General features: G+C 35.9%; 4 protein-coding genes across 4 annotated transcripts; 3 read left to right on the forward strand and 1 right to left on the reverse strand.

Annotated features, from left to right (window-relative positions):
- Positions 1 to 14615: 14615 nt before the first annotated feature.
- Positions 14616 to 19461, reverse strand: LOC136800262 (uncharacterized). The gene is made up of 4 exons (XM_067056883.1): positions 19103 to 19461; positions 16851 to 17051; positions 15702 to 15821; positions 14616 to 14862 (listed from the first exon to the last, which is right to left on the reverse strand). The coding sequence occupies exons 1-4, from the start codon at positions 19304 to 19306 to the stop codon at positions 14785 to 14787; spliced, it is 603 nt and encodes a 200-aa protein (XP_066912984.1). The 5' UTR covers positions 19307 to 19461; the 3' UTR covers positions 14616 to 14784.
- A 6737-nt stretch (positions 19462 to 26198) lies between these two features.
- Positions 26199 to 34313, forward strand: LOC136800263 (ribonuclease P protein subunit p14-like). The gene is made up of 4 exons (XM_067056884.1): positions 26199 to 26627; positions 32274 to 32358; positions 33373 to 33446; positions 33816 to 34313. The coding sequence occupies exons 1-4, from the start codon at positions 26581 to 26583 to the stop codon at positions 33904 to 33906; spliced, it is 297 nt and encodes a 98-aa protein (XP_066912985.1). The 5' UTR covers positions 26199 to 26580; the 3' UTR covers positions 33907 to 34313.
- A 4585-nt stretch (positions 34314 to 38898) lies between these two features.
- Positions 38899 to 49939, forward strand: LOC136800264 (microsomal glutathione S-transferase 2-like). The gene is made up of 7 exons (XM_067056885.1): positions 38899 to 39017; positions 44801 to 44906; positions 45256 to 45299; positions 45681 to 45745; positions 46055 to 46125; positions 47566 to 47647; positions 48959 to 49939. The coding sequence occupies exons 2-7, from the start codon at positions 44837 to 44839 to the stop codon at positions 49056 to 49058; spliced, it is 432 nt and encodes a 143-aa protein (XP_066912986.1). The 5' UTR covers positions 38899 to 39017; positions 44801 to 44836; the 3' UTR covers positions 49059 to 49939.
- Positions 49940 to 55177: 5238 nt separating this feature from the next.
- On the forward strand, positions 55178 to 56377 carry LOC136800112 (uncharacterized). Its single transcript, XM_067056723.1, has 2 exons — positions 55178 to 55258; positions 56003 to 56377. Exons 1-2 carry the CDS (start codon positions 55178 to 55180, stop codon positions 56375 to 56377), a joined length of 456 nt encoding a protein of 151 aa, XP_066912824.1.
- Positions 56378 to 66064: the final 9687 nt, after the last annotated feature.

Here is a 66064-nt window from a genome sequence, read left to right on the forward strand (position 1 = left end):
CTTAAATCTGAAAATTTTGGATGTTCTTATAAAAAAACGTGTAGGAGAATAAAATACACATTACTTTACTGGACGGATTGAAGTCTAAGGGTTTTGGCATTTCTTTTCTTTTATTTTAGTCACCTGTACAATCGACGAAAATCATGGTATTACGGGTCAACCGTAGTGAAAATGTAGTCGTCGTGTGTTACTTTATTAGACGTTCCCGATATTACCATTGAGCGGTTTAATGACTCCCCGAATCTTTCCAAAACTTTTTTCATTTTCTTGAAAAATAGTTGTCAGTCTCTAAACACAAAGTACAAGCCTCGGATCACTTAACAATGAAACGTCCAAATAACATCCAATACGCTTACATCGCATCACATCGCTAGACGCGCGCGGGAGACGAGAACATTTTTCGCGCGTCGTGTCCAACAATTGCGTAAATTGATCAATTTACTACTACTAAATAGGTGCTAAAGAAAAACGGCTGGAGAATCGATTAAGGAGAACCTCGAGGGGCGGTAAACACCTTTCTAAAGAAAGACTTAATTTTTCGGAAGTATACGTTACATCAGAGTAGTGTTAAACGCATTTAGCGATAAAATATTTCTCTATTATTATAAAGCAATCTGTTTTGATGGTTGACAGTCATCTTAATTCACACCTATCCATCAATCGATTTATCTTGTCAATTAATGACAATTTATTTTTGATGTTTTGGATCTTATACGCATGTCCACTTTTCTGTTAGAAATTGTACACTGTATTTTAGTACTGATTAAAATTATTTTGATGGCTTCTCGGGGGGGGGGAGGGGTGGTACACGCATAGATCCCAAAGGGGCTAGATCTGAAACTTGATAAGGGAAAATGAGGCCACTTATTTTCCATCCAAAACGCGTAATCCACGTGGTTTTCACACAAACGCCAGATAGAAAGTAAAACCCATCGCGAAATCTCAAAAAGTACACGACGCTTCAACTCATTGGGTACACGTTCCGGGATGGTTTCAGGGTGGTCTAAAATTCAATTTATCAAGTTCCAAAGGATCGGAAAAAATCTATTCACGACACCATCTCAATTAATTTTTTTTATGGAGAAACCAGAAAAAACCCGAATTTTCACCACTCATTATGAATTCAAGTAATATAATTTAGATGGCTTAACTTTCTCAATCCCGGCAAAACTTACCTTTTGCCACTTTACAAAAGAAAAAGACTAAGGCTTTGGGTAAGTAAGAAAAAGCTTTAGTTGTTAGTCGATCAATACACTCTTCTCAAGATGCATAAATTTATTGTTGTCCTCGTTTTCAAACAGATTTCATTGCTATGAAATTAGACATTTAAACCAATTTAAATTCCCAAAAGGCAAACATTCACTCTAAAACAAAAGTACTTGAAATTCAAAATGTCTCATGAGGTGTAAACAACACAATTATTATTGTGAATATGTAATTTTATAGCAATGAAATCTGTTTGAAAACGAGGACAACAATAAATTTATGCATTTCGAGAAGAGTGTATACCAAGAAAAGCATTCGAACGCAATCGTACGTACCAGAAAAATAATGTTTGTGAGTAAAAAACACTGTAAAGAATGCAGACATTCACTGGGAATGACAAAGTTTAGCCATCTTACGGTAGCAATGGAAGAGCGTTCGAGCCCTTATGCTACACGCATCCCCTCTGATATATTTTAATAAAGGGAATGCGTATCGTGGTTGAGTTTTGGGAACTTTAGCTTGATTAATAAGTTTCATACGAGGAGTAGTCTTTAAACTTCAAAAATTTGAATGGCTAGAGGTTAAAACAATCATTGTATTTCTGAACCTTTTTTAAGAAAATTGAAACAAGTTATCCCAATAACTCTCAGACGAGAATTCTATACACGATACGCATCCCCTACATCCAAATCAATTTCGGGGGCAAGATGCTCGCAGCCTAGGAACTGTGGTTATGATTACTCGCTTTGTAATATGAGTTATATCTTATATCCGCATCTTCAAATTTATCTTTCCTATTTATTATATGATGTCAAACATCGGCGGTATGTCAAAACATACAAAGGTAAATGTTTATTGCATCCAATTATTTTGAAGGTACTAACCTATTTATCAGGCTTGTATTAAATCATTTACGCTATATTTCTTACTAAAGAGATTAATCCATACTCGTTTTGAAGTACACGAGATTAATCTTTACTGAGCTATATGACTTGCCGAAAGTATAAACATCCCAACTTTGGGGAGACCAAACGTATGAAAAGGTGTAAAACAATAAATCTTTAGTTATACACCATCTGCGCACTCAAAATTCAGAACTTTTCATTCAAGCATTTTCACAATCCCTTTTTGTTATGCTGGACATATGTAGATCCTTTAAATTTAAGAGTTTGATTTGTTTGACAATTTACGTCAGAATACATCTTTTCGACCGTAGCCGCCAATTGCCGTGCGGGCATTTTTTTGTCCGTTTTACCACCCTAAAACCGTCCTGTACCTAAAGAAAATAGAAAAAGTGTAAAAAAAAGGATTAGGATCCTTAAGTCTAGTATTAAAACTCAAAGTTAAAATTTTACCTATCCAACCTTAGTTAGAGCGCTTCCAAATCGTTTGAGGTTATAAGATTTCGTGGGAATTTCTCTTTTATCTCAAATATTATGACGTTGATTGCAACTATCTTGCACCTATAATATAGATTTTCACACTTTCATTCAAGTGTGCAACTTTCATTAGAGAGAACTTCTCAAAATATTTTTAGCACGGATTTTAAAATATTTATTCAGTTAATTTTACCTTACAATTTGAAAAGCGGCTCTAAATATTGACATTTAATGACGCAATAAATCCAACCGAAAGCAAATTTTAAGGGAAAAGGCGGTTAATTTTATCAAGGTTTATATTTAGGTGTTAAAAGTTTCAATGAAAATGTTTGTTTTGATTTGACTACCCCTCGAATCTTTTGAATGGTTTTATCGTCTTGCGCAAGTTTTTTAAAATTCATCAATCGCCAGTTGAAAGGTTTCCCATGGGTAAAACGGATTTCTAAACTACACGTTTTTTATCTAAGCACCTAAAATTTTCGAGGCCTTCGGATGCTCTTAACTTTTCCAGTTTGTAGCCTTGAAATGTTCTTAACATGTTTTTATTAAGCTTTTTCACCATTCACCATTTAGTGAGTTTATTTGTTCATTTTCCCAAGAAATCGGGTGTTTTATATTTCTCAAAGCCTTAAAATGTTCTTAACTTGTTGTTAATATTTTGGCCATCGAAACCTCATGTTCTTATATAGCTTGTTCTTATAAAAAACCTTTATTTGTTGCTGACAAAAGAAGATGTAACATCCCTGTATCTAAATGAAACCATAAACTGATTTCACCAGATGGTGTTGCTAAATGTTATTTCCAATCTAGTATTGAAAACAACCTGGACCGCCCAACTTTAAGTATCGAAAGTTTCATGTTGCCTTAATGGAATTGGCAAATTATCTCAAAGAGCCCAAATTGCAAGTTGAATTTTGAATAAAAGTTGGAAAATATTAACCAGCACGTATGGTATCGAGGCCAGTAATTGTAATTTTTTCTAGGAAATTCGAGTTATTGATTAAGGTTTATAACACATTGTCAACTGAAGGGACCAGAAAACTTGTTCGATTTGAGGAGAGATTCGAGTTATAGAGTTTCAAGTTTCAAGTTAAATAAACTCCATTGTACATACTTCTGATGAACCGGGGGGTAAACTCCATACTCTTGTTACTGTACCAGCCCAGTATAATGGTTCCCAAACCCCCCCTCACAAGCCATGTGCAGCGTAGTATAAGGACTTACTCTAGCAAACATAAGAATAATATGTGAAAATGCTTGTCCTGTTAGTTTTTAAAAGATTGATGTGAAATCCGTATGCGCCTTAATTCCGCCCGCCAACATTTATGCGGTTCATTAAGGAACGCGCACATGTGAATAAAACCTGGCTGTTAGTTTTCTACATTTTACTGCAACATCCGTGCTTCGGAAAGTAACCTTTTCTTATTCTCTTCACTTACCTAAATTTATCACAAAGTACACATTTGTTATAAGAAAAAGCATTATAAGAACAAATGGCTTCAATAGCTAAGTAAAAAACATTTTAAGGTTTTAGACACATTTTCTTAGGAAATCGCTCAAAATGATGAAAATAAGAACATTTTAAGAACAATTTTAGACTTAAAACTCGAAAAGTTAAGAACATCGGGCTTCAAAGTTTTTGGATGTTTTTATAAAAAAATGGGTACCACAAAGTATCATAAAGGTGAAGCGGTAAAAAGTCTCAATTTTTTTCTAATTAAGGTACATCCTTTATTTAGATATCTCAAGGAACTTCTTTTCAAGAATTTCTGAAGTCCCTGTGTACATATATAGTGGATTTGTCTTGGTGGAACTTCATAAATGTTGACGTCATTTTTATTTGTTTTATGCTTATTGACCTTTGAGAAATCGGAGCTGCTTTAAAGTCTCAAAATGTTTATTTATGTGAAATCAGATAAACTTCAGAACTACAGGCCCTATAGCTTTAGGTCTTGAGAATAGTATCCAAGACAGTGAACTTGAATATCAACTGGATACCGGTCTAAAATCTCAGCGCCGCGATTATCAAACTTGCTAATGCAAATATTTTCGTACCCTCGTCACTCGTGTACCACTCGTATACCTTTCCTTAAGATATTGCAATTTTGAAAACGGCAGAGTAACTGAAGCATTTGGAATAACCCAGTTTTGACACTCAAAACCGAGGACGGTAAAAGTGCTTGTTTACCGTCGTCCTCAGTTGATCGGGATCTAGAACAATCAGAAGGCAATCGTCTCCAGTCTAGAAGCATGCTCGTTCTCGCGATCTGTCAAGGGAGAAACGGTGTATAAGCATTCGATTAAAAAACTCATCTCTTAAATGCGTTGTGAACGCTCTGCGGTTAACCTGATAACAGCTGTTCATAATTTTCTTACGTGCACGATAGACCTCTGAAGGCGCTTGAAAATTAAACATTTGAGGAAAATAGTCCTCCCGCGGAAAATTCTACAACAAGAATCTTGTTGTGCGCCGGAAAGTCAAAAACTAAATTTTCCTGATACGGCGCCCTGTTTTTAATCACGCAACTTTGTTTGTCATTCCTAGCTCTTTTAGATGAACGCGGTCCTTACGATTTTGAGATAACATATTCGTCAGATTGTCATGTTTTATCCCTTTAGAGTGGTGTGCAGAAAACAATCACAATCTGATCTCAGGTTATCTGCGGTTGACAATCTCTCTTTGATATGTAATTGAAATGAGCTCTATAACGTTAAACCTGTTCCTATAAATGTAAATCGGGTTGACGATACTGCTAAACAAATGCTACACGTTCTATTATAAGAACAAACTATATAAGAACCTAAGGCTTCGATGGCCAAAATGTTAAGAACATGTTAAAAACATTTTAAGGCTTTGCGGACTCTTAAACACCCGATTTTTAAAGAAAATGGACAAAAACATACTCAAGTGATGGCGAAAACAAGAACATGTTAAGAACATTTTTAGGCTTAAAACTAAAAAATTTAAGAACATCCGAAGGCTTAAAAGATTTTGAATGTTCTTATAAAAAACGTAAATTTAGAAAGAATTAAAGATTGGAAAGTTGTTTATTTTTATGTGAGCACGGTGATAGCGGACTTATTTTTCATTTCCGCGTGTGACAAATCAAGAGTTATGACAAATCACATGATCTTGTTAAAACAAATAGGTATAAGCTTTGTTGACGCACTGCTGAACTTTCGAATTCTTAATTCCTTTACTATAATATAGATTGGAGCATTTTACATACTAATTTTCATGATTCCTTTTGACTTTACCAGTCATTATTTTTGGAACTATATAACTTGTATAAATTTGTCGACATTTTTCGACATTGTTCTTAACTTGTTCTTAACATTTTTCGACATTGTTCCTAACTCGTTCTTAACATTTTGGCCGTCCTAGTCTTAAATACTTTGTTCTTTTAAAGAAATCCTGTATCTCATTTTTAAAATTTTATTAAATATCAATTTTAGTGAAATATATTTCTTGTGCTTCTACAGTGAAATTTCGTCCCAAAACTATTCGGGAAAATGCAACAGTCTAGACAGGAACCTTGTTCTTTCTTATCAAAGTTTAGTATCGTATTGTCGGTATATAAAGTCACACAAGGTAAGGTCAAGAATAGTCAATTACTCCAACGTTTATTGTTTGCATTACCTATCAAATTATCTGCACTTATAGACACATTCTGCTAAGAATCTTTTGCCGTGACCGACATTAAAGTGTTAATCGATAACGGATACACATCAACTTTTTCCGTCCACGAAGGAGTATCCTATTAAGCCAAATAAGGCAGTCATGAGTCCTTAAAACCCTCCAACATTACGTTTTAAGACGTATTTAAAGCTTCTTAGTTTGTCCTCGACAAGATTATAACGGTGTCAGAAAATCCGTTATCAATTACTAAGCGATTATCACATTTTAGAAATCGGTTATTACACCTTAAAAGTTAAAATGAAAGCCAAATGCAATTTCTAAAGATAGATTTTAAGCTGTTTCATTTGTAACAACTGAACACAAATGAAGCAATGTTTTGTTAAAGATTTAACTGTCAAGTAGCAATGTCTACTAGAGGCTAATCATGTGTGAATGAGTTACAGACTAGTTAATTAGAAAGGATTACAAAGATATCCTTCGTAGATGGAAAAATTTGTACTTTCTTCTAAAGACCGATGCGAAACTCTATTTTCATAAAACTGTGTTGAAGTAATTGAAAAGAATGGTACGTAAACGCAGAAAAATAAGCGTATATTAGACAAAACCATGTTCCGGAGGGGGCCTTAAGGGTATGCTTTTTCAAGCTTTCCCAATGTGCACTGCAAGAGTCAAAATGAAGGAAAATGCAAGAAAATACACTGTAAGAGTGTAAAAAGTGTGAAAAACGAAGCTATTTGAGCAAAATTTTATGTAAAATCAGACTACTTTTTCCCTTAAGATAGACAAAATGCACTGTAGTAACTGTCAATTTTTCGCTTAAACTCTCTCATATTTGTATAAATTTTCTCTGCTTTGTAAGGGTTCGATTTTACAGGCCTAATTTTTGCCCGTACATACAGTAGATTTCACATCGAGTGCCCCCTCCTCCCGGGGGTACACCTTGCATCGAATCCCCAAGACCACCAAACACTAACGATATGGTTTCTTAGTTAGTTAGTTCTTTTTCTCTATAGTGATTTTTCAAACATTTTGGCGAACCAGACGAAATTTCTACGCATGCAGAATCGCAATTTAACAAACTTGAACATACTAATTTCTACTGGAGCTTTTTCTAACAATCATATACTTTCTGAGATTTTGAAATATTGAGTAATTGCTAGACCAAAAAAATTTGGCTAGCCATCCATAATTTTGGTGTGACTTTCGACAAAACTCGGAAAACTGAACAATGATAGATGACAGAGTTGTATTTTAAGTCAATATTTTACAGCCCCGGTGGAACTTATTTCCTTAGTGGGGATAAAAATTCCAACTGAAATCCCGATGGGGATAGAAATTGTATTGTTCCATGGTTAAAAAATCCAGAGGGATTTGGAGTACAATTTTTAAACATTGAATTTCGAGAGTGGATGAATCAATATGCTGCAATACCTTCTTTTATAAAAAGTGCTAAGTTTTAATGGGTAATTAACCTTTTTGTTTCGAAGTTTTTTTAAACCGTCCGCAAAGAATTGAACTATTTTAAATTTTTCTAAATTAGTGCATCAAAAGTTATAGCTGTTTTTCTATGAAAAATTGAGATGGAAAATTGGTCAAAAGGCACTATTTTCAAGATTTTGAAGCAAATAAGCTTTTAGAAAATTTTTCCGAAAAATTAATTTTAGTTCGGTAAAAGATACACCATCTACCGCAAAACATTTTTTTAAATGTTTTTTCTTCGCCGAAAATAAGCTCTTCAAAGTCGAGATATTCTTCTTCGTCAATTTTTTTCATTGTGATTCTTAAATTTTCAGACTCAAGGACACAAAACTGTGGCATGTTATACATATTCTGTTAGGCATCAAGTAGAACTTTATATTTTGTAAGTGGCAAATATTAAAAATTCACTATGGTCAGAGCCCTTAAATTGGGATTAAATAAAAGTTAATTTCTCAGTGGAGCTGCATGTATAGGGTATTTTTCCCACAAAGGACAACATTTTGGCCAAAGTTGGGTGGGGTGGGGCTCCTGCTGGGTCTGTGACACAGGGGTGTTCAATAGTGTCATCAGAGCAGATGTTAAAATTATTGGGTCACAAAGATTAAGAGTGGCGTCTGTAAAGGGATCGTAGCATTGTGGTTCCTATTGACTACATGTTTGGTCATTTGGATTTAAAATGTTGATCCTTGGCAATGCTGACAATTCAAACCTTAGATCTATTTGTCTTGTTGGTAAAACGAATGGATTGAATGATAACATCCATTCGTCTTGTTATGGTACACCCCCTTCTCACAGACCCACTGGGACCCCTTTCCACTGGAAAATTTGGCAAAATTATTGTCCCTGCAATGGAAAATTACATTCCAGGTTTTGTCTCCACTGAAAATAATCAAATAAACCAATCCTTGCTGAAAAATATAATTTTCTGACTTGAAGACAATGGAATTTGAATCCCCAGCTATAAGGAATATTGGAATATCAATCCCCTTCGAGTTACAGACCGTGATTTATACCCCAACCGGCTGAAAAAATTAATATGGTGTTCTTTCTACACAATGTTGATGATAATAATATAGCGCTTTTTTGGGTAGGTACACGCTTTTTTATAAGAACCAGTAAATTTTGGCTGTATCTGAAATTGTTCTCAAATTTGTCACTGTCAGCGTCGAGTTCTCGGCAATTTCCGGACTCGACACTTATAGTGGGGTCCGGGAGACGGATTTTTACTATGCAATAATGTTTAGAATGTCGGTCTCTAGGTTTTATTTCGGGATTGTAGCACTTTTGATTTCAGGAGGTGTCTTCTGCCACCCTGCCATGACTTTTGATATAGAGTTGCAATGGACCTGAAACTTGGCAGAAATGTGATAAGAACTGATAAGTCCTTTTTTCAAAAAATAACAAAAAGTTGCTCATTGTTCCTTGAAAAGGTCGGGGAAGTTTTATATCAGCATTATATCAAAAAATGGCAAAAAAAAATTGCAAAAAATAAGAATGTTTTTCCAAATATCGGACAAATTTTCTCAAAAAGCAAAAATGGTACCTAGCCTCCTCAACCAACCCCGTAAAACCACTTAAGTTTTAAGTCTTATGACATCTACTGGAAATTTCGTATTACCCTAGGTGGTAAGTATGATTGACAGCTGAGTGGATTTGTTCACAGGAAGGAGTATTGCCATTACCCGGGTCTTCTTAAATGATTCTTAATGTGCACACTGAAACGAATTAATCAAAATTGTCAATACCAATTAATTCAAACAATAGATTGTACACAAACATCAATTTATAAGCGGATCATAAAAATGTTTATAAATTACTGCTATTATTACCCCGTCTACTTTTATTATTGTTTTTGTTCGGTACAAAATAACAGTGGCGCCGTATGGATTAAATGTTGACTGACAGATGGCCATTACTTGGTTGGTCGTATCAGGTTGATGATGTTTGGGGTTCTCTTATAAGAACCTAAAACCCGTGGACTTTTACTCTTGTGGACTGACAGACTTAAAAATCCTTAATCTTTCGAAGATTTTTCCCGAAATTTGGTCAGAAAAGGTGACTTGGAATAGGATTCTTTTTCATTTTTTTGTCTAAACTTTTTAAATCTTTCCAAGACTGGCTCTATTTACCACCAGAGACCCTCCTTGTCAAGCCGCATCACGTCCCTGAATTTTTCGAAAGTTAATTCTTCAAGTAAAGATCATTGAAATGAATACTCATCAGAAATATTCTAAGGCAGACCTTAGAGTTGTTTTGCAGTTTCGTCATGAAATTCCGGGTGGAAACTATCGTATGTACGGACAGAAATTAGGGTCTCAAAATTTAGCAATTTTAGCTCATTGCATTTACTTGAAAATTTTTGTGCATTAAAAAGGCAAAAAATGGGTCAAATCGTCCAAAATTTACCCAAAAAATGTCGCTTTTTCTCACTTTTTACATCCTTACAATAGTAAACTTCAGAAGTAAAAATCTCTACTGTATTATTTTGCAAAATTTGGCTTTCTTATAAGGAACATTTAAAACGGAAGGACTTTTAGCAAAATAATTTATACTGCAATTTTCGGGTTAATTGTGCATTAATTTTAACAGTCGCACCTCGGGGCATTAGAAAAGAAGTGCCGCAAAGTTGCGAATGACGTAGATAATTAGCGTCTGGCGTCACTTCGTCACTTTTTCGAATGCCGACAAAATACCCAAGAAATTGGTTTCATGATTTCAAAACAGTTGACTCTGATTTTCAGAAAATCTAACCACAACAATTATCTCACTCGAGAATACACTTTTTTATAAGGATAATGTATATATTGCCAGTAGCGTGGCGCCAGGGGGGAGGCAGGGAGGCAATGCCCCCCCCTCCTCGCGGATGATTTTTTTTTGGGGGGGGGGGCGCCAAAATAAAAAGGGCGCAAAAAGACACTACTAATTACTAATTTCGGCACCTCTTTGCTCTATACCTCAAAATTTTCGTATTCGCTTCGCTCGCATAATTTTCACAAAGATATTTACTTTTGATACGGGGCGTCAAATTCAAAATTCTCTAAAACTGTACACTACTGTATATTAGCATAAGCCTTCGAGGCCAAAAAATCTTAAGAACATTCTAAGAACATTTAAAGCTTCACAGACCTAAAACATTTTCTTCAAGCTCAAAAAGGCCCGACAGCTTCAACAATTCGTTCTTAAAAATTTCGTTTAAAAAGTTTCTTTAGATCATCTTAGCCTGAATTCGATGGACAATGAGGAGCTTAATCTATCAAAAGAACCACAATTTCAAAATGTTTTCCTTCCTGGGCAATCAGAGTAAGTATTGTACACGTTTTTCTTATTAGAACATTTTAAGGCTTCATGGATTCGAAAACAGCCATTTTTCTTAAGAAAATGGAAAAAAATACATAAAAAGAGGAAAGTAAGAACACGTTAAGAACATTTTCAGGCTTAAAACTTCAAGAATTTTGGATGTTCTTATAAAAAAGGCGTGTATTTTAAACTGTTTTTTATGTTACAATTACAATGAGAAAAAAATGAAAAGTGTGTTTTTTTCGAAAGTAAATTGCTGCTTTTACGGGAATTTAATCTCGCGAAGATATTATTCGCGAATAATCACGACATTTTATGGCTGGTTGTAAACATTACGTCAATACAATACCAAAACAGGTGCTAGGAAGCAAAAAAAGATGTCAAAAGGAAGTAATTATCATATTTACTCAACATCAAATTAACGAGCCTCTTTTGATGTGGCATCGCGATTTGCGTGAGCACACGTCTGGCGCTTTTGAAGTCCAAGAAACTATTTTTAAATACTGTATTTACTTTATTTATAAATAGTCCAGAGTACAAGTTCATCAAAAATAGGGTCAACCTAGAAAATATTTTTATAAAAGGTTTCTATATACCGTTGGAAAGATAATTTTATCGGTTTTCCAGTCAATTTTTTCTCGGTTTTTTCTTCATGGGGAAAGAAAGTTATGGACAAAAGAGTGATTGGTGGTTAATACCGAAAATGAATTTTTAACGATTTTCGAAATCTTCCATAACTCAGGATTGAAACACGATACAGCCTTCAAATTTTGTAAAAAAAGTTTTAAATATATGGCTACTAAAGAATCAGAAAATTCAAAAAATGTCAAAAATGATGATGACGTAATTAAAATGACAGAAATTGACCAAGAATGACCAAAAATGACAATTTTTCAAATTTTAGATTTCAGTGTTTTATCTAAATTGTGTGAATTTATGAAAAAATTATGTCTGTTAAGTACCCAATGCTTACAACAGCGAGTTTATATTGAGGAAGACGGTAAGCGAAGTCGACGCAAATTGAAGTCGATGGTTGATAACCCGAATGATCAAGTGTCTACGCTTTAAACCAGGAGTTCGTGGTTCGAATCTCTAATCCTTCCGATGTTTCGTTCAGTCCATAGATAGTCGAATAGGCTGGCCTTGAATCTTGCAAAAACAATCGAAAAAGTGTCTAAAAGTCTAGTAGACTACACGTTTTTTTATCAGAAGAACCCAAATTTTTGAAGCCTTCAAATGTTCTTAACTTTTTGAGTTTTAAGCCTAAAAATATTCTTAACATGTTCTTATTTTCACCATTTTTTGGGCATTTTTATTAATTTTCCTAAGAAATTGGGTATTTTAGAGTCCCCAGGGCAATCTTAAAATGTTCTTAACATTTTGGCCATCGAAGCCTTATGTATGTTCTTACATGGTTCTTATATAGCTTGTTTTTATGAAAAAAATAATGGGCTATCCGTGTAAAACATCGACTCTATCTATCATCACCTATTTCTGGATCTCGGGAGGAACTTTTAACCAGACGCTTTTGTACGTGTTATTTATATTTGGAAATCCAATGTAATGCCTACCACAATTAATGATGACAGAAACTACTTTTCGTCGACTCTTGTAAAAACCGCATTAGATGTGGTACAGCAGACTAAGCGGTGTTTTTAATAAAGTAACCGCAAGATTATTAGAATGATAATTATCACCGGGGTTTTATTTCACGTATTTTTATAAGAACATTAAAATTGTTTGAAGATTTCGACTTGTTTTTCACGTTTTGAATTTTACGCCTAAAAATGATCTTACAATATTCTCATTTGCACCATTTTGTAAGTAAGTATTTATATGCAATATTCCAGAAATTGAGTGTCTGCCAAGCCTTAAAAAAATGATTCTAACATATTCTTGATATTTTGGCCGCCATCAAAGCCTTTTGTTCTTATATAGTCGGATGTTTTTGAATTCTTGAGTTTTAAGCCTAAGAATATTTTTAACATGTTTTTATTTTCACCAGTATTTTTGGCAATTTTCCTAAGGAATCGGGTGCTTTAGAGTCCACAAAGCCTCAAAATGTTTTTAACATGCTCTTATAATATTTTGGACATCGACTATAATTCTTATAAAAGATGTTCATATAAAAAACGTGTAGAGCATACTGCTGAATTTTTTTTTTCTATTCTATATACAAAAATTACAAAAGTTTTAATCAAATTATTAGAATTACAATGCGTGCATTGTGCAAACTGAGGTACAAACCAGGGCCACTCAACTCTGCAAACTACAATCATGGTCGAAATATATTGACATTTTAGTGTATTTGAACGTTTTTCACAATTTAAAGTTTGGGCAAGAATTGCTATTTTAGCACTTCCACATTCTTTCATTGAATATTTCGATTTTAAAGGGGTTTGGTGGCTTTTAGGCTATATTCTATGCCATATTAATTCGAGCAAATTTGAGCTTTTGAATCCTGAGATCCTAAGGTCCTAAGTGTTAAGTCTCATGTTAAAACTCAGAGTTAAGACTTAGACTAGCAAACTAGTCTGTTAATTAATCATGTCAGAGGGCGGGAACATGAAGGCGGCGGGCGTTTCCTAGAATAGGAGCTGCGTAGGAGAACGAGCAAAAGTTGGTGAGAGGCTGCTGATTAACAGCTTTCAGCCCTTGCCGCCGACAAATTTTCTTACTACGCTTACCTAACTCCTACGCTCACTTTTCCCGCGTGATACCGTTCCAGCCCGACTGGCGTGCCAGTCTAAGTTAAGACTCTACTTTTCATTTAAGGCGCTTAAAATTATTTGTGCGGTGTTTTAAAATTTCGCCGGGAAATCACCTTTGTCTCAGATATTTTGTCCATGATTGAAGGATCTAGCAATTTTTATGTATAATTGTAAGAATGAATCCGGCCAAAAATATTTATTAGGTACCGAATCCCCCAAATGACGAGGAATTAGAATAAGTGGGATGGAAAATCATCATGCGACTCATTTGTTTATACCGTTAGTCCAAATTTGATTCGAAAAGTTTAGTTTATCCAACTTTCAGTTATTACAATTTTTCTACCTTTTTTTTACGACATAATCAAAATGGCAGATTTTTTAAGGTTTTTCTTATATTTTTTGAGTTTAAGGCATTTTGTACCATCTGACAGGGCTGATCCATGACAGCAGCATAGATATTGAGGCTAACAAATGATATGTCTATTATATGGAAAAAGTTCACGCTGTTTTGAAAGAAAAACTGAAATAGAGTGTCTTACGGTCGTTGAATTTTTTTTGGAACCCCAGAGCATCTCTAAAAACATCTACAATACTGGCCAAAAGTAAGGGAATTCCTCACTGTTTGGTATGAATTCACAAGTTCCCAACGGTTTCAGTCCAACTCATCTTGACTCATCAACATTTTAGAGATAGGAAAGGGGAGAGAAGCCATAAAAACAGTAGAATAGGTGGAATTCCATTTACTTTTGGCCGGGATGTTCTGGAGTTTTTATAAGATACTTCAGTAATTGGTAATTTGAAGTAATAAAAATGACGCATTCTTTAGAAAAAGCAATAAAATTGTTGTATTACTGGTTAACGACCAACCAAATCAAGAAAGAGCTTGTGAAAACTCTCTCCTTTTGGCCAGGATTGTAGCAGTCAAAAACCAAAAAATGGTAAAAAATCTACAAAATATAAACAAAACTCTTGAAAATTCCTAAACATCATATCAATCTTGTCAATTAGTTTTATAGCAAAAGGATTGGGAATGAGTTTACTGTAACCATAGAATCAACCAAGACAATTCTTCTCATCTTTCACGTCTCCAAATAAGGAAATTAAAAACACCTTCCACGATAAACAGTACGACACCAAGAAATCCAAATGCCTGAAAATTGGTAAGAAAAGAAGGTCAAATCCTTAACTTCTAGTCAGCTAAAATGGGCTTTTCTAGAAAAATTTACCCCCACTGTTGAGTATATTAATTTTTCGAAGTATCGAACACCCTTGATATCCTACTTTATTAGTTAAGACCCCCTGGATATCAACTCTTAAAAATATGTTCAACCCCCTAGATATCCTCTCTTATAAAGATGCTTTACCCCCCTTGATATCCGCTCTCTTGTAGATATTTAACCCCCTTGGATATCCAATTTTGAACAAAAATCGTTAACCCCCCTGGATATCCTATATTCTCAACAGGGGGGGGGGTACGGACTACTTTCTGGAAAAGCCCAATAGAGAACTATTCAAAAGATTGCCGTGTGTCCTTCTCTTCTTTCATTGATTTCTTTTCTTCGATTTGAAAAGAATTTCCTAGTTTAAAACTGTTTGTCCACCCCCTCCCCCAATATCTTTGTTGATGGTGAGTCTTTAGGCTTCTGCTCATCCTGAAAAGGAAAAAGTTTCTTATAGAGGCTGCTTAATACTCGGTAGATCCTCTTTCCCAGAATATGCCGCTTTTCGCCGAATTTCAGCGAACAACCTTTTTTAGCTGGCGAGTGCTTATGATGATGAATTTGTAAAGGAAGTATATCTGCGATTCAGACTAGTGAGTCTTGTGAACGTGCAAAAATTCAACTCCAACATTGATTTTAGGGGGAGAGGGGGGACTTACCGGTGGAAAAGGGTCATCGGGCACCAGTTTTGACCACGATTGTACGTGTATTAAGAGATCTGATAATAACGGCTATTTCTACTGAGATATCTAAGTGAAAAGGTACTTACACCGGCAGCCAGTAAATGCGAGCAATACCAATGGTCGCAAGGTAAATAATTTGATTTCCCCATCACCAGACCAGATGAAATTAACAACAAAAAACCCCAAAAAGCACAATTCACAAATATCTAAAGAGATAAAAAGACAGCTATTGCAATCAACATTTTATTAGACTTGTTACAAAAGGGATACCGTCGACACTCTCGGATTCGATCTTCACGGGGCAGATTTTAGAAGGTGTTATCACCCGGTTCAGTGATAGTGAAGGCGGGAAATAATTATAGCCGTTATAACTGGTAGATGGAAAAAATCGGCGGTAGAGCTTCGAAGAAGCAGACTGGCAAACTCTACCGGCTGAAAAGGGCATATTTCTTAGTCAGTGTTCTGTCTTAGACTTTAGCATATAGTCTAGGTAGATTAATTATTCCCGTACAAACGGCTTTGATTTAGACTGAAAAATTATCGGCAAAATATCTTTCCATGTTTAAATTTCATCCAGTATAAAGCTAAAACTGACTTTTTAGCCATTCTAGGTACTCTTCACTACATGACTGGAGAGTGTTGGTTTTGTAAGGTGCCATTAATCCTATTTCAGGATTCGTGTTTTTAGTACATGATTTTTATCTACGTCACTGCAGTAATCAGGTTTTTATGGTTGAACACTCTTTTGCAAAAAACAATAGAAAAGAGTTTTTGAATTCCCAAGTTAATTAAATGATGATAAAAAATTGTACGTACGCACTAAAATGTCGAAAATCGAGTACCCCCTCCCCATATACGCAAGTGTACGCAAATAGCTATACCCCCTCTGGTAAGTACGTACTTTTTCATTCACCCCTCGGTTGAAGAAAATCTCGAATTCAAATAATTTGATCCGAACCTTTATTTCAAACATGAAAAGTCGAAAAAAAAACAAGCAAAAAAGGGCTATGAAAGTTTTTTCTCTGCGTACGTACATTTTCCTTTGAACCCTCCCCTCCCCCTGTACGCAAGCATACGCTATTGAGAAGACCCCTCCCCCTTAGTGCGTACGTACTATGTGGATGGCCCCATGCTTCATTTCCCATCCTGGAGTTTCAGATCTAGCCCCTTCGGAGCTTTGAAATCAATTGGCCAAGGCATTTCTCAATACATGTTACCTTTCATATGATACTTACGACCAATGCAAATAATGACGGGCGAAAATATTCTTTGAATCCAAAGACCATAAGCAAAATGAGCGCGATCAATAAAAAGAATGGGATCAAAGTTGACACCAAGAAAAATGTAGAGCCATCGTTAAATGTCAACATCCATAGTGGACCAAATACCTCCCCACGCCATCCGCCCATTATGCATGAAGCAAGGAAAAGTACGATCTATAAAACGAAAACATTTTTATATTTCATTTCATTTCATTTCATTTCAGAATATCTTACACTTTCTGTCAAGCCCGAAGGGCTAGATGTCTACCCTGAGTGTCAGAAAGACCAATAATGGAAATTTTATCGCGCATGTGTCAATTCTAATCACTGTAGAAAGAATCAAAGATGAAGAGCAAGTATTACCATATTAATGTCAAGCAGACTGTATCAGTATGCAGTTTACTATTTACGAATTCCCCAGAAACCTCCAAGTGTTATTGAAATGAGTTTCTTTCAAAAGAAATCTTTTACATGATCCCCAAATGTATAACAGTAATTACTAAACTTTTAATTATGAAAATGTTACTTTAATTGAATCGAAATAATCTGGGGTGGAGTCACTTAACGGTCGGGGCTGTGGATCGCGTAATACCGGATAAATAGCGATCTAGACAGTTAGTCTAACTCGTCAGTTAGACTGTTTACTCGTCCCTACAAAAGTTCTTGGGTCAGGGGTTTGGAGCTCGAGTCTCGAGCGCGCACAAAGTGAAATCGTTCTAGAATATCTACAAAATCAGTTGAATTCTATATTCTACATTATATGTCGATATTAAAGAGTGCCGTAATTCTACAGACGTAGAATTAAGAAAATTTATACATCTACTTATTTTGTAGATTTTCTAGTGAGACTGGCCTGAAATAATAGACAGACTTTATGTTATGATTCTCTATCACTGACTAATTTTAAAAAGCATTGATGACATTTATAAGTTGTGTATTCAACGACGGGTAAAATACGATAAAAATATCCAAAAAGATATCGACAAAAGGCTGCTTTTTTTGTCGTTTTTTACTACTTTATAGTGTTTAGAGTCAACCAGCAATAAACTTTGTTTGATATCTTTTGATTGAATGAATATTTTTGAAAATTTTTTTGACAGTGATGATGATCTAAGATTGAAGAATCACTCCTGTGAAAATGGTAATTATAACACATTTCTACAAGAAATTGATTTTTTTCTTCTTCATTTTTCATTTTCATTTTCCTTTTTTTCCTCAAATTCTTTACTTAATAATATTCCACTCACGAATATTTTTTTAACGAGTACAAAATCGCAACTTGATTCGAATTCTATCAAAAGTTACAGCCATTTTTGTCTCCAGCTGCAAATTATTTTGAGACAGACTTTAGATGTCGTGATTTAAGCTTTTTCAAGCAAAAAAAAAGATGAATATCGCAAGAAAATAGTTGCTATCGTTTTCAAAAATCCGAAACTTTTGATTGGTCAAGCGCTGAAATTCTATTGTAATGTCATGTGATCTCGGTAGGTTTTCCTACCGAACCACGGTACACTTTTCAGCCAAAGCACGACATCTAGCTCTTCGGGTTGTATAAATCTGTACTTCTAACCAGCATATTTGATATAACACAAACGTTATCATCAATATAAGATGAGAGCTTTACAATCCCAATCTTGTACCTAGAGCCTCATGCGCCACTTTTTGATTGAAAAGGGGTATGATACATCAAACCATTCTTGAGCGCTATCAATATTATGAAAAAACTAACTAAAGGGACTGGGTTCGAATTTGTTATAAAACTCCAAGTGGTTTGCGTGATGACGTGATAGGGACTTTTTTGTAGCGTGATTACATGATTTGGAATTTTTGTGATTGCGTGATGAGAGGCCAAAACGTAATCGTATTTGAAAAGTTTTTGAGCCGTGATGCGTGATTAAAGATAATTTTTAAAAGGGATGCGTGATTAGCCATTTTTTGCTGAATTTTCGTGATCGTGATTGAAGACAAAAAATTGTGTGATATCGTGATGAGAGTTAACGCTGGGGGGGGAGGCTCTTATAAAGGGTACATGACAAAATGCATGGCTATCCTAAACCCTTCTATATCCACTTTTTCAGGTCGGATATCCAGGGGGTTTATATTTTTAAGCAAGACATACAAGGGGCTATTGAGCTCGAAAATGGATATTCTCAACAGATGGAAAAGCCCATTATTGAATGAGTTTAAAGAGCTAACATTGCAAATGTGTTAAAAGATACCCTTACCACATTGACAAACGAAAGCAATCCAGTTGGATTATTCAAATTCTGAATATCAAATGCTGGTCCTCTCACTATTCCATCGCCATTGCTTCCGTTGTTAGAAGCGGAACCACTTGGTGGCAGCGGGTCGACTGGTGCAGCGCCGCCTGAATTATTGTTTGCTGAGTAAGAAGAGCTATATGGCTCATCAAATTGACCTTCCATCATTTGCGTATTTGATTTATTTTGCTTTTTAGATTTTCTATTTTAAGTATAAACCTTCTTTTTGGTGTACCGGTCCAAAATTTTGATAAGAGTTAGAGAAAGCGGTGAAGGAGAGAAGTATTACTTGGGTATTAGTCTATGGAACAGATTTTTTTCATATAGCTCCTACTGGATTTCCTTTAAAGGCTTTTAACACTGACAGATGAATATTATGTGTTCGAATGGGGTCCAAAGTTTCCTAGTTTAATCCCATTTTTTAACGGGTGTATATAACACCCCCTTCTCACAGATTTTTCAGCCAGTGGGGATAAAAATAACGGACTGAAACTCGATGGGGATTGTTATTCCCATATTTTTTATGGCTGGGGATTTCAATCCTTTTGTTTTCAAGTCAGAAAATTCAGCGAGGATGAGAAAAATAGCATAATATTTTGCAGTGAGGACTGTTTTATTTTTTCAGTTGGGATAAAAATTGGAGGATAATTTTCCACCGGGGACGATATTTTGGTCGGTCTTTCCAGTGGGAAGGGGTCACAGTGGGTCTGTTAGAAGGGGTGTTATATAAACCTTTTAGACACGGGGGGGAGTTAAATTGAGCCAAAACCTACTACCGTGTTTTCCTTTTAATTATCAACTTTATCCGTTTGATTATTCTCGTTGGAAATATCTTTTCAACGATGATATTTTTGAGACAGATTTAGAACCTAAAGCACAAGTTTTTACGACACTTTGTAGTTTTCAAACTTGAAAGAACTAAAAACATTATTCAACTACGATTATTTAAAGATTCTGGCGACAAGGTGAATCAGATTCTCTAGTTTTCACGCTAGTCGTAAAATATTGAAACACCATCACAAGTCGAAGTATCTCGAAAAGCAACAAAGCTCATCGGACAATTAATTTAAAACTATAAATCTTGCTCTTCTTTTAGATGTTAATAATATTTTCTTAACTCCGATTTTATGTACAAAAATTCAAAATTAGCAGGTTTTAGATGTAGTCAAAGTATTTTTGCATAAATTCATTCAAATATTTTTCAGAATCAGTAAATAAATCAAAATATTCAGAAATTTTTGTAAATGATTTATGGTTTATTGTAAAAATTGTATTCAAAATTATTTCGTGAATGATTAGGTTTATGTAAGGGAGCTTTATGGTATAAATAAATCAATCAATTGAGTGGTATAATTAATTTATAACGTTTCCCACTTTACATTTGCTTAGTCAAATTCTCCGTACTGAAACTATAGCATATACAGTTTATTCTCTCGAATTCAATTTTCGAGGCGAAATTCGACTTTCATAGATAGCGTCACAGGGATTGCATCGATTAGTTGAAAGTTTTCAAATAATTGGTGGCACAAATCTGAGAAAATCTCCCTTAAATCTAGTTCCACGGGGAAGAAGATTGCGGAACAATTAAAACGGTGTTGTTGTTTTTTTTCTTTAACCCTATTAAATTAGCCCCATGGGACGTAGAATCTACCTGTACCCCGCACGCTGCTGTTCTTTAGCAAATACCTCAGAGAAAAAAATCAGAAACGATTTGAAACTTTCTGATTTTTGATAAAATCTTATTGCCGCCCGTAGCGAGCTTGCGACGTAGGGTGGCTTACATAGCTTCACGCAAGGATATTGGACAGGAATCTCGATTTTTGCGTTTGTGTTTTGTAATCGGTCTTCCGGTTAATTAGTGTTCCGTAATTATCCGGCAACGTTTATAGCTTACCAAACTAGCAAGTAGCTTTCGCTAAATGCGCGGCGGACGTTTTTTTGTTATTTTTCCCTTCGGGGTTATTTGTCTTTTTTCTGTTGTGCGTTAATTTGTGGATTAAGTTTTCAAACGCAGGTAATTCTATGCACATTTTCGATGAGTTAGGCCATCTTGATTTTCAAAAGCTGTCCTGGCAATAGTCCAGCAGTCGAATTGCATTCACTTTTTTCAAAAAATTGAGATATAAATCAGTGAATTTGCTGACAGTCAAATTATAGAATCTGTCTCCTGTCTGACATTCAGGAGATGGATTCATTTTTCGACCCAAACAGTTTGTCCCCAATAATGAACAATGATTAAAATGATGATAGTAGAACAATGATTGAATATGGACAAAAGTGATTATTGTTGGTGGTTGAATTGGCAACGAAATTCCACTGTAACTAAATTTATTCGACAATCGTCATTCAACATACTCTACTCCCAACAAGAATGCTTAAAGATCCTGTGTTATGAAGTACAAATATTTTTTTCTTTGTGTACTTTTATAAGACTTGGTTTTATTAATCTTTTATGTTTAACCTGTGTTCTTGTTGATACTTACCAGGCACTATTTGGGAAATTATTATCAAAGATTGAAGAAACTTTTGTGAACTATTTTTGAGGAAATTTCAGTACACTTACCATATAGGCGGTCATTGAAAAATTGTTTTATTCGCGTCACCCACCCGCGCCGCATCAAATTTTCCGCAGATTTTCCGGTGCGGTGATGCGGAAAAAAATCTGGGAAAAGCAATTTGTTCTTTTAAAGTATAGCTTTTTTCTCAATTGCTCTGACGACCATCGAAAAATTGTTTTGCTCGCGTTACCACCCGCTCCTGGCGTGATTAAAAAAGCCCGGGAATGTTTTTTACCGCCCGTCCGCCCGCATGCATTTTTAACACCCGTTGCGACGCGAACAGAGCATTTTTTCGATGACCGTCATATCATCTAATTTCATGTTTCTTATTTTCCCTTTAAGCTTTTTATGAATTAGGATTCGTTTACCTTGACAACGCAATATTACCTCGTTACCGCTACTATTACCACGTTACGTCATGATTTTCCATCCTTCTACACGATATTGCTGTTACAACTGAAAGATAACTGGCATATCTTTTTAATGTAAACAATTTTGTCCACGAGATCCCTTATCATGCCGTTGGAAAAAGTCCTGAATGTACGCTATTTCCTGTTAATACCTGCGTCCTGCTCATCAATATTGCCTCGTTACTGATACTATTACCACGTTATGTCCTATCATCTTCCATCCTTTACACGACGCTGTTACAGCTTCTAGATTACTGGTAAATCCATCTAATGTAAACAATTTTGGATCACGATATCCTTTGTTAAACCCCCGGGGGGGGGGTACTTAGGCAAAAATAGGTGCTGGGTATGTGCGGACGGTAAGGGTCGGGTTTTTCACCTTTCAAAGTCTCTCTAAGGGTTACAAAAATCAGGAAATTTCAAAGTAGTCTCTCTAAGGGTGGGAAAAATCACGATTTTTAGAAAAAAAATTTGATTTTGAGAGAAAAAATTACAAAAAAGTCTCACTAAGGGTAGGAAAATTTTGAAAATCAGAGAAAATTTTTCGAAAATGTCTCTCTAAGGGTCACTTTTTCACTAAAATTTGGTCTCTCTAAGGGTCGGTTTTCGGAGGTCCCGTCCGCACATACCCCTCATTCACCAACCCTAGTACCCCCCCCCCCCCGGGGTTAAACCGTTGGAAAAACTCCTAAGTACGTTGTTACCTGTCAATTTTTGGTTCCTGCTCGTTATGTTTTTGGCTCATAGCATTTTTTATGCTGTTTGGTTCTACTGTTTCATTTATATTTCAAATTGGTTGAAATAAATATAGTTGCATGTCTTTTGACTGGTTTAGTATCTGTAACTCTCTGTTATTGATTCTACCTGGACACTTTTCCTAATGAATGTTTTAAGATTCGCATTTTATTCTTTGTAAAAAGTAATTCACATTTTTAGAAAAAAAATATGTTACATTTATGTTAGCTTATTCATTGATATCTCAAAGAAAATGCTGAGAAGAATCATTCTAACTATTCCAAATCATTTCCAAACTTTTGCTATATTTAATTTAATTTTTTTAATCTTTAATTTAATTTTAATTTTAATTTTTTAATTTATAGAAGTGTATTTCTCAGGTCTATTGACCTCTATGAAACAATCTTACATCTTTACAATTTATAGATCTTATTATTCCATGCGTTTGTCAATTCTAGTTTGAATTTCCCTACGGACGGTGCATTTACAACATTGGTTGCCAAACCGTTCCAAGTATCAATGCTCCTATAGTAAAGTGAATTCGTTTGGTATCCTCTAATGCCGTCTTCAGCGAAATTCCTCTTTAATTCGAGATTGTGCTTACGTTGAGGTCGATTTCGAAGAACGAGTTTCTGACATAGGAAAGATTTATTATAGACATTAAGATGTTTATATACTTCCACTTCCACCATGTCCCCGATTTTACGCCGGATCTTGAGGTTGCGGGTAGGTTCATGACTTGTAAACGTTCTTCATATGAATGGTTTCTATAACCACCGACAAGTCTTGTGGCCGTGGAGACCAAACAGCTTGCACGTACTCAAGGTGAGGTCTCACAAATGCAATGAAAAGTGTTGGAGCATCTCGGGAGAAAGGAAGTCGAAGCTTCTGTTAATCAATCCAACGATCGAGTTAGCCTTCTTGATCTTAGTGTAGATGTGTTCTTCGAAATTCAATTCACTATCAATAATCACTCCAAGATCCTTCTCTTGATCAACATGTTCTAGGATAGAGCCAGCGATCTCGTAAGGATGTGCATGTTGAATGTTCCAGAATTTCCCTAGTGTCAACACGTGGCACTTGTCAGGATGGAATTTCAACAACCAGTCACCAGACCACTTTTCCATTGCCTCGATATCGTGCTGAAGTCTAATTGCTTCTTCAACGTTATTTATTTCTTCAACAAGATTTGTGTCATCGGCAAAGAGAAACATTTCTGAGTTGGTAACTTCAGCTAGATCATTGATGTAAATAACGAAAAGGAGTGGACCTAAGACAGTTCCTTGTGGTACACCACTTTGCACCTGGCATTTCTTAGATAACTTTCCATTGACCTTCACATATTGGTAACGATCGGACAAAAATGCTTTCATCCAACCAAGTACCCTTCCTCTGATACCATACGCTTCGAGTTTTCTTAGTAATCTGCGATGTGGAACGGTGTCAAATGCCTTTGCGAAGTCGAAATAGATTACGTCAACAACCTTATCATTGGATATCGAGTCCGCACATTTGTCTAGGCAGTGAAGTAGTTGTGTCACTGTCGATCGCTTACCCATGAACCCATGTTGTTTGGTTGATAGCAATTTCTCATTCGTGAGGTGTTCCATTATTTGTTTCTTTAGGATTCTTTCCATTACTCTACACGCAACTGATGTTAAACAAACGGGCCTGTAATTTTCTATAAGGTTCTTTTTTCCTTTCTTGTAGATCGGGGACACATCAGGTGTCATCCAATCATCAGGTAGTTTACTTTCTACGAAGGACTTGGCCATGATAGTATGTAAAGGACCGGCTATGTAAAAGGCCAGCTTTTTCAGCATGACTGGGTGAATCTCATCAGGTCCTAGCGATTTATTAGGATTCAAATTTTTTAGTTCCTTTTTGATCATGTCGACTGTTAGATCGAATGCTACATCTGTGTCTGTTCGTGATGGAAACTCAGGTAGTGATCCAGCAGGTTCATTCTTAAAAACACTGCAAAACTGATCCTGTAGGATGTCAGCTTTATCCTCATCAGTAAAACGAAGTGATGATTTATCATTTGGATCAAGGAGAAGAGGGGAAATTCCCGTTTTGGTCTTCATTGAGTTCCGGATATGCTTCCAAAACTTCTTAAGGCTTCTTTTTGCTTGACCACAAATTCGTTCTTCTAGTCTTCTTCTTTCTCGTCTGATCTTTCCTGTAACCTTGTTTCTCGCAGTAGCGTATATAGCTCTATTTCTCTGTTCCGAAGTTGTACCTATTGATCTTATCCATTTGCGATGAAGGCGACGTTTTTCTTTTAAGCTTTGTTGAATATCTTGATCGATTGCAAAACTTCCCTTTTTTCCGTAGGCATGTTTCCCCTTCGTACGAGGAACGTACCGATTCCTAAGCTCGAATAATTTATCTCGCAGCATCTTCCAGCAATCATTTACGTTTGCATTTCCTGCTTTTTGATGGAAACCTAGATCTCGTTGGTTCATCGACGTGTTGGTAACGTTTTTCTATAAAGCATTAAAAAGCCTTAATTAGCATTAAATAGTTTTTACAAGCATTTGTACTAGCGGGTGGCAGTTAGTGAAAGCTATGGCTAGTTATAAGACTACCTGTGAAAATGTTTAGGGTCATAGGTAGTCTAGGTCGGGTTTCATGACTTTAAGCGAGTTGGTTCGAATGTTAACGTTTTATACATAAATATTCCTTCTTCGCCGAAAATAAGCTCTTCAAAGTTGAAATACTCTTCGTCGCATAAGTAAGTCTTTATTTTCTTCTTTATCAAATTTTTTCTTTGCGATTCTTAATTAAATTTTCAGACTCAAACGTCAAGGATAGTTGGCCTACACAGAAAATGTATAAATAACATGTCAAAGTTTTGTTAGCTACATCAGGCAAAAATTTATACTTTTTTACAAATGAAATATTAGAATTCACTATGGTCAGACTGGTCAGAGCCCAGGGCCTTAAGCTAATCAATCACCGCGCTCCCAAATCTGAGAGTCAATACGTGCCGTGCGTGGAGTATCAGATTCTGCTCGGAGATCATCCTTTCTGCTAAGCCCCCGATCACCCTCGCCACCCGCCCAGTGTTCTCCCCGATTAACGTCCCGTTTCTTCAAACCGGGTTTTTGACTATTTTCGTGATAAATAGCACGGATCCTTAGCTGTGGAAGCAGGAAAGAACTCTTGTCTATTGCTCGTTCCGACATCGACTTTTTATTTCTGCCTATCTTCTCTGAGGCTCTTTTCTGACCCCCTGGTGACCTTTCTGACTTATTTACTATGTTTTCTGACTATTTTAAAGTGTTTTAGCTGACCTTGAAATATCGACCCGACCGGGATTCCAACCCACCAAATGAAAGAGTTTCCGATCAGAAACCCAGCGCGCTATCCGTTGAGCCACACTCGCACAGCAGAACACAAAATTTGGAAATACTTATTGAATGAATAAAAAGACGGGGGTAATGTTATTATAACATGGGTAAAATTGCCCCTTTTTTAACCTGACTGAAATTCGAGCCGTTACTAGCAACCCTGCGGGGCTCAGGGCGCCGAGTATGCACCCGGCACAGTGACAAGCCGTTACTAGCAACCCTGACCTAAACAATCCCAAACAGCAAAACCCCCGGAAAATTTAAAATGTCGGAATGAGCATTAGACAAGAGTTTTTTCCGTGGAAGCACGTGGTGAAAACTTGAATTACGTCCTGAATTTCTCATTTCTAAAGGGGAGAAAGAAAGACTGGACAAAGAAAGACATGGTGAAGAATTCATGTTCTGGAAGTAAAGCTTTACATACTGAGCTGTAAGTTTTTCTAATTTTTCACTTATTTGGTCCAGTGCACTGCTCTAACATAACTTGGGACGGTTGGTCGAAACATGATGGGACTGTTGATATCTGGCCTGTATTTTCACTTAATGTTAAATCTCTTTGACAACAAATTTGTTTTGATAAATCCACCAAGTTTATCAATCATACTTTCTGTCATAACATGTCACAATAACTTTCACTGATATCTAGTGCGCCCTTTTTAGCTTTTTTGTTTTCATTCAAACGGACGCCAATTAATACACCAGGGACCCTGCCGACGCACCGTACTGTCCGGTGTATTTGTCCGGTGGCAAAAAGTATCCTTTCGCTACACCGGACGCAATAAGTCCGGTGTCAGTCCGGTGTTGCATACAGGGAATTTTGGACGCCGGACATTTGTGAAACAAAAAATAAGAAACACCGGACGCACCGGACTGGTCATGTCCGGTGTTTTGATTGTTCAGTGGAAAAAAATATCCTTCTCCGACACCGGACATCCGACTTCCTTAAGTCCGGTGTAGAGATTGTCCGGTGGTAAAAAAATTCTCATTTTACACCGGACTTTCGCGTGTCCGGTGTTCGTTAAGTCCGGTGCGTCGGCAGGGTCCTAATACACCTTATCGGAAATTCCACCTCCTCGCGTTGTTGCTACGCAACACTTTTTGGGAGGTAAAACTTCCAAAATATTAATGCCAAAAGAGCCTCCAAATCAACTGAAGAACCACCGAAGTTGTTGTTTTTCTCTTTCTAATAGCTTCTGCTAGCATCTTGAAAGCTTTGTTTTGTTTGTTTTTTTTCAAATTCAGTGTATTTTTAGGAACATAAACAAGCCAGATATAAGAAAATTGGTTCTTGTTTTACGCGGGAACTTTTATAGCGCATGGAATTCTTATAGCGCATGGAATTCATGTAGTATATTTACGTGACGGAAATGTAGTGTTGCAGCTGGGCCGTACTGCGCGAGCGTGCTCCATGTATTGTTAGCCATACCGCCGCTATTTGCGCTACCATTTATGTTTACCTCCCAATTTCAACGGATCTATTTTATAGCGCAATTGTTTTTGTGGAATTTCCGATAAGGTGTATTGGAGAATTTGAGAACACCTGCCTGCCTATCGCCCGATGGGATTAACAAAAATAATGAGTCTTTAACTTGCCGTTTGAGTGACGTCAAACACTCGATTGTTTTGCTACTAATCACCAGACGATCTCAATCGACGATCGAACAAGTCAAACCAAATCGAACGCAATCAACCGATTGCAATTCGACTGCCGAACGCAATTGAATCTCAATCGAATATTACCACAATTTTCAGATTCGATTGATATTCGATAGACTTTTTTTCTAAGAGGCCACCCTGTTGAATAATTATGTAGTCCAGCGGAAAAACAATGATAAAACCATGCATAATTATTACAATATGCATGATACAGTAATTATGCATGGCTCTATCATTGTTTTTATGACTGGACTACATAATTATTCAACAGGACGTTCTCTTCGAAGGTCTAGATTGTGTTCGATTGATGTTCGATTGCGTTCGATTGCATTCGATCATCGATTCATTGACCCCCGGATTGTTCATCGCATAATTTCTACGGGAAATCGAAAGTAATTTCATTCGGCTTGTGATGTTTGAGAGCTTGGATGTTGGAAAGCTGCAAGAATAAAGCCAGACGATCTCAATCGAACTGAATCAACGATCGAACCAGTCGAACAACAATCGAACCAATCAAATATTACCCAGAATTTTGACGTTCGATTTGGTTCGACTGGTTCGATCGTCGATTCCGTTCGATTGAGATCGTCTGGTAATCAGCACTTAATATGGTCTTCTTCGTTCCAGACATTCGCGTGTGTTCCACTACAGATTTTTTTCATATATCGATTTAAAAGCCTACTCGGTGAGAAAGAGAAATTGTGTATTTTTTGATATGTCGTTCATTAACTCAAATCAAATGACTTTGGAGGTTCGGTGAAATAGTGGCTGAATTGCCATCTCATGTTTTGTATCAGATAGTCCCAAGTTAGAGGTTTTGCAGACAATAAATCATCCACCAGGATGCAAGTGAAATTTTTCAATCTGCGAACCTAGATGGGGGTTCAGTTACTTTAATGGGATAAATTTTTGCGGGGATTAAATTTCGCGGTTGAGCTCGTCCGCGAAATTTTAAGATACAAATTAAAATTTTTGAAAAGGGTCAAAACATTGAAATAAAAATTTTCCAGAAAAATTAAGAATTTTTTTTTCAAGTAAAATAAGAGGGTGTTTTGGAATAGGGCGAGGAGATATGTATTACAAAGAACACTGTTTGCAAATGCTGCTGCCAAAACAAAGCGTCCGAGTAAACCAGAAAACCCATCTGTTATCCCGAAGACATCTAATGCGCCTATTTTGTTAGATTAGGAAGTTTTTTAACTTGTTAAAAGAAGCAAAAGAGAGATAAATAAAATGACTTAATATTGTTGTTTCGTTATTTTCACTCTCTTATCATTGAAAATAAATTCTTTTGTTTTCCGTTTTCCCTCCTTTTCTTACATATCCTTTTAAATGTTTAATTTCAAGCCAGTTGGGTTACCCTCTTGCATTGAAAAGCTTTCAACAATAAGCGATCACTTTAGATAAAAAATTTTCCAATACCTCTTCCAAGTTTGTAAATTTGTGAAGAAAATTTTGAGGAAAACGATTTTTTGCTAACAAGCATATCGAGGATTTGACCTTTTTCAAGGGTTGCGTGCCCTCATGTAGAAAAAAAATAAAAAACGATAAAATAGAAATTTTGCGGAATGCAAAAAAAATTCAAATCTTTCGCAGAAACTAATTTTCGCGGATGGGCCTTTTTCAAATTTCCAATGGGACTTATTTTTGCGGATGACACCCAAATCCAAAAAATCCGCGAAAATTAATCCCCGCGAAAATTTATCCCATTAAAGTATTATCAGACATATCAGTTAGGGTTAGTCAGTTAGGGGCATCTGTACCCTGTGACCTAACTTTGGATCCCATAGGGATCTTTGTAGGGGCACCGGTAGGGTCTGGAGCTTTTTTAATATAGGTCTGTAAATTACACGCTATAAGTATTTGTGAATGACAGCTTTCTGCGGTGTCTCGTTGACGCAAGCGGTTAGGCATTGGGTTTGGTAGTATTTGGTGGTTCGTGCCGGGGCTGGAGACCCATTTCACCGGTACGGGCAAATTTTCAGAAAAATACTTAGAAAACAGTTAGAAACACTAGAGAAAGTCAGAAAATCAGGATAGAAGATAGGAAAATAGAAAATAGGGGAAAACTAACAAACTATCGTTTGCCAACCAAGTTAGAGCAGTTGACGGTAGTGTGTATATTTATGTTTTTACATCTCAAATTATACTTTAAGGGGAGAAATTTTTGCGAAGTTAAAAAGTCACAAAATTTAGTGAAGTTAAGTTTTGCAAATTATAGTTTTAGCCAAAATTTCACAGATAAAACTTTTGTGAATTCATAAAAAATTTACCTTTTTTGGTAACAAAAACTCATAAAACACGCAACAATTTAGCAAACAGTGCGTGGAGTAGGAAAGTTTATTTTTTGCAAAAAAAAAGTTTCGCGTTTTTCAGGTTTAATTTCTTACCTGGCAGAAACTTTCGCGAAGCAGGATTAAAATTTCAAAAAATGGCAAAGTTTCTGCCTGCGCGAGAAAGTTTCTGCCCACGAAAGTAATGGAATGGCAACTCCGTGTCTGTCTGGATCACTGGACGCGTGACGATGATTGAAGTAGAAGCTTCGAACTCAAAAGTAGTGCCATGGAGGGGGTTCTAAAAATTTCTGTTCCATAGGTATTGCGCAGGTCTAAATTGTGATTTGCTCTTAGAAAAAAAGGGAAATTCAGGGAAAGTCTACCTGGAAAATGTCGATATGTTCTTCATAAGGTAAACATCAATCAAAGGTCACATCGCTCTCAACTCTCTTTCACATTGAGCGCGCAGCAGGAGACTTCCCCATAGTTGTCTAGGAGAATGTGACGGTCTAAATTGAATAACAAATCACTCCACATACATTATTTTCCCTCAGCCAGTACTCAAACATTCTCCAAAACAACCATTCTAACTAGTTTTCCCACATAAAAAAATTTCCCCCAAATTTTCTGCATTTCCAGGATTTTCTCATGGAAAATCGGGAGGAAAATTTCCTTTATAAAAATTTCCCGATTTTTCCGATTTTGAAAAATTGGATAATCATGGAACATTTTTTGGACCTACCTCCGGGTTCCCCGGTGGAGGTCCTATGAATTAACCTCTGTCTGTTCGTCCGTTCGTTCGTTCGTCTGTTACATACCAGCTTTTCTCGAGATTGGCTCATTAGTTTTTTCTGATTTTTTGCACAAAGATGCAAAATGGCAATGGCCAAAATGTGACGGAGCCCAATTTTCTAACAAAAATCATTTCCGGCCGAAAATGCCGGAAATATGCCGGAAAAACCGGTTTTTTGGCATTTTCTCAAGATTTCATCATTAGTTTTTTCTGATTTTTTGCACAAAGATGCGTATTAGTAATGCCCAAAACTTGGCCGAGTCCGATTTTTGAGAAAAAATTTTTTCCGGCCGGAAATGCCGGAAATATGCCGGAAATCGCCGTTTTTCTGGATTTTCATTGGACATTTTCCATATAATTGGTTGTTTTTTTCATTCAAAAACATTATTAATAGCAATGCCCACCATCAAGCATGTTTCAATTTTCAATAAAATAGATTTTTGAAGCCGGAACTTTCTAAAAATCGCCAGAACAGCCGATTTTCGCCGGAAAAATGGTATTTCTTGAATTTCTTGAGCTGTACTTTATATTCTTTCATGAAATTTTGCACACTGATGCAATATGACATTACCTAAAATGTGAAGGAGCCCGATTTTCGAAAAACATTTTTTTCCTGCCGAAAATGCCGGAAATATGCCGGAAAAACCGGTTTTTTGACTTTTTCTCGAACTTTCATTTTTAGTTTTTTCTGATTTTTTGCAGAAAGATGCGTATTCGCAATGCTCAAAAAATGGCCGAGTTTGATTTTTGAGAAACAAATTTTTCCGGTTGCCGGAAATCGCCGTTTTTGCAGATTTTCATTGGATTTTTTCCTTGTATTTCTATGTTTTTCACACAAAAACATTATTGATAACAATGCTCACCATCAAGCATGATTCAATTGTCAATAAAACTGATTTTGCGACCAGAACTTCCTATTTATTTTTTCCCTACAACCCTTCTCTCTCCCCCCATCAACAATCAATGATGAATTTATTGTGTTGTGTATTTTCGCTAAATGCTATATTTTCTGACTGATTTTTTTCATTTTTCTTTTTGCATTGCTATCAATGCTAACTAACTTTCATCATCAGGTAGGTCCATTCAGCATGTTGCTTGTTAACTTTGAGCCCTCTTGCACTTTTGTGAGGCAAAGTTGACAGCTATTGGGTCATGTTCAGGTCATATTCCAGCCAAAAATAGCAAATAGTGTGTAAGAAAAATCCTAGAAAATGTAAAACAATAATTTTGCGGCCAGCTGGGTGAGGTTTTTTTACGTCATTAGCATTTCCTGAAACAAGACTATTTTTCTTTTTGGCCTAACATCTATTATTAATTACTCAGGTTTAAATGGAAATCCTTTTTTATTTAGGTTCTTTGATGGAAAAAATCAATCACTGACCATGGTTGAGTTTCAAGCATTGATTACTGGCTCGTTAGAATCTCTTCATGGACAGGTATTGCAGTTATTTTCCAATTCAGGAATACATTACAGAGTGCCTAGAAAAGTGCAACATAGTTTTCATAAAGTAAAATGCCAAAACTGTTTAATATAAACTGAAATTGAAATAAGCCTTTTGCTCATAGTGGGCAGCACCCCTCCAACCCCCACCTGAATAAAGTCACCCCCACCTGCATAGGGTAACCCCCACCTGAAAAATGCTACCGACCCAACCCCCACCTTCTTGGACCACCCCCACCTAAATTCTGAAAAGTTTCCAACCCCCACCTGAAAAAGGTTTTTGACTGTTTTAACAATTTTGAGGGTAAGCAAGGTTAATTACTTGAAAATAATTTCTATGCTTTTTATACTTCATACATCTTTTGTTATAATTATTAGACTTGGGAAGAAATAGATTTTTACTGTCAATGTATATGTTTATGATGAGCAGGGTTGAAAGAAAGTTTTTGAGTCAAAATAAGAAAACTAGTAAATAAACTCTCCAACCCCCACCTGAAAAAAGTCACCCCCACCTGTATAGGGTAACCCCCACCTAAGATTTGTGAGCAGGCTAACCCCCACCTGCTTAAATTTTTCTGAAAACCTCCAACCCCCCCTAAAGTTAGGGGGGGGGGTTCCCACTATGTTGCTAGACTCTATGTCATGTTGGATGATTAAAAACTCCAGCACATAACAATGATGAGAAAAAAATTAGTGTTTACTTATGATACTAGTAAAAGGTCTATTGTTAGAATTTGTGGGAAGTTTGTATATATACTGATGTAGTTTTGATCAGTCAGGGTCAGCTTTTCTAGAAATAATTTAGGAAAATTCCTTCACAATAGTAATGTTCCAAACTGATTAAAAAATGGTAATTAAAATAGCATGATTCTGTAGTTGTTTTTCACTTAAAAAAGGCTGAGAGGTATAATAATTAATTTTAGTTATACCCATGTTGATTTGTAACTATTTTTTTTATTTACTTTTTTACATATTTTTATGCAGTGTTTTGTACTTCGTTTTCATTCAGGTTGGTGCATCAATGGGTGTTGAGTTGTCAAATTATAAAAACAATTCGTGCGACTTAGTAGTGAAGAATCAAAGGTATTATGAATTACCGTATTACTTCGAATAAACGTCCAATAATTTTAGGAGGGTCGTTTAAAAGAAGGGGGTGTTTATTAAATAATCTTAAAGCTAGGAACGGAAAAATCGAGTGATCTCATATGATACAAGTGCTTTCTGTAGGGGTCATATAGTAGCCAATATTCTATATTCATAAGACCTTTTAGTTTGAAGCCAAATATCTGTCTTATTACCGTGACGTGAAGATGACAAAAATTTACTGGTTCAAAGTTTGAGGATGCTTATTTTATTAGGAATTATTGACTAGAAGTGAAAGTTCCAGTCTGCTATAAACAAACATCTGGCTACAGCTGATTTTAATAATATGACATCAATTCTGCCCTTCAGTGATTTTGTAAAACTTTGGAGTGCTTTGACGCTATGTGGTTCGTACGAGGGTCGAAGATGTATGTTCAAAACAAAGGAGTTAACAAAATGATGATATATAACTCAAGAAATTCATAGGCGGGTATAAAAGTATCGGGACCTGGGTTCCCTCCGAAGGATTGAGTTACAGCAGTTACAAAACAACAAGGTACATTATGACTCAAATTGTTTTGAGAAATGAGAAATGAAAGATTGGATTTTTGTATTGGCTGGGAAAATCTTTTAAAGCATGTATGGGTGCTAAATAGTGGCATTGAATTTCCCAAAAGGGTTCATTGGTAGTCATTGACATTTCCCATAATGACGTTTTCAATTTGAAACAATTAATTTTTATTCGCATTGATTTAAACCATCTATTTTATATCACCTGTGGAATACTTCATTGATTTTCAAATCAGATATTTTATAATGTTTATGGAATTTTAAAAAAATTTAAGACGCGTTTTCTGTTCGTTCAAAGCTTTATTTTTCTTCAAATTCCATACACCTAATCCTGATTTTAATTTTTGTTTAGACTTGCCTGTACCCATTTTTGTTCATTATTTACAAGGTTAAGACAGTAGAGTCTACAACTCAAACCTCCCTTAACTCGGACAAGTTCTCATCCCTTCAGTTAACAATGCCTTATAGACCTTACTCTATATCTTGAAATTTCCTTAACCCTATTCGTACTTGGCTTTTAGAGGCTGGTCAAAACTAGGGAGGTTGTTCCTGTACAGTACCACCCCTTAACTTTTGATCTAGTGGGTCTTTTTGAATGAAATTTGGCACACAGGATCCTTGTCATATAAGGTAACTTTTGATAAAAAATAATTTTTTAATGACGTCACTCATCGTTGCCCAAAGTGAGTAAAAAGCGAAAATTTCCAATGTTCTTATAAATAGCTATTGTATTCGAACAAAGACTTCCCTCTATAATGCCTATTTTATCCTAAGTGTTCAATAAATAACGGTTTGAACAATATATTTGACATCAAAAATAAATTTGTATAGCAAATGTGTCAATTTTTGTGACACTATACTGTCAGAAATGTCATCATGCTCAAGGTGTGAAAACATTTAAGGCAAAAAGGGAAAAATTAAAATATAATACAATAGCCGCATTCTTTTTCACCGTCCAACACAACATTTAAGGCTTGGGGACACGAGAAGTTTTCTTCGTGTTGGGGCAATGCAACATGCTCTATCCCACCAACACAAAAAAGTGTGAATCCCATGGTTTCTTTTTTGTTTTATGGGATAAAAAGGGAGTGAAGTACCCAAAAGACACGCTGATTTTGTCCCTGGGACAAAAGTGAGATTTCACTTTTATCAACAGAAAGAAAAATGGGCTGGAGACACGAGAGAGCGTTTTAGGTTGGTGGGATCAACGATGTAAAAATAATAGATAACCAACTACCTCTAGAAGGCACTTCTCCCAAGAGAACAACCATTGTTTTCCTATTGAAATGAGCACTCTATTAAAAAGATCTGTGTGCAGTGCGTGTTATGCTTTTAGCTAGATTTTGACACAATTTTTGACATCCACTGAATTGATAGAAAATTTGAATTGTTATTTACTGCATATTTTGGAATTTTTTTCAAAAGATAAAGGTACCTTTAGACAAACTGACTACGGATCGGCCTGATACCACTTAATCTTCACCTGGATAAATAAACGCTCATAAAATGCTGTTATCTGAAAAATATATGTGTGATTTGAAATGCGATATCTCACGTATGAAAAGTGCATGGAGGTTGCATGATACAAAATAAACAGATGAATGTTTATAGAACAATAATATCTAGTTAAAAAATTCCTTCTGTGAGGCTGCCTATAGGAAAATACACTTTTTCTAACCCAAATTTTGGAAAAATATACATCACGTGATCGATTCTGTCCAATATAAGGTTGCAAATGAAGCAAGTTTTTATCTAATTGTACTTTTTACGATGTAAAATGCCATTAATATTTTTACAGCCGTAACACGGATGTTTTTTGAGAATCAAGGCAAGTTGGTTATCTATTATTTTTACATCGTAGGTGGGATGGAGCATGTTGCATTGCACCAACGCGAAAAACACTTCTCGTGTCCCCATGCCTTTAGGTGTCGATTTGTTTCTATTTTAAAGTTAAATAAAAGTTAGGAATTTACAGATATTTTCATGACAAAAGCTCTCCACGAGCACATTGTGGATTAAATCGAACTCGATAGCAATATTTTTTATTTTTAGCGACTTTTGGTTTTAGATTGTTATCTTACTTTTTGTCAATGGTCTGTGATGCGAAATTAGTGAGGTTAAGTATCGATAGTTAAATAGCAACCTATGAAAAATTGGTCAATAATCACTATTTTGAAGATTTTGAAACAAATAAGCTTTTACTTTAGAAAAATTTCCGAAAATCTATTTTTACTCCGGTAAAGGAAACACCACATACTGCAAAAAAATGTCAATGTTTCTTCTTCGTCCGAAAATAATCTCTTCAAAGTTGAAATATTCTTCTTCGCAGACGTCTTCATTTTCTTCTTCATCAAATTTTTCCATTGCAATTCTTAAATTTTCAAGGACTCAAGGATAGTTGGTCTAACAGAAAATGTATAACACGCAAAAGTTTTGTGGGCTGAATATCAGGCAGATATCCATATTTTGTACGTTGAAAATATTAAAAATTTACTATGGTCAGAGCACTTAAAATAAAATGTTTGAACTTGCTCCCAAATTCAATTGCCGAGTCCAATCAATTCCCTTTGATCCACGTCGAAGTCAAGATATTTGATTTGTCAAAAAAATGATCCAGCTTTAATGGTAGATTTGCTAATGTTTTATTACAAAAAATCTTCTTGAAAAATTGATTTCATGCCTCTTATCTGCGAAAAATCTGTGTGATTTTCCATATCGTAAGAACACGTCACTTCTGGATTTGAGTTTTGTCTTACTAGTGCTTTAGTGCCGATCAAAAAATGTTATTGCTATTTCATGGACGAAATATTTTCTCTTCTAAATGTTCTAAAACTTTCAACAGGGTGAGAAAAAGCGTCAATCATCGGTCAGCGCACGACTGTAAACTCTAAACGACTGTTTTAGCAGCAAAGCTATTGGCGGAGATCCTTCTCGTTTTCACGGCGATTCTTGCATGTCTTGGTCTGTGAAAAGATCCCGAGATCCAAATTCTCAAAATTCATGGCGAATCAATACACGGGTTTCAAATTAAACTACGCACTCGAAAATATATCAAGTAAACACAGCGAGCGACAAGCGGTAATGCCTTTTATAAAATGCTAATAGATTTATATACAAATTGCCTTATCATTCTTATGTTTTTGGCTATTAAAGTGACCCATACAGTATGGGCAAAATGGAAAAAGGAGCTAAGTTGCTTGCCACTGTTTTGTTTACTTTTTTTCCGTAAAAATTACATGAGATCAAAGCCAAAGCTACGCAAAAATCTAATTCTAATTCTAATTCGTGCACTGTGAAAGACAGCCCTCTTTCTTTTTTAAAAGAGATTTTCCTCGTAAACTATCATCTTTTGAATATTCCCTGAATCTTTACCACGCCCTCTTCTCACAGACCCACTGGGACCCCTTCCCACTGGAAATACATGTTTTTTTATAAGCAAGTGTACACCCCTTGGCCAGGCTTGTGTAAGTTCTTAAAGCATCCAGACATAGCTTATGCTTATTATATGCTTTATGAATCATGCTTATGATTCATCCCGAGCCAAGTATTTAGTGAAATTTCAGAAATTTTGTAAACATTTGTTCAGATTTTGGGAGAACCGTGGAATGTCTTTTTTTTTAACTTGAAAAATATTTCAGGCTGACATATATGCTTATGCTATGCGTAGGAATTCTGCAAATCTGAGCCTTCATATGCTTACAAAACCAATGTGGGGTTCATTTCCCCATCCCCACTGAATTTGTGACTTGAAAACAATGTTTCAGTCATAAGAAATATGGGAATATCAATCTCCATTCAGTTTTTGTCGGTTATTTTAACCCCCAGTGACCTCATGCCGGGTCTGTAAGAATTGGGTATATGATCCGGGGCGGGGCACTCAAGGGGAGTGACTACGATTGTAACACGTCTTAACTTTACGATTACGATTATGCCTAAATATCATCAAAATCCCGAGGAAAAATTTTTTGATTGTTGATTACCATTTTACCGTTAGATTTAAGAGTAGAATCCTGATATCGGGATTTCAGGCCACCTGAAAATGAGCCTGAGATGTCGACACCAAAATGGGGGTGCAAGTAAAAACTATAAAGTCAGCAGTCCCTACTAAACACACCGACGAGTATATGTAGCTAAAAAAGAGGATCCTTGTAAGTGGATTATATCAAAAGTACACCCAAACAGTGCATTTAGAGGGCCTAAAAAAACCTACGAGAGGGCGGCGCCGACACACACCGTTAGGTTACCGTGAGTATCACAGCTCAAATGAATATCAATATTTTTCTCTGAAACTTGAAAACTTGGCCTCTGCCATGTACCAGGGTCGGTAACACGCCGTGGGTCCGCAGACCATATTTTGAGCCTGGGCTTAAAATCTTTAAAAGCACGAAAAAACGAGTTTCAAAATTGGAAATGACCTCATAATTATCCAAAAATATGACGTCATAATAGCTTGGTTTTTAAATTTAGTGTGAAAGTAACTCGGGATTTTCGAGGCTCCCCGCCTCCGCCGCTTACTATGGCACACCAAAGTGGAAATAAATACTATCTTTCATTCGCAACACTATCTTTCATTTCGCGGCACTATCTTTTATTTCGCGACACTATCTTTTATTTCGCGACACTATCTTTCATTTCGCGGCACTATCTTTCATTTCGTGACACTATCTTTCATTTCGCGGCACTATCTTTCATTTCGTGACACTATCTTTCACGAGATCTTTCATTTCGCAGCACTATCTTTCATTTCGCGAAACTACCTTTCATTTCGTGACACTATTTTCCCAAAAAACACTATCTTAAGCGCGCCATAGCTTCCGCCTCTCCCCCGCCCCTAGTACTAAGCTCAGCGTCGGTGCAAGGCTAGACTGACCCTTACTGAGAAACAAACAGAAATTCTCAGAAGGAAGTGCAGAAACTGAACCTACCCACCAACCATCTGACCTTTTTCTGCAGCCATAAGAACCAAAAGAAGTCAAAAGGAATAATTTGAAATTAAAACAGGTAGCTACAGTTTACTCTTTTTTATTTATAGAAGTGTATTTCTCAGGTCTATTTTCATAGAGGTCAAATTGACCTCTATGAAACAATCTTACATCTTTACAATTTATAGATCTTATCATTCCATTCGTTTGTCAATTCTGTCATAGAGTTTTACAGTTAGGCACCTCTAACCCACTCTTCTTACAATCATGTTGTTTCCGTCGTAAATTTCTTTAAATACAGTTAGGGAAACCATCCAGGATCCTGCCATTCTATCAGCCAGCAAAAACTGAATGACACTTGTAAACTTAAGTTTCTTATACCATTTTCCATCGAAAACACTACTGATTCCCAAAGCCAGAGACCAAAGCAAATGATCTTTCTTGATGAGGGCGCCCTTTTGGATCTATTGTTAACTCATTTAAAATGGTGGACAGAGTTGCGGAATGACGAAGGCGCCCACTGCTTCGAGGGTGGTAACGCCAAAACGCCCAATATGACCAGCCAACAGAAGGCGAGTTTGTTGCCGCGCGAGTTACGTCATGCACTCCACCGTAGCGAAGCGCGATGACATTTCACAATTATAAGAATATCTTATGTGCTTAATTCTATTTAACTTTGAGAGCTTCATGGAAGATGAAGAAGTAGAAAGATGAAAAATGCGCTGGTTAATTTTTTTTAAATAGGTGTGTTCTATCATTGTTGAAAGTTGAAGAAATTTCTACCGACGCATAATTTTTTTACAGCCAATTTTAAGGCACAGTCTGCTTATACTTACTATGTTTACTATATCATCTAGGCAAAAAACGGTAAAAAAAGACACAAACACAATTTTTTTATGAGCGTGGTTATGATTTTTTTGATAGCGGCCGCGTACAGGAACTCGCCAAATGTTCCTAACTGAAATAGAGTTTAGTCCTAGGACTACCTCTCACTTTCCATATGACTCTTGTCTTCTTCTTTCTATGTTTTTTCTTTTGCTTTATGACTTTATGATGCCATTGTTTTATTATCTCACGTTCTTTCCTTGAAAAATCGTCTGATACTCTAAAATCATCGTCTTTATCTAGTTTGTGGGCTGATGCAAGTATTATAATCCTTTCTTCTTCACTCTGGAGAGTAACTTTTAATGGTCTCCATCGTTCATTAGTATACATTTCATCTTTACGAGCACCTATGCGTTCTACCTTGATTATCGTCACATCGAAACCCATTTGTTGTTTCACTGTTCTTTCTATAAAGTTTTTGTCACCAACTCGTTGCTCTTCTTCGTTTTCGTGCTTGTTTTCACCTAAATCATGCACCATGATGTTGCACTTGGTTGATTTGAGCCAACGCTCCTCTTCGTTCACTGATTTGATAAAACTTTTTATGGTCACCTCTTGTTTTTGTAGATCTTCTTTGGTGACTTCTGCATATGATTGTTTTTTTGTTTCTGTGTTGTTGAGCTTTGTTTCAGATCGTTTGTTGTTCCGTTCTTTGTTGACGTCTTTTTTTTTCATTAGCTTCTCGACTTTCCTTTCTAGAGAGGTTATTCTCTCGTTGAAACCTAATTTCAATCCATGATGTTCATCTTTATCTGCTTCCTTCGTTGTAATGTTACTGCGAGCTTTTTGTCTGCTTGTTTTAATCCTCTCAAGTAAGAGTGACGTTATTGTAACACAATTTCCACATTCAAAGCCCCGGCTTTTATATTGCAGACAAAGCTGAATCTGATAGGCCGGGAGCTCAGAGCAAGCATAATGGACAAGTCTATCACATCTCCTACATTGTAAGGTGTCGTTACCTGCTATGATGGTGTTTGTTAAACAGTTATTGGGTGTGCAATATCCATAATTTTGTTGAATTTCCTTGTTAGAATTTTCGTTGATTTTCCGCCATATTGTTGCATTTTTCTTTATGCCTGTATTGTGAGCAACCAAAGCCAGTCAGTGGAAGTACTTCGATTTGATGCGAAGCGTCTTTTTTTCTTTTTTACGTCGAACAGAACAAAAGAAAATAGCAAAAGAACAAAGGAATTACCCATAATAGCTTGTACCATTTTGCAACCATGGAGAATTGTGAGAATTGTGTTGTCGGCAATCAACAGAATCTTATGTCTTATGCTGCCATCTTAATTTGCCAAACTAAATGTGCGCGCGCATGTGTTGACCTTAAAGCGGCCCATATTTTCAGCCCCCAGGGCACACCGTGAGTGGTCCTAAATCCGACAGCCCTGCCTAAATCCGACCTCCCAAATAACTGCTATAAAAAAAAATTCTATGTTTACAAACATTCCCTCTCCAAGTTGAACAATAAACTACCGTGAGTGGTCCTAAATCCAACAATCCTGCCTAAATCCGACAGCCCTGCCTAAATCCGATGGGGTCTTTCATACATATACAGATACAAACTAAAATAAAAACAAACCTTTCGCTGTGACACAATGAAGATACCAAAGTGTCAACTAAACTGAGAGATTTGATTATTTCTACAACTCACACTTTTTTGATCACATTAATTGACATCTTGATATTAAAGTCATCTTGTTAGATGTTTTGTTTAGAGATTTCTTGCAATAGTTTATTGTTTAACTTGGAGAGGGAATGTTTGTAAACATAGAATTTTTTTTCGTAGCTAGCAGTTATTTGGGGGTCGGATTTAGGCAGGGCTGTCGGATTTAGGACCACTCACGATATATTGCGAAAACTCTCGAAACAAAACATCTAACAATCTGTAATGTCAAAGATGTCAATTATATAATGCGATAAAAAAAGTGTGAGTTGTAAAAATAATTTATTACCTCTATTATTCTGAATCCATTGCTCTTGTTTAAAACATTAACAATTTTGTAATAAAAAATTATGTTTTGTATAAGAAGCAATTAATGTTTTGGTTCAATTGGTTCAGTTTATCAAATCTCTCAGTTTAGTTGACACTTTGGTATCTTTATTGCGTCACAGCGAAAGGTTTGTTTTTATTTTAGTTTGTATCTTTGAAAGACCCCATCGGATTTAGGCAGGGCTGTTGGATTTAGGACCACTCACAGTATTGGCCCTACCGCGTTGCTGAATTTTGACATGAAAATTTCAATAAGGGTACATGAAAATTTCAATAAGGGTACATGAAAAAACTTAAACGTAAAAAACCTGACGTTTTTACTGTCTCCGAATCAGGTTTTCTTGTAAATAAACAGTCGGTCGGACGACCCAAACGCAACATATTTTGGGTTTGAACAAAACCTGGCCCACCTCTCTGGCCCGGGCCATATGGCGTACCCTTGGCCTACCTTATGGCCCACTTTACAACTCTAAAAAAGATTTGATTCTTATCATTCTGAAAATCTGCAAACCAATTCTGAGATTGGACTTTGGTTTTTCTGGCATTTAGAAAAACAACGAGACTGAAATAAGCAAAAAAAAAATAAAAAAGTTTTCAGTCTGCATTTTATACACCTGACATAGATTAAGGGAAGAGGGTCTGGTAAAGTCCTGTACGGGTGCCGACAACCCCCGTAGCGCCGTTTCTTCAACTTTTCAGGATTTCAGACCCCTTCAGTGAGTCACACTAGCGTCCCGCCAAAATGCGTATCAAAGATTAATGCTGCGAAAGCGCTATATCGTTTACTTGACTCTCAAGCAAAAAAATGCGCCGCAAAACTTCTAAAGGGATTCATGAAAAAATAACCCGGCGCTTTTTAATGAAATTAACATTTTCAAAAACTTTGAGAAATTACCTAAAATTTGAGCCATAGATGAAAAAATTTGAGCCAAGCCAACCTTGAAAACTAATTTGAAGATCAACTTCCCAAGAAAAAGATCTACGGGGGAGGCGGAACCCACCTAGATCCACGCACAGCCGAATAGGCTATCTCCCGGAAATTTTGCCGGACCTCAAACAATGACCCATTTACATGTGCGGAATTGTTTTTACTTTAGCGTATAAACAAGGCCGAAGCGTTGTCTCGGGAATTGAATGACAAATTTTGGTTGGTTGATTTTAGCTGCTGCACGTTTTATTTTGTTTCCAACTTTCAAGTTTTAATTAATATTGTCTTGTGAACTTGAAAGCTTAATTTTCTAGTGTGACTAACTGCCCTTCGCCCAAAAAAACATTAAATATCAAAACCTGGCAAAAAACTTTGAAGTTGACCCGAACCCGACTCGAACTCTGGATCCCTAGTGCAAGAGAACAATGCGCTACCATTAGGCTGACTTCTGGTGATATAGTTAAAAATTTTAAGGGTCTTATGGCTTGGTCAGACAGGGCCTACGTTAAGAATATCTCACCCTCAATTTTGGCACTTTCTTACGAATACTTGACCCTCATCTAAAGTACACTATTCTTTAAAAAAAAGCGTTTAATTCTTAGAGCATTTAGAAGATTTGACCAATTGTTTGTCGTAAAACGGCTGATGCAATAACGCCCGTATCATAATAACCTGGTTGTCCGAGAATGAAATCGGGGAAAAAAATCTTTGAAGGTGGACCAAAGGGTAGGCCAAAGGTAGACCATATGGCCTGGGCCAGAGAAGTGGGCCAGGTTTTGTTGTAACCCACATATATTTTATTGCTGCCAAATGAAAAATGAAGAAACTTTCGTTTTTAATTGTCTTTTTAATCTACCATGAAGTGTTATAAAATTCCTTATTGAATGACACGTTCTTCTATATTGAGAGGTTTAAAAAATGACGTAGAAATAAGAAACTGTGAAAATCTATTACAAAACCTACGTCACAACCACCTTTTAGTTTTAATGACTTGTTCTCACTTGTTTGGTTTCCGTAATAAAAACCAGACGGTGTCAATCGAACAACTTCAAACAAAAATCGCAATCGAACCAATCGAAAGTAATCAAACGCGATCGAATAATTGCGATTAGATTTTCGAACGTAATTGAATCTCAATCGAACGGCTGATTCCTGGGTAATATTCGATTGTGTTCAATTGCGTTCGAGTAAGGTTAGATTGGTTCGATTAATAGTTGACTATGTTCCATTGGTTTGATTGATTGTCAATTACATATCTTTTTAACATTAATAAAACAAAAAAGGCAAGACAAATATTAATATTGTAAACAAGACGAAATAAAATCAAATATGCCATACACAGATGACCTCTCGTGTGTTTTTAATCCATTCTTTGGATTCCTACGATTCTTATGAGGTTAAAAGAGATAAAAGCAATCTTATCTACATAATATGATATAAATCGGTTGTGTAAGGTATTAGAGAATACTAGAGGGTCGTTTGCCCCGTCCAGGAATCAATTAGAAATGTTCAAAGAAAACACAAACTCTGTTTTTTCAGTTTTCAACCTGCATAGGATTTCAGCCATTTACGAAAATATCCCCTCAAATGATGTTAACGGGGTATTTTAGGTAGGCCTAGTAGCAATGTTGATCAGGCATCACCACAGTTTTTTTTACAGTCATAAAAATAAATGTGTTTTTTTGAATAATTTAAATGCGCATAGAAGTTTAAAAACATTAACTAAAACATAAGACCTGCTGAGAATACCAAAAACTAGCTAGGGAAGTACTATCCACTGGACAAATTTACCACACCTTTGACTCTTTCTGCCACTAACGTTGCAGATAAAACATTCAAAGATAAAGAAAAAACACTTGAAATAGACTGCCACCACCCATTAGGTCCCCCGTATCCCCGCGGCCGCTCACAGTAAAAGCTGGTGAACGACTGAATTTAAACTGAGTTGAAGCCTTGAAAATTCAAATTTTTACCAACTCTAGTCATTTGAGTAGAAATTTGCTACTAAGCATGAAGCATGCTAGTTAACTAATTAACAAAGTGTTCAAATTTCTAGAAAAACTTCATTGAATGGATTGGAGAATAAAGAATAATGGTTGCTATAGAATTTGAAGATGTGTTCGGACCTTGTGTGGTCACTGCCCTTAGTGCCTATCAAATGGGTAAGCAATGTAATATTTCAGTTGGGAGATATAATTTTTTACTGGATGAAATCAAACACAATCTTATAAGGATGATTTCATAGATGACTGAAAATTTATTTTATATTTTTGTTATTTTGACAGTTGATAAGTTCATGGTTTTGTTTTCTAAGCTCTTTTAAAACATTAAATTTTATATGATTATGATGTATGATATTTTTGTTTTAAATTATATACAGGAAATCAAAACCTGACAAAATTGAAATTGAGACTTGCTAAATTTTCCCCAGTCAGAAATAACTCTGGGTCGTGCTTTTTAATTTTTGTCTTGTTATGTATTTAATTCTAATTTCTTAAAATCATGTTTTAGGTGTGTTTCAACGGAAGGTTGGAAAAGCCAGGAAAAAGTTTAAGGTATAATATGAAAAAAAAATCTATTTTGAAGCCCAGTCTTTCCTTTAATATCTTAAAAGAGTTCTACCTTTAAAAGAGATTGAAAAAACTTCTCAAATTTAGGTCTGTTTGAATCTGTCATAATGATTATCACATATATGATAATACTCGAAGAATATGAAACACATTCGGTTGATTTTGATTGAGGTAGCTAATTACTATGCTATCAAGTATGAAAAAGTCTTAATAGGTACTGAACTAAAATAACGAGTTGACGAATTTAAATTTCTTGATATACGACATACACAGGGCTCAAAAATTTTTACTTACTTATCGAAAATGATCCATTAAATGGTCCGTTAAAAAGCAAACTTTTCTAACTACATTATTTTTGTCATCCAGGTAGCACCACCGACAACCCTAGGAGAAAATGTTGATGAAGGCTTTATTCGTGTTTTCAGAGCTCAGTAAGCCTTTCTTAATCACCCATTCTTCATCCATTTTGTTTATAAATAAAAATACCAAATTATCAGTGATCATAATAGTTGATAGTTAGTTTATTTATATTTCAAGATATATTTTATGCAACCAATGCACACTCATTGTGTTAACTCTGTGTTAATCTATAATCTTCAAGCTAAAAAGATGGGGTACATAAAGGGCTACAGTGTGGTTCTCTTCTTAGATAAGGTTTCTCTTAAAAATCTCAAAACTTATTCGCAAAACCTGTGAACTTGGATGAGAATATTAATTTTTGTTAATGTTTTTTTTTTCAGTCAAAATTGTGTGGAGACGTATACAGTGTTCCTGGGTAGTCTATGGAGCTGTTCACTTTTATGGCATCAAGGTAATATCTAACTTGAATGAAGTTAAAGCACTCTCTCCAACCTCGACTTCTTAGTTTTTGGGATCACATGACCTTTAATTTGTTCTGTAATTTATGACACAAATCATACGTTCATACGTTTTTGGACCTACCCCAGTGGGTGGAGGTCCTTTAATTAACCAATGTTCATCCGTTCGTCTGTTACCAGCGTTTCTCGGGATTGGCTCATTAGTTTTTTTTGATCTTTTGCACAGTGATACAAAATGGTGATTCCCAAAAAGTGACGGAGCCATGGCGTTCAAAATCTACTCTAAATTTAGAACGCCATGGACGGAGCTCGATTTTCGAAAAAAAAAAATTCGGCGAATTTGGCCAAAAAGTGCCTATAAATGGTTTTTTTTTGGACTTTTGAACTTTATGCGGCTTTTTGTGAAATTGCTTGATTTGTTTTTTTCTGTTTTTTTGCATAAAGATGGAGGGCAAGGTTCTCTAAAAAGTGGCTCAAGCAGTTTTTTTTCAGAAAAAAAATTTTGGTCGTAAAAATCGGACTTTCTTATTTGGGGAAATTCCCTTATGTCATTTATAGGGAAAAAGAGCATTTCTCGCGATTGGATTGATATTTTTTTCTCTTTTTTTGCACTTTGATGTAAAATGGTAATATTTAAAATCTGATGAAGCCCGATTTTCAAAAAATAGTGCCTAACATGGGTTTTTTTGGACTTTGGGGAAATCACCATTTATCGTCAATAGAGAAATTACGCTAAAATATTTATTCACTCCGATATCTACGACTATACGACTTTAACTATATACTTCACTTGTCGATATTTATTTGAGCTATAATACTCACGGTAATCTATTCAAGCTGCTTACTACACTTTCTTACTATACTGTCTTGCTCTTTGTCCTATTTTTATCTGATTCTCATCATCAGGTAGGTCCATTCAGCATGTTTTCATTGAAATTGATGACTGAAAATGATAATATTTTTGGGTTGCATAATATATTCGTCACTTTCGGGTTGATTGATGTACTTTAATGGGATGAACTTTCGCGGGGATTAAATTTTGCGGATTTCGCGGATTTGGGTGTCATCCGCGAAAATCCGCGAAATTAAGTCCCAATGGATATTTGGAAGCGCCTCATCCTCATTACTCAAAATATGTCAAATAAATACTATTTGAATGGTTACTTGCATCAAAGAGGCGCTAATGATGTGTATTTCAACAACCGATATGCATGATTTGACAGTAAAAGGTACAAAATCGTGAAAATATTGTCAACCAAAAGTGCCACCCGCGAAATTAAGTCCCCGCGAAAATTTTGAATTTCGCGGATAGGCCCTACCGCGAAATTTAATCCCCGCGAAAGTTTATCCCATTAAAGTAATTCAATTGAAAACAAGGCTCGCATTGATGACCTCGTCGATGTTTATTACATGGGTTTTTATTGTTTTTTTAGTTCCAGCGTCCTTAGTTGGTATAGTGTATATGTTCGGACGAGCGAAATATTTTCGTGATTATTCGATAGCAGCTGATAGAAGGTATGTAGAGGAATTTTATAAATTGTAATTATGAAAGATTGTTTCATAGAGGTCAATAGACCTGAGAAATATATTTCTATAAATAAATAAATATTACATAGAATGCACCACCCCCCCCCCCGAGCTTAGGGGGGGGGGGGTTTAACCATTTTTGCTTGATTGGGGCTGTATTTTTCAAAAAATACTGGGGGCTAGAGCTTGCTAGGGAGGGGGGTGAGTGCTGTGTAATAGAACTTAGGGCAGAGCTGATAAGTTGAAGATCTATGCTGTGGGAAGGTTTTATCCCTCTTGAAAATAATTTTTGCCTGCCGCGCAATATATTTATCGAGAATTTGCATGCAAAATTTATTTGATATTTTGCTTTGTGAAGGTGGGGGCTATGTTTCTAGAATCGTCGGATAGGTTTAATTAGATATCGGATGGCGAATATCCCTTTTTGTTTGTGAGCATAAAAGAAGTTTTCTTATTAATAAAAATATATCCATTTCGCCTGAATGTCAAGCAAATATTCGTCGAGAAAAATCGGATAAATTATATTCAGTCCAGCTTCATATCATCAGGCGAGACTGAATATTTTCGATATCCGATTATTTAGCGTTGAATATATGTTTATTGTTCACTCTATAGCAGAATCTTTTTCCGCTTTCATTTTTTAGTCTCTTTCCATTTAAAAAAAACTTAGATGTAATATTCGAACGTTTCACTTTCTCAACTGAACATGTCGATTTCATTGTTTTCTCTTTAATTGCCAGAACATTCGAATTCATTTCTCTTTCATATTTTCTCCTTTTTTGTTCATTTAAAAAGAGAATTATTTTATTTTGATTATTTCAATGGCTTTTATTTTTTTATTGAATAGAAAACTTCTTTTATGCTCACAAAAAGGGATATTCGCTATCCAATATCTAAAAACATCTGACAGTGTCTTTTGCTTAGATGTGGACGATAATAAGCAGATATTCGACAAGAAAATTGGATATCGAAAATTATTCAGTCGAATATCATTAAAGCGAGACTGAATAATTTCGATATCCGATTTATATAATATGGTATCGTTCACCAATTAGCAGAATTTTCTTTATGCTTGCTACTACAGAAGAGATATTTTGCTATCGGATATCTATCTAAATCTGCTTGATATTGGTCTTCTAGCCCACCTTCTGCATATTGAAAAAAAAAATAACTCCAATTGAATTGACTTAGCTAAATCAGAACTACCCAACTATTTGATCTGGTTAATCACCTTATCAACGAAATCAGTGACAGTAAAACCGTCAGGTTTTCAAGACACTTGTATTTCTGCGTTTTTAGGATGTCAGGCTTTAAACTTTCAATTGGTAGCATCGCAATGCTTGGTATTGGTAGCATGGTCGGATGTGGGCTCAAGTTATTTCGTTATTTCAAGAAATGAAAGAAACACTGTGTGTTATAAGTGAGTGAGCTGGTTTAGATCGACTCGCTTTACGTTAATAGAAGGTTGTGTTGTTATTGATGAAGATGGTTCCATTACCAAAGAGCTTTGGTGGACAAAATGACATTCATTGATCGAATCACTCTCTTCCAAAAAAATGTATTTATATTACATTTTCACAGCTGCAATCTTACCTTTAGTTTTTAGAATAGCTATTTGCGTTCTTTCTACAACAAAGACTTTTTGAGGCATAATTTGGTCAACTTGAAACTGGTGAATACAGTCAACGATCACCCGATTTTATACTGTTTACAGTCACGGGAAAGAAGTGAATATTTGACAACAAGGCTGTGTCCCCGACTTGATACAGTTGAGTCTTTAGAACTTGAGCGCCAAAAGGAAGTGAGAATAAAGGGTGCAGTCAGCTTTTTAGAAGACTAGTAATGATTTTTTTCTTTTTTCCCTCAAAAACCGAGCGCGCCGCAAGGATTAATCTGATGTATAGAGATACCTCATTGTCTTTCACAATTTGCCTCTACCGGTAAGCGGTAATCCCATTTCGTACAAATATTCTAGTTTGTGGGCCTCTTCTAAACTCTCAAAACGTACCGGTCGTTTACCATAAAGGACATCATGGATCTCAAGGGTCTGCCCCTACTACTAAAATGTTTATAAATTTATACCGAATTATTTCATCCAGAAATCGATGTTTTAGAATTTTTATAGAAGTTTTTTTATGAAAATAAGTTTTAGATATTGTTAGGATTTTATATAGATGATAAAGTAAAGCGAATTAATTTTACTTGTAAAGTTTATTTACAATTTGAATGTATTAATAATTTTAATCGACTCCAGAAAAAAAGATAAGTATCTATAAAGTATATACTTCTTCAATTTTGTATTTAATTTTGTTTATGAAAAGTCATTGATTGAAATAGGGGGAAAAATCCGACTTGCTCCTCTCGATTGGTTTGAATTTTGAGAAAATTTATAGAAAATTCCTGATAAAGGGTTCAGAATTCGACAATTTTCGGCCTTATTTCTCAATTTTAGACCTAAAAATGTTTAGTAGGGAGGTTTCCACTAGTCACCAGCACCACCGGGAGATTGATATCCTCATTTCCAATATTCTAAACCTCAGTTGAGTCTTTGTACACTTGTTCCTATCTGGGGGTATTTTTGGACCTACCGGGAGGTCCTTTAATTTGACCGTTGTCCGTTCGTCTGTTACAAGCTTTTCTCGGGATTGGCTCATTAGTTTTTTTTAATTTTTTGCACAATGATACAAAATGGCAATGCCTGAAAAGTGACGGAGCCCGATTTTTGAAAAAAATTTTTGGGGGGCAAATTTGGGCCAAAAACTACCTAAAAATAAGGTTTTTTGGACTTTGTGCACAATTGCTTCATTAGTTTTTCCTGATTTTTGGCAGAAAGATAGAGTGCAAGGTACCCTAAAATGTGGCTGAAGTAATTTTTCTCGGAAAATTTTTTTTCGTCGTCAAATACGGATTTTCGCAAATTTGGGCCAAAAACTACCTAAAAATAAGGTTTTTTGGACTTGGTGCAAAATTGCTTCATTAGTTTTTCCTGATTTTTGGCAGAAAGAGAGAGTGCAAGGTACCCTAAAATGTGGCTGAAGTAATTTTTCTCGGAAAATTTTTTTTCGTCGTCAAATACGGATTTTCGCTTTTTTGGGGAAATTCCCTTTTACCATTTTCCTGTTAGCATTTTTTCTAGGGATTGGCTCATTAGTTTTTTTTAATTTTTTGCACAATGATACAAAATAGCAATGCCTGAAAAGTGACGGAGCCCGATTTTTGAAAAAAATTTTGGGGGGCAAATTTGGGCCAAAAACTACCTAAAAATAAGGTTTTTTGGACTTTGTGCAAAATTGCTTCATCAGTTTTTCCTGATTTTTGGCAGAAAGATAGAGTGCAAGGCACCCTAAAATGTGGCTGAAGTAATTTTTCTCGGAAAATTTTCTTTCGTCGTCAAATACGGATTTTCGCTTTTTTGGGGAAATTCCCTTTTACCATTTTCCTGTTAGCAGCTTTTCTCGGGATTGGCTCATCAGTTTTTTTTTATTTTTTGCACAATGATACAAAATAGCAATGCCTGAAAAGTGACGGAGCCCGATTTTTGAAAAAAATTTTTGGGGGACAAATTTGGGCCAAAAACTACCTAAAAATAAGGTTTTTTGGACTTTGTGCAAAATTGCTTCATTAGTTTTTCCTGATTTTTGGCAGAAAGATAGAGTGCAAGGCACCCTAAAATGTGGCTGAAGTAATTTTTCTCGGAAAATTTTTTTTCGTCGTGAAATACGGATTTTCGCAAATTTGGGCCAAAAACTACCTAAAAATAAGGTCTATTTTTGGACTTGGTGCAAAATTGCTTCATTAGTTTTTCCTGATTTTTGGCAAAAAGATGGAGTGCAGGGTACCCTAAAATTTGGCTTAAGTAATTTTTCTCGGAAAATTTTTTTTCGTTGTAAAATACGAATTTTCTTTTTTGGGGGAAATTCTGTTTTACCATTTTCCTGTTAGCAGCTTTTCTCGGGATCGGCTTTTTATTTTATTTTTTTTTCATTTTTTGCACAATGATACACTATAGCAATGCCTATAAGTGACGGAGCCCGATTTTGAAAAAAAAAATTGGGGTAAATTTGGGCCAAAAACTACCTAAAAATAAGGTTTTTTGGACTTGGTGCAAAATTGCTTCATTTGTTTTTCCTGGTTTTTGTCAGAAAGATAGAGTGCTAGGTACCTTAAAATGTGGCTGAAGTAATTTTTCTAAGGAAAATTTTTTTTTGTCATAAAATTTTCAAAAAAAGACGACCAAGTTACACAATGATAAAAGAAAATATATCAGACGTTTTTGCATTGTTCTAAAACTTATTGTGTTTGCTCAATACCAATAGTAAAATATGTAGAATACCTACTTTTATCTGATATGGATCAAGGTAGGTCCATTCAGCATGTTGCTTGTTTTAATTTTTTTGAAAATTTCGATTTTTGGACCTGGGGACGAGTTTTGGCTAGAACATACTTGGTTGTTAGGTGAATATCTGAAGCAAAATGGAAAATTTCAATTTTAGGGTCTACTTAGTGAAAAGTTATCTTATGCCAAACATTTTCAGTTGATGGTTACAATTGGGCTTACGAGTAATTTAAAAGATACTGAAGTTGAGCCAGTGTGGTTAGCACGTTCGACAATTGGGCTTACGAGTAATTTAAAAGATACTGAAGTTGAGCCAGTGTGGTTAGCACGTTCGACAGTGATATATATTAATGAGAGTTTATATGGGCTCTTCCAGAAAAAATTTAATATAGGGGAAGGGGTGGGGCGAAGGATATAACAATTTTTGGAAATATAACATTGGCACTATCCAATGGTCGCATGAGGTTCCGCCCCTTCACGTATGTTTTTAGGTTTTTTCGAAGCATTTCGATGGGGCATGGTCAGATGGTCCCTTTGGTGAATAATCGAAAACTTTCGGAAAAACCTAACTTTTCAGCCAATTTTCATGATTTTGACGACGTCACAGAAATAAGAATTCACCAAAGAATAAAAGGAAGCGATCCACGAAAAAAAGTTTAAAATTCTTGCTGACGTTAGCATATTTCAGCCAAAACGGTTTCTTTTTTGCAAAATTTTGACTCCTGACATTAAAAATTACCTCCAAACACTAAACAGAGCAACTTTACCCCAGAACAGACAATTTTTGTAGTTTTATCACTATTCCCGGACAATAGTGAGATCTCAAATCTCATTTATGGTGTAATTTACGCCACACACATTTCAACTACAGTAGACTCCCGGTTATTCGAACCTGCACTTATTCGAGTAATTTGGTTATTCGAAGTGAGACGGCGTTCCCCTTGGATCTGCTTACCCAACTCAGGTAAAAACACTCTCGGTTATTCGAACTTCAGTTATTCGAATCGAAGCGATTCTCCATTCGCCCTTGAAGCCATTTATAGGCTAAATCACCCTCCTCAGTTATTCAAATTTTTCTTATTTGGAGATTGAAAATATTGATTTTCTGCGATTAAAACATTTTTTTTTCAAAAAATCAGGTTCATATTCATGGCTATTTACATTCCTCAAGCAATTACTTCAAAAGTTCAACATTCTCTCTAGCCTAAATATTCTCCTTCGGTCCAGGGAACCACGATGCCTAAATAGCCTCCGTCTCGGAAGGGGACTGGGCCCGAATTTGCGGACGTTTTCACAGTTTCACTTTCGTTTTCGGCTATACGACAGCGTTTTCAAGCAGAAAGCAGAGGAAATCTGTGAAATTATGGCAGGGAATGCTAACCTATTTTTCCAGTGTTTCTCAAGATTGGAGCAAGATTATTGTTCTAGAAAGTTCATTAAGGCCTAATAGTTTCAGATTAGTATGATTTCATCAGAAAAAACAGGTACATCAAAGCTCCTTATTGATATGTGAAGGCTACCAAAAATAGCAAACTCCTCCATCAGAACAACTTTAACATAAGGGACAAGGACAGTCAAGAAGTCTACTTTGTTGACAAATTGCACAAAATACTTAGGGAAAATGGTACTATACATACTATGGAAGCCCATTCTATACTCCTAAATGATAGTTGAAAGATCAGCAGTTGAAAGGGTTGATTAAAATAGAACTCAAAGCACACAATAAAGTATATTTGTCCAGAAAGAACTGGCATGTTGTTTGCTTTGTTTTGGTGTTTAAAAATATGTACTTATCAGTCCTAAAAAAATACAAATTCGAATATAATGAGGCCAATGAGTCTGGTTAAATGTTACTATATTTACAAGAAAGGATTACTGAAAAAATACTACTGTATGTACTACTGATGAACTAAACTCAAAAACTAAAACTTTACAAGTAAATTTACATTACGACAATTTAAAAATCTATCTTTAATAGCAACAAAGAAAAAAACATGGCTCAAAGTTTTAAAACAGAGCTAGTCAGAGCTTCAATTCAGTAGGCATAGAGCTTTCAAAATTTGAAAACAGACACTGAATTGGTTACTACAAGACATACTATCCACACGGTTTTCTCGATTTATGAAAAAAATAAAGTATTTATCAAAAAAAGGTTCTCTTTTTTTTTGGTAATCAATTCCAACAAAGAGCAATCAATATAACTGTTTTTTGAAAACCATCCCACAGTGTAAACATTATCAACCAACTAAACCCACACCGCCAAAATTGTAAAAATAAGTCAATATAATTGCTATCAACAATTTCTCGTAAAATGTTTTTTTTCCAACATTCTGATACCAATCATGGCTGGAGGCATCATGTATAGAGTGACTGTGTGGCATTTCATTGCTTTTAATGATCACAATACCAAACATCAACCAAACAAAACTGGCGCCAAGCTAAATCTGGCGATTAAAAATTTCCATGAAAATTATAATTGAAACTTATCTGGTAAAATGCTTTTTTCAACATTCTGGAGGTGTTCAAAGCTAGAGGTCTAGAGGTATCATATGTAGAGCCAAGCAATACATGAAAAGTCATTTACTATCCCATTTGCCATCAAATCAAACAAAAACCAACAAATCATGTCTCTTCACTTTCATGTCACATCGTGTTTTATATGGGGTACGTATCAGAAAGCCAATCCACAAGAAGAGACCCATCTTCCTTTATTATGGCGTGTTCCAAAACTATTGGTAGGTTGTTTGGAAGTAAAGAAACCCACAGAGTTTGTTTTATTTTGAAGATTTAACTTGAAAACAAACTGCATCTTTCCAGCAGAAACTCATGTTTCAACCTGCTACATAACATTGGTCAGTCGGTTCCGCTACTAACATGTAATAGTTTTATTATAGCCGAGCTTGAGAATCCGTAGGCAGAACTTGTAACATGTATTATGTGTACAATTATGTCAGTCGACTTGAATCATGAAACATTACCCTCAATTTCACTGGATGCATTTTCGCTGTGAAATTATCCGCAAAATTTTCTGACCGCGTTCTGAGACGGAGGCTAAAACCCTGCTGATTATTTATCTAGCCATTCTAAACCTTTCTCTAGATTACCGACTTCGTTAAAGAGAGAGACATCTGAACTCGAAAAAAACAGTATGGTTTTTGCAGCATTCACCATACACCGAATCAATGTCCATGAATAAGACAATCATCGAAGCAACCGAAAATGATCAGTGCCTTCAAGAGTTAAAAGACGCTATCAACAAAGGGGTACCTTCCTAAGTCTAATACCACCCTCAAGCCCTATCGTGACAAGTTTCTCCGACGAAGGGCTGGTCCTCAAAAAGGAAAAAATCGTCCTACCAGAATCTTTGTGGCAGACCGCTATCGACGAAGGGCACCAAGGAGGCCATCCCTACCGTGAAAAGCACAGGTCGAAATCATATATCGACGCTGTGCCGACGAATCGAGATTCTATTCAGCGCGCAATCAACGAAGACAAAAGTAACCATGACGACCATCCAAGATCTTGGATGAAGTTCAAAGTTGATATTTTTATCCCCGTCGTTGAAAAAACAACTAAAAAATATCATCAATGCTTTTTAAAAAGAGTCAGTGATAGAGAATCATAACATAAAGTCTGTCTATTATTTCGATTCAATTAAAGTAATAGTTTAGTAATTACTGTTATACATTTGGGGATCATGTAAAAGATTTCTTTCAAAATAAACTCATTTCAATTACACTTGGAGGTTTTGGGGAATTCGTAAATAGTAAACTGCATACTGATACAGTCTGCTAGACATTAATAAGGTAATATTTGCTCTTCATCTTTGATTCTTTCTACAGTGATTACATTGACACATGCGTGATAAAATTTCTATTATTGATCTTCAGAGGTTAATATATTCTTTGAAAACTTAACCTCTGATACTCAGGGTAGGCCATCCCGGTCTCAGTCGATTAAAACGACGACTACGAATAAGCCACTTCTGGTTCCCATCATTTGACCAGAAAGCCGCTACAAAGTTTAACGAATGCCAGGGCTGCCAATTTTTCACACGTAAAACAACAAAAGAACCGTTACAATCAACGCCTTCACCAGAAACAGTATGGGAAGACGTCAACATAGACTTATTCGGCCCAATACCTGATAAGAGATATGTTTTAGTAGTGCAAGACAGCTTCGGGCGTTACCCTGCAGCAAAGATCGTGTCTTCAACTAAATCGACACGCGTACTCAACGCTTTCGACGATATCTACATGAGCTATGGCAACCTAGAACGTTACCGTATTGATAATGGTCCACCGTTTAACAGTCAGGGATTCGCCAATTTCTCAAAAGGAAAAGGCATCCACCATACTAAAGTTCTCCCTTACCACGCCTAGGCCAACCCCGCCGAAACCTTCATGCGCCTCCTCGGAAAAATCATCTAACGATGCGGGTCATAACTAACAAATCAGCTTCTTTAAACGACCTTCTTATCGGTTAAAGATCCACCCTTTACCAAGCCACCGGTCTGGCACCTAGGACCTAGTAACATACTCTTCCGTCATGAATACCACCACGACTTCCCTCGTACAACACTAACCGTGACGTAGGCTGCACGCATCCCCAGAATTTATTTTGTTATATCAAATCATATCAGAGGGGATGCGTGCAGCCTAACCGTGACGCGGAAGTCACCGAAAAGCCCGAAACCACGATTGGGAACACAACGACAAACACAAAAGCAACGAAAAGTCAGTTGTGAATGGTACACGTGAACACGTGCACCGGCAATCATACTTGAGCGATTACGTTCGATAAAGATATAAACTAGTCATAGCTTTCACTAAATGCCCCCACATAAAGATCATGTCATGCACTTATAAAGCTTTAATGCTTTAAAGACTAAAACATTAAAAAATAATCAGGAATAATTGATTGATTTAATTATTGATTGATTGGTTGATTGATTGATTGATTGATCGAGGCATTTGCTTGAAAAAAAATTATATTCCATTAACAAAATACCTGAAGAATTCGCAGCTTGATAATTTGATAAAATTTAAGGAAAAGCTGGAAAAGCTTCTTAAAAATATATTTCAAAAATTATGGTATCATTAGCTTACAGGTTTTCACATCTCCTGTTTGTTTTTTTCTCCTTAGTTTCTTTCTTACAACAATATATTTCGTGATTATTATTCACTAAATAGACCTTTTCTGATAATGCCGCAGACATCTTAGATTGTAGGCAAAATATATAGTGATGAATAAATCAACAAGGTAACCAATCAGAAATAGCTTTTATTTTTCATTGGCTGCTATATTTCAACAATTCTCTATTGCAACTTTGCCTAATAAACAATTTAGTCAAGAGGATACTGCGTATGAAATTTATAAAAAAGTTCTGCGCCATCTTAAATAGGGTGAAATAGAAACCAATCCTAGTTAAGGCCCGGCCTCCACTCGCGTACGCTGTGATTGCACTTTTCAAACAAAATCTTCTATTTTATTGGAAAAATAAAAAAATAAAGGAATGCCATTGTGGTCCATTCAGACGTACAGTTGAGAAAAGTTGAAATGCGCCTAAAATTTTTTTCAAGTGCATAGTACTTTTTCAAGATGCAATCTTTTCTCCAAGCAGTGCAGACAATGAAGAGAGGTGCCTTCAGGAAGCTAGACTTTTTGAGTTTATTGCTATATATACTTTCGCTTTATGGTGTTTCTGTATGACTGTCTGTGTACCTAGTCTAACCACCGTTAAATGCCTTCGGGAAGGTCCATCCTAACTTGGAAAGCCAGAATTGGAGCTATTTCACCAAACCACTGGAGCGTAAGTTATTTAGGCTATCACAACTGCATGAAATTGAAAAAGTTGAATGTGCGCATGTAAAGTTAAACGAATGTAAACAAACTTTTGCAGGTTTTTGAAATAGATTTACCACACTGAAAAAACAGTGAAAAAACTCTAAGTGAGGTAAATCTATTTTGAAGACCAAAAGAAAAAGTTTGTTTACATTGATTGACATTCAACATTCATTCAACCACTTTTGGATTCAACTTTACATATGCATACATTCAACTTTTTTGTGCTTTACCGGTATCTTGTTTTACTTAGTTAAGAAGGACTTTCTCGAGTTACGACCATATGATGTTATGAGGGTATTTAAAGCTCGAGAAGCTCTATAAACAATAAAGGTAGTTATTAATAAAATAAAAAACAAAGATAAATTAGAGTTTGAACAAAAATAGACCTTTTTTCAAAAAGGACGTCCTGTTGAATAATTATGTAGTCCAGCCATAAAAACAATGATAGTGTACTGTATCAAGCAAATTGTAATAATTATGCATGCTTTTATCATTGTTATTCAACAGGGTGGCCTCTTTGAAAAAATGTCTTACATTTGAAAACTTGAGCTTCCGGAAAAAGAATTGAAATCATTGCTGAAGTGAACTTCTGACTAAATTACAGTAGTTAGTATTCAGTTTCAAAGACAAGAAACAAAACTTGACATACAAAATACTTTTTCCAGTCAATGAATCAGCTCATCATCATAACCAGTCTGCCATTTTGTTTGTTTTGATTTACACAAGTAATATTGTAATTCGTGTTATATCATCTTACAATGTTATGATTTGCATTTATAACACTCGCTTCAGCTTTTCAAAGCTAAATCAAAACTAAAATGTAATATGTAATAATGGTAATAGCATATAACATAATATGAAAATATGTATACGACCGTCCCGGAAAAAAACCGAAAATTTACGGAAGAGACTAACTACGGGGATGCTTGGGCGACAAAACAAACAAACACGCGCAACAAAATTTCGAGATTCTAGTCCAATATCTATGCGTGAAACTATGAATGCCTCTTCGTCGCTACGCTCCTGCGGGCAATGATATACCAGCGAGCTGTAAACAATATTTACAGCTGGCTGGATATACTGAAAGCCAAATACGAAATAGATACGAGATTTGATTAATGAATGCTGAAAACACGCAATATTGAAAATTAATCGTGTTCAGATATTAGAGTGATATTTTCCCGCGTCATAACCACAGATATCTGTAAAGCCCGAAGGGCTAGATTTGCGGCTTTTATCAAAAAGTGAAGCTCATCTTTGGAAGGATTTCCTACCAGAGTAACGTGACTAAAATATGCAATTTCACCGGTTTGAGAGATGTGAAATAGCGTTTGCCGCCTACGTTTTTTGATCTCGCGCTCCGAAAACAATTAAAATGCTAGATCCTATCCATCGGCACGAAATTTAAAAAGTCAAATTTTTGCTTCACTTTTTTTTGCTGGAGAAAGCTTAAAGTTGCAAATCTAGCCCTTCGGGCTTAGATATCTGTGGTCATAACATTCGAATATTTACTTCTTTCGGTGCCGTGAAAATATTGGATTTTGATTCAAAAATGTTAGACTGAGCTGCGGGATTTCATTCTTAGAAACTGAAAGAAAGCTGAACACATAATTTTGAAATTCACTGTTTCTCCCTGTATACTTCAATTATAACTAGGTCACAGTTTGCTTCAGAGCAAACTGGTGCGACCGCTGTTTTACAGAGCAATTTTAACACTTTCTTCAGCAGTCAACAGAAAAACATCCATCACAAATCATGTATGATACTTCATAAAAAATGAAAAACAGCACATGTAAAATGCAATATAAAATAACAATGTCAAAAAAAATTGCAGAGGACCGCAAAATTACTCCAAGAAGTACATCTAAAAACAAAGACTACCTCTGTAATCAAAACGCTTACATCCTAGCTAGCTAACACGCTGAACTTTCTAAGCCACCGTACCATCCATCTATACCTCTCTGGGCCACCGTACACGCAGGATATCTCTTATATATTTGCGTGGTTATCTCCCTAATATTCAGCCACCAAAAATGAAAATTAAAGATGGTAACTTAAGCTGCACGATTTCACTTTCGATTTCAACTTTCAACCTCCCAGACTCCGTAAACAAAAACACGACGGTAAAATATCAGGGGGGGTCGGGGTCAAAAATGCGAAGCACGGAGGCCGTCGTTCAATTCATAGAGGTCGCCGTAGAAATCATCGATGTCGTCGTCTATTAGATAGAGGTCGTGAGCGGACTATAGAGGTCGTAGTGGGTCGTAGTGTAAAATTCAACATTTTAAGATCTGGTCTTTGATTTATAACATTAAGGTCTGGAAAATACACGTCACTATCCAATCATACAGGTCGTCGTCCAAACGTAGAGGCCGTCGTACAACCGTAGAGGTCGTCGTCCAACCGTAGAGGCCGTCGTCCAACCGTAGAGGTCGTTGTCCAAACGTAGAGGCCGTTGTCCAACTGTAGAGGTCGTCGTCCAAACGTAGAGGCCGTCGTACAACCGTAGAGGCCGTCGTCCAAACGTAGAGGCCGTCGTCCAACCGTAAAGGTAGTCGTTCAACCATGGATGTTGTCGTCCAACCGTATAGACGTCCCCGACTTCCCCGATTTTCAGGATTTGTTGTTTTTTGTCCATTACTCTTAAACTTTCAGTATTATTCAGTAACAAATTAATCTTGGATTTCTCCATAAAAAGATTCTCTATGACGGCGGCTGCATTTCTTTTTTAAATTTTATTTGTAGTAATTAGCGTAAAATCACCCTGGACGACTTTTTTCTGCAATAAAGGAAGATAAAGATAACTCGAAAACTTTAGCACAAAAAAACAAAACCGAGTTAGCTAACTCAAAAAAAGATATTGTGAAAAAGAAAACCGAGATAGCTAACTTGAAAAACTTTTTGAGAAAACAAAAAATCAAGTTAATTCTAACTCGAAAAAGATTTTTCAAAATAAAAAATCGAGTTAGAGTCAAGTGACGTCATAATTTGTACTTTTATGACGTCATAATATAGCTAACTCGAAAATTGCTAACTCGAAAATTGCTAACTCGAAAATTGCTAACTCGACAATTCCAGGCCTCTCCTACAATCTCTATAATCGATTTTACTGATTTTTTTTTTTTTTTTTTTTTTTTTTTTTTTTTTTTTATTTATAGTATATGTAACACGAACAAATAGTACAAAACTAAGGGTTCCTAAAAACTTACTACAGAGGATAAATACTAACAAAAAATAAAAAACAAAAACAAGAAGAGCTTGGAGAGCAGTTAGAGTAAAAGACTAAAATAACGATCCCCCAAAACGGCTTGTATCACAGATAAATTTTATTGTTATACTCAATATATCGTGATTTTGGACAATGCTAAAATCGGGGTCGCCATAAAGAAGTATTCTACACAATGTTTTGGGATTAAATGGAAACACGGTTATGTCAAGTTGAAGAAGGCTGTCAAACATCACAAGTCTGTCATTAGAGTAATCAGAGCAATGCATCAGAAATGCTGTGTTGTTTCTACTGAATTTTGTCGACAGTTGCAGAAGGGGTCAACTGTGTCTGCAAAATTATGCCTGAACTTATGCTCACGAAGATGACTGAAACCAACCCTTAATCGGTTAAGGAGAACAACACCATCGTTGTCACTAGCTCTGAAAATTGAGTTAGCACTGGGTCTGAGAAATCGGAGAATTGCTTGCTTGAAAGACTTAATAGTGGGAAGATTTCGTATATGATCTCCGAGGTTATTCCATTCATTTATGCAAAAAGGAAAGAAAGAGGCACGATAACGCTCGGTTCTACAGAAAGGTGCCTCGAGTGGTGGTTTTATCCTTCGCCCTGCATTGCGTTCTTCCTCTCCTCTCTGGTGAGGAAGAATATTCGTAAGATAAGCAGGAGCAAAGCCATTGATTATTTTATAAAAAAATACGAGTCTTCTAATTAACCGTCTGTCTGCCAGGCTTTCAAAGCCTAGCTCAAGGTATATTTTTTCTCTGGATGTTCCCCTGAAGCATCCAGTAATTGCAAGACAGGCATCATATTGAACAGACTCGAGTTTTTCAGAAAATGTAGAATTACCAGGACGATCATATACGATATCTCCATAATCTAGGTGTGGTCTAACATAGGTTTTGTATATAGTGACAAGAGATTCCCTGGGTAGAAACTTACGAAGTCTGCGAATAAGACCAATACTATTATTTTTTTAATAAAGTTGACGGTCAAAGGCCAGCTTTTGATCAAGTATGAGACCAAGATGTTTTTGATGATCCTGAACTGCAATGGCTGCATTATTGAAAATAATTTCTGGGGGGGGTCAGCTGGATTTAATCTCCGGGTAAAGTACACTTCAACTGCCTGTTTAGAAGGATCAGGGTTGAAGGACATTTTCCATTGATGAGCCCACTCACTTATCTTCTGCATGTCACTGTTCAGTTCTTGAGAACAGCGAATATGGTCTAGGATAAGCGAAAACAAGGATGAGTCATCAGCAAAAATTTTGATCATGGAAATGATTCCTTCAGGGAGGTCATTAATGTAAATCAAAAAAAAGAGGGGTCCGAGAATAGATCCCTGAGGTACACCTGCCAAGACTTCCGTCCAATCAGAAGCTTGACCATCAAGAACAACCCGCTGCCGTCTCCCGTGTAGAAAATTCTGGATTAATAAAGGAAGGGAGCCAGAAACACCATATGACTTAAGTTTGAAAATTAAACCATCGTGCAAAACTCTGTCAAAAGCTTTGGAAATATCAAGGAACACTCCACGAGTATCTAGGGGTGGATCAACATCAAAACCATTCAGGATGTTGTGTGTTATGGATAACAGCTGAGACACACAAGAGTCACCCTTGCGGAAAGCAGACTGGGAATTTGTGAAAAGATTGTTGTTTTCGAAATAGGTGTAGACGGAGTCAAAGATGCATTTTTCAAAGATTTTTCCAAAAATAGGCAGAAGAGACACTGGTCTATAATTCTAAAATGCCTTCTCAGATGTACATCTGATGATCGTCTCTGGCGTGAAACAGTCTGTAATGTCTTTGATTTTTTAAAGAAAAATAAATTTTGAATTTAGCTGCGCCTAAAGGGGAAAAGGTTGTATGCTTTTGTTTAAAACTACTGCCTAAGCAAATGGAAGGAGATACGTTAAAAATGATATCTTTTAACCAAACTGCATCAAGGATGAAAAATATAACTTGAATGTTGAAAAGCTTAAATGAAAATAGCGACATAAATAAAAGTAATATTTAAAATAATACGACTCCACCGACTTAAATTTTCCGAAGCAATATGACTTAGCGAAGAAAAGAATAACACGCAAAAGATCCAAGGTAGTACAGTGTATCATAAATCTATTTTATTATCCTAGCTGACTTGTATCTATATTTATCCCCAGTACCTAGGAAAGTAGTTTTGATTGATTACTTAGATAAAAGATTTAGAATACTTAAGACTTAGTTTTCAGGCAAGGATAGTCAAAATCCAAACAAAGATTTATAAAGAAATGTATGATATTTTGAGTTGCAATGATCCATTCTTTCAATTAGTTTGTTGATTTCCGGTATTTTCGGCCGGAAAAAAAAATTGACTCCAAATCGGAAAAACTAATGAACAAATCTCGAGAAAATGACAAAAAACATGTTTTTCCAGCATATTTCCGGCATTTTTGGCTGGAAAATTCTTTTTCAAAAATCAGGCTCTGTCACATTTTAGGTATTGATATTTTGCATAATTGTGCATTAAATCAGGATTTAAAGGACCTCCGAGGTAGGTCCAAAATAACAAAAGTTTTTGAAATTCTTTGTATTTAAATATTATAGTATGTTCAAAGTTTTTTTGATTACATTAGCTTGATGATGAGGGTGCCATCGATACTGTTCTAGCATGGTTCATGTTCATTTCCAGGGTCTGTCGGCGGAAATATTCTTTCGTGTTCTTGTGTTTTTGAAATAGCATGATATACACTTTAGCGCCATAAACCAGAACAAGTTGTATCAAGGCTTTACAGTGGGACGCAATCATCAACACCAAGTATTTGTCATTTGGATCTTTTTGAAAAAGCTGGATAGGAAAAACAACAAGAGATGTGCAGATCATTGAAAAACTAACATAGACTATAACCATAGCTTCGTTAAAGGCACTTGGTAAATTGCGTCCTTTGTAGGCGGGTACAAAACATGCGACTTGTAAACAAATCTGAAAAACGAGTTGGATGCTCGTATGTAAATTATTTTCACAATATTTGGTAATGGAAAAGCTCTCTGGCCAGTATTTTGACTTGATTGATATCCGTTGGAATTCAAAAGATGTTGCAAACAACGAAACTGATACCACAATATTTAGCACGACGATTCCAATTTGGCGCCACATTGTCTTGGCAATATCACATTTACTGACAACAATTTTGCTGTTAAAAGCTGTCAGTAACTTTTGAGATTTGACCAATAATATGGATAGTGAGATAACATTGCAAACGCTGTGTAACAATGTAAACGCAACACAATGTCCAGAGCTGAAATCCACGAAAAAGACAACGTTTGGTATACTGAATAGCAGTAGCAACGTACACAAATGAATGAACGATATCTTGAAGTCCATTGCATTAACAATACAAGAGTTTTTATACCAGATCAAAACAACTAAGATCATCATTGCCAAGAAGCAACATAGGCAACTGGCAATAAAGTACAGTTTAACTTGTATAATTTGAAGGTTGAATTGTCTTATAACGAAAGGATCCAAGCATCTAGTTTTGACATCGTTAGCAATATAATATGAAGAGCAAGCAAAACAAGGACTGTTTACCAGATTCTGGTTTGATTGTATTTCCTTTACAACGTTGGACAAGTCCATCCATATGACCTATTAAATGAGGAATCTGAACGTCTATTGAAGTCAAGATGCCACCCTGGTGGACACTGCGGAACCTTACATTGGGTTCGAAGCTGTGCTTTAGCATGTGAAGGAATCACTAATTTATAAAAATGTCTTGATAACGTCCTGTCTGTGTCAGTATTATCTAAAAATTGGGTAACGGCATAATGGAAAGTACTAGAAAAAGATTTAATAACCATTCACAGCGTTTCTTTTGTTGCCGTATGTGACCATCGTCTTTTTTATCCATGGTAAAAAGGTCGAGATTTTCTCATAAACATCCTTGTAAGTATCTGTAGAATTCCCATCATAGTATCTAGATAGTCTTGGAGCATGTGCTTGGTTTTCGATCATCATTTTCTTCGCATAAAAATAGGCGCGATGAACGAAGAAGATAAAGTTTGTCTTATAGATTTTCAATCGTAACTGGGTGAGCGTTTTTGTATCTTGCACATCGTGGTAAGCCCATTTACGGCGAAAGATCAACGGCCCTTCGACTGCTTCGACGAAACGATACTGATCCGCGGCAGAACCATATAGTATGATCGGAATGTTTGGGTCCGTATGTTGCAAAGTTTTAGCTGTGTTCCAAAAGTGAGTCTCGTTGTCGACTCTCTGTGAATTATAACAGAAATGCTGATTTTTGTCTTCATCTAAAAACTTAACCATATCTTCGTATTGCTGTGTCCAGAAAGGATCCTCCTGCCCAGTAGGCTGCAAAAGAACCACGTTCATATCTTGCCAACCTAAAGCTTGAAGGCTACTCTTGATGGTATTACCTTGACTGTAAACGGTTTTCATATTTTTAGCGAAACGAAATAAATTCTTATACTTCAATGTAAGACCATCTCTAAAAAACCACAATTCAGGCTCGTCTATAGGTTTCTTACGTCTCATCACCATGTACGATGCCATATCAGTCATTTCAGAGTTCAAATATGTTGAAACGACATAAACCTTCCAGGTCCTTTTCACTTCAGGACTCTCTTCAGCATAATATGTTGAATTAAGTTTCAAATTCAACAGAATTTTCAACAGCAAATCACGATCATAGCAAACATCATATTCTTCATATTCAACTAAGTCACCAAATCTGATGTCAACGTCGTCCCCAGGACATTGCCAGTCTGGTAATAAACAATCTGTAGTGAATAAATCCTTACTATATTGCTGTAAGATTTTAGACACTGTCTCGTGGTAGGATTCATTGTATTTCGAGTCTTGGAAACAGGAAGAGTATAGCCCGATGATCTTGTATTTGAATGTTGTATTTTTAATAGCACACATAATAGCCGATTCCATTATAAGGGAAGAAGCAATTATGATAAATATCCGAGGCATCATGATTATAA

The sequence above is a fragment of the Clytia hemisphaerica genome, unplaced genomic scaffold, assembly GCF_902728285.1.
Source record: "Clytia hemisphaerica strain Z4C2 unplaced genomic scaffold, Clytia hemisphaerica genome assembly, whole genome shotgun sequence".
Classification (NCBI taxonomy): Eukaryota; Metazoa; Cnidaria; class Hydrozoa; order Leptothecata; family Clytiidae; genus Clytia; species Clytia hemisphaerica.

Excerpts from the sequence above, each read along its gene's own strand:
- LOC136800262 (XM_067056883.1), bottom strand. The coding sequence starts at position 19,306 with ATGATGGAAGGTCAATTTGATGAGCCATATAGCTCTTCTTACTCAGCA. Across the intron at positions 15,822-16,850 it reads CGTCATTATTTGCATTGGTC|ATATTTGTGAATTGTGCTTT; the intron begins GTAAGTATCATA and ends TTATCTCTTTAG. Across the intron at positions 14,863-15,701 it reads CGCATTTACTGGCTGCCGGT|GCATTTGGATTTCTTGGTGT; the intron begins GTAAGTACCTTT and ends ACCAATTTTCAG.
- LOC136800263 (XM_067056884.1), top strand. The coding sequence starts at position 26,581 with ATGGTGAAGAATTCATGTTCTGGAAGTAAAGCTTTACATACTGAGCT. Across the intron at positions 26,628-32,273 it reads AAAGCTTTACATACTGAGCT|GTTCTTTGATGGAAAAAATC; the intron begins GTAAGTTTTTCT and ends TTTTTTATTTAG. Across the intron at positions 33,447-33,815 it reads TTAGTAGTGAAGAATCAAAG|TGATTTTGTAAAACTTTGGA; the intron begins GTATTATGAATT and ends TCTGCCCTTCAG.
- LOC136800264 (XM_067056885.1), top strand. The coding sequence starts at position 44,837 with ATGGTTGCTATAGAATTTGAAGATGTGTTCGGACCTTGTGTGGTCACT. Across the intron at positions 44,907-45,255 it reads CCTTAGTGCCTATCAAATGG|GTGTGTTTCAACGGAAGGTT; the intron begins GTAAGCAATGTA and ends ATCATGTTTTAG. Across the intron at positions 47,648-48,958 it reads TCGATAGCAGCTGATAGAAG|GATGTCAGGCTTTAAACTTT; the intron begins GTATGTAGAGGA and ends CTGCGTTTTTAG.
- LOC136800112 (XM_067056723.1), top strand. The coding sequence starts at position 55,178 with ATGTCCATGAATAAGACAATCATCGAAGCAACCGAAAATGATCAGTGC. Across the intron at positions 55,259-56,002 it reads AAGACGCTATCAACAAAGGG|AAAGCCGCTACAAAGTTTAA; the intron begins GTACCTTCCTAA and ends TCATTTGACCAG.